The sequence below is a fragment of the Notothenia rossii genome, assembly GCF_949606895.1.
Source record: "Notothenia rossii genome assembly, chromosome: 8".
NCBI classification, from domain to species: Eukaryota; Metazoa; Chordata; class Actinopteri; order Perciformes; family Nototheniidae; genus Notothenia; species Notothenia rossii.
Genome location: NC_136906.1, coordinates 15,820,881 through 15,881,828, shown reverse-complemented (window position 1 = coordinate 15,881,828; position 60,948 = coordinate 15,820,881). Strand labels below are relative to the sequence as shown.

The 60,948-nt window shown below is 38.8% G+C and overlaps 6 protein-coding genes across 12 annotated transcripts; 3 read left to right on the top strand and 3 right to left on the bottom strand.

Annotated features, from left to right (window-relative positions):
• Positions 1 to 5,655: 5,655 nt before the first annotated feature.
• On the top strand, positions 5,656 to 7,497 carry LOC307015890 (lipid droplet assembly factor 1-like). 2 transcript variants are annotated; one of them, XM_079644839.1, is made up of 5 exons: positions 5,656 to 5,797; positions 5,931 to 6,085; positions 6,235 to 6,403; positions 6,505 to 6,650; positions 6,981 to 7,497. In XM_079644839.1, exons 2-5 carry the CDS (start codon positions 5,978 to 5,980, stop codon positions 7,032 to 7,034), a joined length of 477 nt encoding a protein of 158 aa, XP_079500965.1. In that variant the 5' UTR covers positions 5,656 to 5,797; positions 5,931 to 5,977; the 3' UTR covers positions 7,035 to 7,497. The 2 variants fall into 2 exon arrangements, with proteins under 2 accessions (XP_079500965.1, XP_079500966.1); XM_079644840.1 differs by having other exon boundaries at positions 5,692 to 5,797; positions 5,942 to 6,085.
• Positions 7,498 to 8,037: 540 nt separating this feature from the next.
• On the bottom strand, positions 8,038 to 14,449 carry kdelr2a (KDEL endoplasmic reticulum protein retention receptor 2a). The gene is made up of 5 exons (XM_079642608.1): positions 14,170 to 14,449; positions 12,248 to 12,348; positions 11,988 to 12,146; positions 11,043 to 11,295; positions 8,038 to 9,326 (listed from the first exon to the last, which is right to left on the bottom strand). The coding sequence occupies exons 1-5, from the start codon at positions 14,258 to 14,260 to the stop codon at positions 9,292 to 9,294; spliced, it is 639 nt and encodes a 212-aa protein (XP_079498734.1). The 5' UTR covers positions 14,261 to 14,449; the 3' UTR covers positions 8,038 to 9,291.
• A 2,350-nt stretch (positions 14,450 to 16,799) lies between these two features.
• On the top strand, positions 16,800 to 19,198 carry LOC307014050 (immunoglobulin superfamily member 6). Of its 3 annotated transcripts, none has more exons than XR_013801143.1 (6): positions 16,800 to 17,157; positions 17,349 to 17,666; positions 17,754 to 17,845; positions 17,938 to 18,135; positions 18,229 to 18,345; positions 18,458 to 19,198. XR_013801143.1 is itself a non-coding variant. In XM_079641727.1 (6 exons), exons 1-6 carry the CDS (start codon positions 17,106 to 17,108, stop codon positions 18,509 to 18,511), a joined length of 681 nt encoding a protein of 226 aa, XP_079497853.1. In that variant the 5' UTR covers positions 16,809 to 17,105; the 3' UTR covers positions 18,512 to 19,198. The 3 variants fall into 3 exon arrangements, 2 of the variants coding, with proteins under 2 accessions (XP_079497852.1, XP_079497853.1); XM_079641727.1 differs by having other exon boundaries at positions 16,809 to 17,157; positions 17,938 to 17,985; XM_079641726.1 differs by having other exon boundaries at positions 16,801 to 17,157; positions 17,349 to 17,845; positions 17,938 to 17,985.
• mfsd13al (major facilitator superfamily domain containing 13a-like) lies at positions 18,761 to 25,229 on the bottom strand. Its single transcript, XM_079641722.1, has 7 exons — positions 24,632 to 25,229; positions 23,689 to 24,003; positions 23,174 to 23,593; positions 22,391 to 22,545; positions 22,199 to 22,282; positions 21,875 to 22,018; positions 18,761 to 21,039 (listed from the first exon to the last, which is right to left on the bottom strand). Exons 1-7 carry the CDS (start codon positions 24,830 to 24,832, stop codon positions 20,898 to 20,900), a joined length of 1,461 nt encoding a protein of 486 aa, XP_079497848.1. The 5' UTR covers positions 24,833 to 25,229; the 3' UTR covers positions 18,761 to 20,897.
• A 167-nt stretch (positions 25,230 to 25,396) lies between these two features.
• cdr2a (cerebellar degeneration-related protein 2a) lies at positions 25,397 to 34,094 on the top strand. Of its 2 annotated transcripts, none has more exons than XM_079641724.1 (7): positions 25,397 to 25,685; positions 27,181 to 27,293; positions 28,863 to 29,011; positions 29,110 to 29,286; positions 30,609 to 30,923; positions 31,318 to 31,611; positions 32,606 to 32,739. In XM_079641724.1, exons 1-6 carry the CDS (start codon positions 25,607 to 25,609, stop codon positions 31,601 to 31,603), a joined length of 1,119 nt encoding a protein of 372 aa, XP_079497850.1. In that variant the 5' UTR covers positions 25,397 to 25,606; the 3' UTR covers positions 31,604 to 31,611; positions 32,606 to 32,739. The 2 variants fall into 2 exon arrangements, with proteins under 2 accessions (XP_079497850.1, XP_079497849.1); XM_079641723.1 differs by having other exon boundaries at positions 25,399 to 25,685; positions 31,318 to 31,588; positions 32,606 to 34,094.
• A 5,172-nt stretch (positions 34,095 to 39,266) lies between these two features.
• Positions 39,267 to 48,593, bottom strand: sdr42e2 (short chain dehydrogenase/reductase family 42E, member 2). 3 transcript variants are annotated; one of them, XM_079647098.1, is made up of 12 exons: positions 48,464 to 48,593; positions 47,520 to 47,906; positions 46,136 to 46,231; positions 45,188 to 45,245; positions 44,775 to 44,893; positions 44,112 to 44,187; positions 42,950 to 43,032; positions 42,449 to 42,586; positions 42,058 to 42,123; positions 41,466 to 41,529; positions 41,291 to 41,364; positions 39,267 to 39,887 (listed from the first exon to the last, which is right to left on the bottom strand). In XM_079647098.1, exons 2-12 carry the CDS (start codon positions 47,856 to 47,858, stop codon positions 39,651 to 39,653), a joined length of 1,350 nt encoding a protein of 449 aa, XP_079503224.1. In that variant the 5' UTR covers positions 47,859 to 47,906; positions 48,464 to 48,593; the 3' UTR covers positions 39,267 to 39,650. The 3 variants fall into 3 exon arrangements, with proteins under 3 accessions (XP_079503224.1, XP_079503225.1, XP_079503223.1); XM_079647099.1 differs by having other exon boundaries at positions 48,497 to 48,568; XM_079647097.1 differs by lacking the exon at positions 48,464 to 48,593 and adding an exon at positions 48,313 to 48,430.
• Positions 48,594 to 60,948: the final 12,355 nt, after the last annotated feature.

Sequence of the window (60,948 nt, the reverse complement as noted above, 5' to 3'; positions counted from 1 at the left end):
GTGGTTGGATCATCAAACAATCTGCAAGTCCAACCAAATAGGCTACAGACACAAAAGGGTCACCTGTGAAGTGGCAGTATTGTGTGGGTGAGATATTATGCACATGCACCTGACTAATTTGTTAATGTTTGCATCATAAAAGATTTGCGGAAGACCACTGAACAGTTTGATCAGAGTATGTTCTACCATGAGGTATGATGGATCCTAGCTCTTTTTCCTGCGGCTGCATGGTTCCTTTCCTTGCTTCAAAATGATCGAGCCAGGTTTAATAAGTGCAGTCAAGCAGCTGACATAAAGCTGCAGCACATTGGACTCACCATGCCTTACTCAGGGGGAAGTATTGGAAAATACAAAAGGATGGTCACAGTTTTAATGAGACAAAGGAACTCTTATGTTGCAACACCATTCATTTTCTCCTCTTCATTTAGTCAAAAGGTCTCTCCTCCAGGTCAGACTCAGACAGTAGCAAATAATGGATGAGGGGGTGATATTCTACCATCACCTTTCTTTAATGATGACCTCTTTCTCCTTCTTGTTATTATTTCCTCTCTCTAGAGCTGTCACTAGCCCTGCTTCAGCTTTTAGCCGTCTCCCTCATTAATCATTACTCAAGCAGTGTATCAAAATGCAAGAGCAAATAGAGGCAACAGCAATCCATCAACGCACTGAAGCCGCATGCATATATAATGAGGAGTACAGTAGAAACAACACAACAACATTTTGCTTCTCAGGTTAATTTTTCTTTCAGGTGCAGTTATGAAAACCCACTGACCTGACTTTGAAATGTTCCACACTGCTTTGTTATTAAAAGTTGGATTTATGCTTTGGCAGTGTTGATTTATTATAGTTGGATTTGAAAAAACATGCTGAATAAATGAGGTGGATAATTAACAAAAGAAGCCTCATGTTTGGATTAAACAACAGGTATACAAGGTGACAAGGATAATATATTGTGATTTTACAACACAGAGTTGTACAACGAAATGCAGTTACAGTATACTAATTCAAATATTTTTATGGTGGTTCGCAGAGAAGGAGTTTACAGCTCTGGGAAAGCAGCTGTTCGGTAGTCCGTGGTACAACGTGTGTATTGTGTGCCAAATGGCAGCAGGGGGAAGAGACTGTGGCTTGGCCTTTGTCCTTTATTATCTTTTGCCAAAGGCACCTCTTCTCACCAGTGTCACTGATGATTGCTACAGTCGATGGGTAACAATGATGTTTTTGGCTATCCAGAGCCCTCCTGTCCTCGGCGGGATTGTTGATTTCCTCTCAAAATGAAATCTAGTTGTTGGTTAAAATCCAGTGAAAGTGACAGGTGTTACATTTGCAAATCAGATTCGGGGGGATTTTGAAGTGAATAAAGAGCTGGAATCAACAAAGAGCCTTCTCATGTAGGTTTTTTTTTTTTCAATCATCATCTGTGGATTTCTTGGCTCTGTATGTCTGCAGTCTGGTGAAGGTCCAGGCTGGCTGCATGGTCTTTTTAATGTGCTGCAGAACTAGTCTCTCATAGCACTAGAATGGGGGAGCATCACATGGCGGTAGCGGCGCTAATAAAAGCCACACATGTGACTCCCAAAACAGATGAATTAATACACTGCGATTTTTTTACGAAGATAAATAAAATCAAAGTTGTTTTAGATAAGCAGATACATGATTTGATAGGCCTCTTGGCTGACTGTCCCTGTTTCCTTTTTCTCTGGTTAGCTAAGTTAGCTATTTGCGAGCTGTATCTTTGCAATAATGTCTAATGTGAACAGTGCAACAGTTAACATTCCTCCTGTTTGTGCTGTGGGTGAAGTCATGCTGCTGTAGTTAAGCCTATAGGAGGGCTCTGACGCGTCCTCTGCAGCGCCCTTTAGCACCCTCCAGGGAGCTCCCTTTCAGTTCCTCCTCACCCCAGTGAGAACAGGAACTGAAAGCTCCCCTTCACTTCATTGGGCAAAATGACAACCAATGACAACAAGGACTGTCCTATTTGATGCAGGGCAGACTCCAAATCCTTTTTTTCTAATGTTGCCAGGTTGGCCGTGCCCTCCTGTAACTTCAAAGAGAGGGGAGATGGATGGACACGGATAGTGTGGTGGAGAAGTGTGGATATCAGGAGTGACAAGGGGGGAGAAACAACACCATGTCCCTCTTATTTTCTCATAAAACACAGCAGACATTGACTGCAGTGTGTACGTGAGGGACTGACGTCAATAATGCACACATGATATAATTTCCGTGGCCGAACCAGTTGGAAACGCACCAGTTAACATGGATTCACAGGAGATTTCCGACCTTTGTATGCCCCTCCTCTAGCAGTGATTAGTTTTTACAATCAGCGGATGCAAATTGCAGTTAACTGACAGCCCATCAATCACATCATGGCTGCAATATGTAGAACGTCTCGACACGTGCCAGTAGACATATGGTGAATTTGCTCTCAGACGCTCGGATATTTCTTTGCACCTTTGGCATACAGTAGGAACATTCGATTTTCATCTCCTCAAGTCGAGGTACGGGATGAGTCATTTGTCTCAGGAGCCATCTAACAACTTGTATCTGTCTTATGTTGTCCAACAGGAAATCAAGTGTAAAGTATATGTGAAACAATAATTGAATGTATTCCATTAACATTAAGATACATTTATAGTTTGCTCATATAGGCCTACAACATGCACTAGTTTAAAATGGTCCACATATGTATAATTAGTAAGTTGCGTAGAGCATTAATGTAAAACGAATGAACTCTCTCCCAGATGTTTCCCAGCTTTGACAGAAGATGAAGCCTTTCACCAGTAACTGAGGTCTACTATTAAACATCCCACTGCCAACTATGGTGTGTTATCAAGTGAAGCAGTGGGCGGGTGTGTGTTTGAGCATGGCAGCAACCAGGCTGTTGTGAACTCCAGAGCATAGAAAAGATAAGTGGTGTGTAGAGGGTAAGAGTCAGAAAAATAAAAGAGTAAAAAAACGGCATAGTAGAAAACATAGTTAATTAGTAGGGACTCGGAGTCCTTGTTTTATCTGCACAAATGCAGTAATTGCACACAGAAGCCTTGGTTTACTGAGTTCATTGTGTTTAGCAGTCTGGAGAGGTACTGTTGAAGCAGTTTCTCTCTCACCAAATCATTCCATGTACTCAATACAAAAAGAGAGAGATTAATTTGTATGGCCGGCAGCTATAAAGCGTCCAAATAGGCCTACAGTAAGTTGTCATCACACGTCCTGGGGGTGTCTCTCTTTGGTGTAGCTCAAAACAGATCACACTGCAATTTCTCTTGCAGTTATGTGCCTGCATTTATTTAATGCTATCTGAGGGGGTAACTTAATTTGTGGGTGGCCGTGGAAACTCATATCTTTGATTGAAGAAGTAGTCAGCGGCGGTGGTAAAGTTCAGTCATTTAATATTCTGATCAGTCCCACAGAGGAGCCTGGCTGTTGCCATCTAATGGCAGTACGGAGCAGAAGGGAAGAAAGTGTAGTCATTATTTTTAAGGAGCTGTTCCAGTCTGACAGCTGTGAAGTAAACTGGGTAACACCCTCTGCTGGATCTCTAGAGAAACACTGTTGTAATTTCCTTTATTCCTTTGTTTTTAGGATAGAGTGTGCTGGGTTGCTTCTTATCTCATATGAAAAGTCAAAAGAGTATTCCCATTTTATACCTTAGCTTCATCTAAAGTAGCCACGTTTTAGTCACCTGAGAGAAATGAAAAGAGATAGTTTCCTCTACAATCACAAACAACTCATTTGATGATTCATAACCTGTCCAATAAAGACGATTGGTGGTTTATGGCACAATTAGGCAGAATCAGAGAAGGCTGGCCATGACATCCATCATAATTAGTGACAGCGGTCTTTTAATGACAATGTTTAATATCCCCGAGAAGGAGCAGAAGATATGTAGTTGTACGCGCTGTAAAACACCAATGAGGATGGGCAATGCTCCAACTGTTATACATATAGCATACATATTTCTTACACTGTTATCTTTCATCATGTATTATCTGGTCATATCTAGAATCCACTTCAAGACAATGGTACTTGCTTACCATGCTGTGAATGGATCTGGCCCTTCCTACATCCAGGACATGGTTAAACTCCGCTCTGCATCATTGCACCCGCACTGCGAGGGGGACCCAAGTTCCCATCACGAAAAACATGTGGGTTTATTATCCTGGCTCCAAAATGGTGGAATGAGCTCCCCATTGAAATCAGGACAGCAGATAGCTTACACATCTTCTGGCGCAGACTGAAAACTCATCTCTTTTGACTCCACTTCGAGCGATAGAATTACTAACAAAGCACTTATATACTAATAAAGGACTGGCTTATCTAAAGCCAGTTGAGTAGCACTTGAATTTTTTTGGCTCTATGAAACCTGATGTACTTATATGATTCTGTTTTCTTCAAGTTTGTATCTCCCTGGTTGAATGCACTTATTGCTAAATGCAATGTAATGTAATATTCTGTGTCCTCTGTGTGTCTTGAAAGGCACTTATAAATAAAGTTTATTGAATATAATATTCATAACCTTTATTAATGCACAATCACCTGAACTAAGAACTGTTGATTGTGTTACCTTAGAATGAGCCTTTGTGTGTATACTGTAGATGTCCGATCCACTCTGTTGCACCACCATGTTTGTAAAAAAACTTTAACGGCAGAACACTGTTTCTGGAGTTTTTTTTGAAGTAACCTGAAAGCCATCGTACTTTACCAACACTCTTGTGAAACTGTCTTGATCCCAGCTGTTGCCTGCCAGTTGAATGTCATTGCATTACTCAAGTTATGGTCAGGTTGTCCTCTGGTTGAGGGGAAGGTCCTGCATTGCATTACTGCAGTGTTACACTTGGTGGCTCGTAACCGCTGTCTTGTAAAGGGACGGGTGAGCAAAGTAGTATTTACTTGGCAGCAACCTGCAACCACAATGCTAGATGGCGCACAACCCCACACACCCCTCCCTTGTGGAAAGAGCCGATAAATTCATCACATTAACGATGCTTGGATAATAATATAATTACTAATAAATGTATCTATATATTTGTATCAAGACTAGAGCCACCATAATGCTAGGACGTTTCCACATGAGAAAACAACTCTTAATAATATCAATCATTATAATACAACGTGTTTGCTCCTCAAACAATGTGTGAGAACTTACTTTGAACTTTTAAACTTGTAAAACTTCTCCTACACACCTCTGTCATGAAACAAATCTCTGATAAGTAATTTGGCTTTGTGAGCTTTCAATGATGTGTTTCAGTTTCTCAGAGTGACCACTTGTGATTATAAATGGACTCAGGTCAAATAGTTTGGATGCTGTATCATAATAGTAATAACAATAATCTAAATAATAATATCAGTTTCAGTATTATTGAATCAATTACATATCATTTCCAAGTTTGCAATAAATAAATAAATGTACAAATCACATTCATTTGTAAGTATTTCTCTTGTATTTACTTATCAAGTTCAATTGTATGGTCCAATACTGATCTTGCCTACTTTAATTAGAATACAACCAGATGTTTATGATATCTAGATCCTCACATGATATGATCTGTTGGAATATTAATTATGAAACAGTTCTTTAGAAAAGTATTGCCCTCAGTCTAATGTTGTAACATGTTCGGTGAACAGCAGATGGCACCAGCAATACAAAGACGCCTTTCAGAGGAAGAAGGACGAGGAAGAAGAAGAAGGGGTGGTTTTTATAAAGGGTGTGTTGCTACTGAGTTGGAGACAACTTCAAGACGCAGTTTCACAAGTTGTGAGCTGACAACCGGACCAGATTAACTACATTATTCAGGTTAGTCACTTAACTTTGTTCTCAGTTTTCAGAAATGTAAAGTATTTAAAGGTTTTATACTGTAGGTAACTAAAGTCTTCTATTTCATTAAAGTTGTTTACTCTGATCCTTGATTGTTTTTTCATTGCACCAGCTGGCTGTCAGGCGGACTCAGTTTTCCTCAAGTCCTCAGTCTGGTGAATGGAGATGGATCAGTGCAACAGCAAAAGCAAAAGCAGAGTGACTGAGTTTCAGCAGTTGTTTGGGAGTTGGCCCACCCTGCTGAGACGCTTATATGATGACCCCAAGGTAAGACAACACTAAACAACTACATCTGTCAAAAAAGAACGTTCTTTATTCTTTATGTTTGCTTTTCCGTCAGCAAAATCCCAGGGGTCTGTGTTCATTTCCAGCTGAGTGAAAATGACAGCTGCATTTTGCTTTGATCTTTTTCCCAGGTAGCACAGCTGATGAAAACAAGGATCGGGCAGTACCTGAGCAGCCACCCTTTCTTTGCTCTCATGGTGATGGTGTTTGGTGCCATGTCTGCAATTCCCGTTGGAATGTTCCTCTCTTTTGCTCTGGTGACCATCATCATGTCTGCACTTGGTTTGGTTTTCTTTGAAGGTATGTCTGATCAGGTCAATAACTGTCTTATGCAAGCTAAACTGTTCTAATCTGACATTACTTTTTATTAACCAAACTCAACTTATTTCTCTCTCTGTCAGCGTTCCTGTTGTTTGTAGGAGGGACGACTCTGCTGTGTGTGCTCTCTGGCATCGCCCTCTTCTCTGTCATAGTTTCATTCATCTTGAATGCGCTTTATTTCACCATCTCCAACATCCTCAGCCGCTATAACCCAAATCTGATAAAGGTAATGTACTGATGTTTGGAGTGGGTTTTGAACAAAAGAAGAACAAACACAACATTTTATTACATCACTATTTCATCCATAATTAGCCTTTTTCTTGGTAAGTTCGGCCTTAAAGATCAAATACAGCAGCCTACACAACCTGTTGAGCATTTCATTCAAAGCTTTATGCAACGCTTCTGTTAAATGTGGTTGTGGTGATAAAATACAATCATTTCAGTTTTGTAATCCTATCTTCTAAAATTCCCATTTAAGTGTCCTGACATTTATATTATTATCTGTGAAATTGTTCCCACGGTGTATTTATTCTCTCTTGTCCTTTATTCCTATCAGCAACATGATGTCCAGGAGAGTGAGGGGAAAACTTCAAAAACGAAGGACATGTAAAAGCCTGATTATTATTCTCTCTCAATTGTCAACTGTATGTGGAAAGGTTTAAAATGGCTTTGTGAACTGGCACCATAAATGAGCACTACTGAAGCCTGGTGGTTTGGATTGAGACCCTTGAATGTACTGTATGTAACAGATTGTGTAAGCACAAAGACTCCCTGATGGCCACTGTAAGTCTAAAGCCTAAAGATTATTAGTACATTGTACTATGTGTCATTATCTCTATGTTTACATGTTATATAAGTATAACATATCACAGCCAAACTATGTAATAACTAATATTGCTTTATTAGTCCTAATACACACAGAATATTTATTGAGTTTTAGAAATGCTTGTCTATGTAATGTATGTCTGCAGCTATCTGATGCACATGCCTGTTACTTGTTTGCTGTTACCTTTAAAAGAGCTCGATGTTGCACATTTGTGATGAAGCTTTGAATAAATGCACATCATGATAAACGAGTGTGTTCTTCTTCTGACAATTCTTGGCTTTAAAATATGATTCAAGATTCAAAGGTTTATTTTCATAACAACTACGGTGTTGTTATGTAATGTATGAACAACTTTTTTTGCCGGTTCCTCAACATTGAAATTACATGGAGACATAAATAATTAACTCAACGGATTTAAAACAATGTATTATTGGCGATTGATGATCTGCTGAAAATCAAGTCTGGTGTACGGCACAAAAAAAAATTCTGAATTTATTTATGGGTGTAGTTTTTGTTAATGACAGAATATCCTGATGTATTACAAGGAACTTGAGATGAGTAATAATGGTGGAATAATATATATATATGAATAATTGGAACGAACTGTGCCTACTAGACATTATGAAACGTCATATTTTAATATTTCTCCCTATTACACCTGCCACATTTTCAAAGATATAGTATGATGGCTATGATGCACTACTACTGGCCCAAAAGTCAATAGTGTAAGTGTGCTTATAATCTTTGCTTGAATGATTTTAAGAAGTCAAACAGCGACACTGGAAGGTGATTCTCAGAAGATCTTTAATGGAGGTGATATCATGCACAAAAAAAATTAAATAAAAGACAAAGTTGGTAATTATAGAAATGCACCCATTGAACACAGGGATCCCCCTACTTAACAGACCAACATTTGTTCACTCTCCAGACGTCCCGTTAACAATTGAAATGTCACCACCAGTCAAAGGGCTGAACGATTCTCAGTCAATTATCATTATTCAGCTATATTCCTTATTGCTTTATTCTTGACTTCAATGAGTACGACCTTGAGAAAAACGACAAGTCACTGTTGGAAGGTGTTCAAGAGTGTTTCTGGGTGCAATGCTGGCAGAAACTAAATGTGTGCTCTATCCACATCCACAATGTGATGTAGCATTGTTTAGATTTGGTGAAATGTATATTAAAGCTGAAGAACAATTGATGCATTTTTTGTCTATTAAACAGCAAGCTGAAGAAAGAAGATCCATAAACACACAAAAGATTTAATTCCAAAATAGCCATCATTCAAAAAATACTGACATGTTTGTCCCAAAGATTGCTGGCACTAAGTTTTATATTTCATTGGTTACCTAAACTTAAGTTGCAACTATAAATCATGTAATTTTAACCGGTTACAAAATGTATCAGATTTAAAGACAATTGTTAAAACAGAGTTTTATGCAATTTCAGAAATCAATGTTTTTACAAAATGCAAGTTTCTGTTTGTGGCGAAACTGTTGCTGTTGGCATCTTAAATATTTCCATGAGAAGATACACGTATTATAGTATATGCAGACAAGTAAAAAAAGAAAAAGATGTGAGAAAGTGGACATAATCCTCATCAGGCACTCCGATACATTACCTCTTCATCTCACTCTTTAATAAGACTGTACATTTGTGCATTTCATTACCAATTCAAACAAGGTACTTTTCAGAGTCTACCCTATTTGTGACAATATAAAAAAACAAAAAAAACAAGCGTATACACCTCACATGTAAAAAAAAAAAAAGAAGCCTTTTCTCCTAATTGAACAGCAATGAAAATAAGTATAAGGCAAGATGCTGAACACAGAAATCCAAACGTTGACTGGGTAAGATTTTTGTTCAGCTCCGCTGTTTGTTGGCATTTACCCTATCAGCAATCATCAAGAAGACTAGTGTTTTCCCCCCAAATAGTTGGCTCTTTGTCTCAGGCATTTTTCGCTGTAGGTCATGAGATGACATGATGTCATCTCCACACCCCCCTGAGTCAGCTGGGAGTCTCCATTTCCTTCCTTACGTTTTATGCCGGCAGGCTCAGCTTCTTGCCTTTCAGTACTGGGGGACGAGAGAGAAAGAAACAGTCAGAAACCATCAGTGCCAGTGGTTGTTCATGCTGCCATAGCTAATCAATTTTTCATTTTTAAGAAGCTTTCAAATGGGAGTTCATCGATTTGTGTTCAGAAGTGACCACAAGTGGTTAGCCCTTTTGAAGCAGCTATTTCCACGAGGCTGACCACAAAACAGTTGAACTAGAAACAAAAAAGAACCTTGTGAACTCATCCCTGTAACCGTGTCCAACCCATCTGAAGAACTGGGAAAAATTAGGCAATTCAGACTATGACATATTTTAAATAAAATAATGGCTTGTGTGAGACCAAATATTCACACAGATAATAAAACACAGACAGCTGTCCTCCCTAATTTACCGCTGTGTTTATAACACAACTCGTTTATACATAACATTTCCGGGCCATCTGAATGTACTAACTAAATACTTTTTTGGGGATCAGGCGGAAGATTTCCGCAGAAACTAGTGGAATACTTAAAGTTTCCCCTGAGCCCAGCTAAGGAGGCCCGCCCCCCACTTTGATAAAACCCAAATGTAGAGGATGTACTTCCTTTGGCAACTAAAAAAGTTTAACTTGACAAAGTCAATGATGGGGCACTTCTAGACTGCCAGCAAGTCCATCCTAACCCTCTCCATCACCATCTGGTATGCTGCTGCCACAGTGAAGGGCAGACTGCAGCACATCACCGCTCTGTGAGACAGTGATTGGTTCAATCTGCTGTCCCTCAGCAACCTGAGACAGGCAGGAAGGATTGTGTCGGAGCTCTCCAAGCCCAGACAAAAACCTTGAACCTTGTACATTATATCTTCACTTTGAATATTTGAACATCATGAAAAAGGTTCTATACAGCCCCCCTTTCTAAAAATGTTTTACTGCGATTTATCATTTAATCTGGTTTACTTTGCCTGTGTTTTTAATTCCTCTATAGAAGTTATTTTATGTAGAGTATGCACCATCACAAAGGCAAATTCCTTGTAAGTGAAAACGTACTTAAGTAAATAAACCTTATTGATATTCTGGTGTTGGCTCTCAGAAAACTACTGTTTTGAAGCTACTGTAAGGAAAGAAATGGCTAAAATCACTGAAACAATGTCCAAGTTTTCTGAATTGTATTGTTCCAAAACAAACTAGTGTGAATAGCTGCAGCTTTGGAAGCACTTCGATAAGATTGTGAACGAAATTTGTCTCCAAGGCAACTGTAAGAAATACTTGATAAAATCGTGAGAATAATTCATTCTGAAGGCAAACCGATGCTAATGTGAAGTCTCAGCATTCGGAGTAAGCCAAATCAAGAGCATGTTTACAAATCAAGCGTCTCTTTAGCATAAAATCCCCTTTATGTATTAGTCGGAATGTGTTTCCTTGCTAAGCTACTGAGGGTGAACAGCAATACAAAGAGGGAATTTTGTGGTAAAAGGACCGTTTCATTTAGAAAATGCAGACCGCTGGAGCCTCAGATTAGCTTCCAATGCATTTTATTATGAGGTTTTTCAGGGAACGAGGACTGTGGATCTCTCACATCTCAGTCACACTAGGAAGAGATTATGTCAGAGGAATGTGGAGTAATAATTATCCAACAACACATGATTATCTAAACTCTTTTAACAAACATATAGACATATTTGTATTCCTGATAACCACGTTCTTATTTCTTTAGCTAATCCATCTAATGCCGTAATTGGAAACCAGCAAGAAAACCCACCTTTGGTGACATAAAGGTAGAAGAAGTCACAGTAGAGGACAGTCTGGACCAATCCGGCCACGATGGCAATCAAGTCAAAGAAGCCTTCGAAGTAGAAACGCCAGACCCAGTTGAAGAGATAGAGAGTCCGATACATGCCGAGGCAGAACAGGTAGTGGGTGGTGATGGTCTCCGCCTCGCCAGTCTTGCTGATCATGAAGAGCTGAGGCAGGATAGCCACCGACTCCAGGTAGATGGAGAACGTCCACAAGATCTGATGACAGAAACATTTACATGGTCAGGAATTAGGGATGCCACCATTGTGAAGTTCAACATCGATACCAAAATAAATGCTTACAGATTTTTTCCAATAGTCTATACATTTTCTTTATTGTTATTTATTCCCATTTTGTGCTAGGGAAACAATGCAATATTTAAAATAACAACCTAGCTGTTTCAAAAGCCACCTGAACTTTTGAAAGAACATCCAAAACATTCATCTGGTTGTAACTTATATATATATCAATATTCCAATTACTTGTATATCGACTATTGTGCAAAATTTCTATTATATTCTATATTATTTTATTACTATTATCCATTGTATTTTGTTGCACTGTGGGAGGAGCCTGTGACCTAAGAATACCATTGTCTTAACTACACTGCAGCTATGTACGTATGACAATAAAAACCTTGAATACTTTATTACACTTGCTTTGATTCAACACAATTCCAACATTTATTAAAACCTCCTTTCAGAACTTTAACAAAGCCTTTTAGCCTGCTAGAGAATGACCTACTCAATGAAAAGTTAAAATCTGTGAATCCCAAGAGGAATACCATTTTTTTTATATGAAAATCATACAACAGTAAGTTCAGACTTTTACAGGCGTTTACAGCAGGATATCAGTTCCTTTTCGAGTCATCCTATCACGCAAAGACTACAGTCGAGGAGGTTAAACCCACCTCCAGAGGAGAGAAGGTGTGGTTGATGAGAACAGCGAGACCCCCGACGGGAACAACCAGGAACTCCACTCTGAAACTGTCATGGTTGCCATCGTAGGTGGCCCTGAACTTCGCATAGATCAGGTAGACTGTCGCATACGCACATCCGATGTAGATCACCTGGTGAACAATGAAGAACAGTTGGTCGGTGAAAGTACCGGGGAGAAATGTGTGACATGTTTGAAGCGCTGCTGGCCAGAGCTGAAAAGTGACTGCCTTACCTTCATGCTGGTGTTATAGAGGGAGATGAAGGAGGTGAGCAGGTCCAGGTAGCGCGCGGTGAACACGATAGCAAACAGGATTTGGCTTTTTCCAGAGATACCTTCAAAATAAATATGAATCAGATTAAACTTTCATGTTTAGCATAGCCATCAGCAACAGCTTGACAAATAGTTTGGATTAAACATGATTCATAAAATGCTTTTCTTAGTTGAACACTGACATCTAGTGGAAATATAATGTAGTCCTTCCTTACACGTTTTTATAGGCATATTTAAAGCACGTTCTTGTATAGAGTTCCTTATTTACAGGCAATCTTAATGACTAAATAATGCTATCTTTTGGAAAATGCAGAAACAAATGAAATCTCAGGTTGGCAGGTATGAGAGCAACTCAGGTACATGGATTTGGGTTCTTTAACTTACATGGCAGGGTACATTAGCCCTCACAGTGTACTATGAGAAAATACCAAAAAAGTGTGTACATTTTTCTCTTTGTATGCATCTCTGACTCTCTGAGCTGACAGCCAAACAATGACTCTTAAAACAATCTTTTATTATCAAGGACTATTACAGACAGAGTTGGAAATCCCTAAAATCTTTCTCTGACTTTAACATGGTTAAATATTATAATATTTTACGTTGCAAATAAGCTTCAAGTGCTGTAAGATGCATACAGATCCACACAGGGTGGTGTGTTGGTGTGCACTGTTTGTCACCTTAAACAAAAAGGACCTTGGTTCAAACCTGGTGGCTTTACTGTGAAGTGTTTTCTCAATATTTGCTTACACTTTTCACATCATGTGTTGTCAGCAATATCAGCTTTATCCTTGCTTAGGATCTCTGTCTCTTTTCTTCTTCTCTCTGTGTGAGTGGCATACAGCAGCATGCAGCCAAATGGGCTCTTTAGTTGTTCCATTATTATATGATATTATTAAATCATTATTTATGATGCAGAGAATTATAATGTATTTAATATCTAACAACATAACTAATGCTTTCATTTTTTTCAGATAGTTTACATTTTTGTATTAAAAAAAAATCACAAATAAACTTCTATATAGATTTAAAAAAGATGAAAAGCACTGACTGAACAGCAATATGTGCAGCTACAGTTCTTGAGTAAATGTACTTGATTATTACCCCCACCTGGTAATAGTAAGTAAAATCGTATATGAAGATACAACTACGTGATATCTTACCCTGCCTAGACTATACATAAACACTACAAACTCTGAGTTGTGACCACCTGACATAACCTCCAGTAACTTAGAACCTTTAGTCAACCCAGCAGCTTTGCAGGAAGCCAGTCACAACACGTCTCCTCATAATTAAAAAGGTACGATCCACCGCTGTAGACTGCAGACCAGAAATGTTTTTTTTTAAACAATTAATATATACAGTTAAGAGACCCAGAGAAAAGTGTAAATGACAGAGTAACACAAACTAAACTGGCACGTTAGTCACTTCCGTAGCGCCTTTAGAACGCCACGTCAGATGCCAGACTAGAAGAATCGAGCACCAAACTTCAAATTTACCGAGCAGGAGTAATGGATGTGTTATGTTTAGACAACAGAAGTAGAGAAAGCTAAACAGACTAGTGAAATTGAAGAAATATCCCCCAAAACACAAGTTAAACACTGTATTGCTTTGATCCTTCATCTACTAAACAGCAGGCACTTTAGTGACTACCTTAGCCCAGTAAAGTTTAGCCCATTGACTGCTAACGATGTTAGCCGTAGACTCAAATGAATGGGTTGTAAACGTAAGCATGTAGCTAACGTTAGCTAGCTTGGAGCTTACAGGGCAAGAAGAGAGAAAGCTACTTGTTTCAGTCATTCAAAGAAAGGCAAGGGAAATCAGGGAAAAACATTGTAGCATATGTTATACAATATGTAGCATATGTTATACAATATATATCTTACCTGCACACGACCTGCTTTTCCATATTTTGAGTAGCAGGATGATGATAGCAGCCAGATGAGAGAGGTCCCCCGTCAGTCTGAAGATGTTCATGATTGCAGAATGAATTAACAGACTCCAGCAAACACAGATGTCCCCTTGTATCCTTTGAAGTAGGTTTGTTAACTTAGTGCAGTTTTGTGTGAAAGCTTCTCCTCCAGAATGTGGCAGCAAACCGGGCTGAGGGCTTCAGACGATTGGAAATATGGCGAGTGTGCAGGTCGACGTGGAAGGGGGCGTGAACAAACCCCACAGAGAGATTTGGATTGGACTAAAATATGACTGACAGCCCGAGAAGACCCGCCTACAGATAGCTGGACGCAAAGTGGGTGCAAACTTCAGCCCTTTGTAGGCGAGGAGGGGTTATAGTCGTGGCTATCACTACAAAAAGTGCACTATTTGAACCATTGTATCTGTTTTATGGTGTTGCACTTTTGGAGGAGCCTGTGACCTAACATTTTCATTGATATATCTACACTGTAGCTATGTACACATGACAATAAAAGCCTTGAATCTTGAATATTGGCCTAGTTTAATGCAGTGTTGGAAAGGAACTGTACTCAAGTACTGTAATTGAGTACATTATGAGGTACACAACTACTTGAGTATTGTCATTTTATGCTACTTCATACTTCTACCCTATTACCATTTTGAAGCATTGTATGCTACTTTTTATTTATTTGACAAGATGAGTTACTTGTTATTTTCGAAGGTTTATTTAATTAATAACAACAATTAAATAGACAAATGTAATGTATTATTATGGATGACGATACCTGACATTATAAAAAGTAATTAAATGTATCTCGTTCTTTACAATTTGCTAAAATAAAAATAAACACATTTATGCATCACTAATTATGATCCAGTGATAAAATAGATATCAGGGGAAGCCAACACGGTGCCCACTGGTGCCTGGTCAAAGTACTGTAAAAAAAAATGTACACTATAATTATACTTTACTTGAGTATTTCTCATTTTGCTACACTATAGTTTTACTCTACTACATTTTGTTGCCGATTGTTGTTTGTGCTTTTTACAGTACTACGGCTTCCAAAGATGACATTTTTTTCATAGATTTTTTGTCAAAGCACTTAACATATTCATTGATATCGGGATGTTAAGAGCATTCCATGGAATATAACAAAAAGTGTATCTCGAGCCGGTTTTTCAAACTTACCTACCCCACCTTTAATGCATCAGTAATTATTATACAATATTTTTTAAATATCTGGTGCTTATTTGTGCCATTCTGCAAGAGGATTACTGCTACTTTTGGTACCCAAACTATTATTTTATGCACATACTTTTGTACTTTTACTTAAGTAACATTTTGAATTCAGGACTTTTACTTATAGCTGACATTTTTAAGCTGTAGTATTTTTGTATTTTGCTGCTGTTTGCATTTGTCATGATGCAAAATCCTGATAAAGTATATCAATGTTTTGTCATATTATTTCCTAATGCTCTGATTGTTCCCTGTTTGGTTACTCTGCATGGATTTTTGCTGCTGCTGTATATACTCTACACACATCAGAGCTTTACAATGCAAGATCTGCTCCCCAGTCATTAAGTCTCCTATAGGCTCCTGAGGCCCCCTTAAAATCCCAAGTGCACTGTTTTTTAAATGTTGTAATCAACAAAACAACTGCACGATAAGGTTCTTAAAACCCTTATGTTGTGTCCGGGTCTCCCCTGACACGTTTCAAGTTTTAAAAAAAGGGTATAATTTGGTGTTCGGTTCTGGGGAGACCCAGCAGCATTGTTGTGGGTGACTCGGGTTCAAATTTGGCCCAATCAAGATTCATCTTTTACTTTAGACACCACATCCCCCCCCTCTTCATCCACTGTAACAATAATTTTTTCGCAACATGCACCTGCTCTCCCATCCCTCTGCCCCCCTCCCCCCAAGGGAACTCCACCTTTCTCAAAGAATATGTACACTAACACTTGAACCTGAACACACACATGCACACACACATACGCACACAAGCAGTCATGGACACAAGCACATACACACAAGCACATACACACAAGCACGTACACACACACACACACACACACATACACACACATACACACACACACACACACACACACACACACACACACACACACACGTGCGCACACACACACACACACACACACAAACACACACACACACACACACACACAAACACACTTCATCTTGTGGGGGTGTGGCATGAACAACATTGTCCAACAATCTATATTGTCAATCTTTATGGGTCAATCTTGACCAGCGAACACCATGAACGGTAACAGCTTTCGAGCCCAACACAAGGTTTAAGCTGGATCTCATTCCATTTGCTAATATTCACAAATCTCTTAAACCGACTTTGTTGAGGACCATTGGCAGTAACTTTGAATGATTATGGCCCATAGGCTTACAGTGTTTTTAGTGAACAGCACACAGTCTCAGTGGGTTCACCCTTCTCTGTTTTATGTTGATTTCAAAACATCTATAACCACACATCAGACATTTCCCTTTATTAGATTGCTGCATTGCTTATATGCACAGAGGTAACAGTACACTTCTTCAGAAAATGTTGTTCATATTAGTCAATGACAGTCTGATGTGTTTTCCTGTTTATACAGACAAGAAACATATTTTAGCATATTTCTGACCATAGATTTACATCTAAATCCTAAGCATTAAATCTATTTGCACTTGATATTACAGATGCCATAGTTATCATGACAGGATTTTACACACTGAAATGCGTCATGTTTATAAAAATCCATAGTAACCATTCAGCTGCAGAGGACAGGGGGATAAATAGGAACTCAGTGTTGAGGAAGTGCAATATAACTACTTCCCATGTTGTCACCCAGCAAGAGAGGCAAGGAATAATGAAATCATTCACAGACTGTCACAGACATGGACCGCTTGTTTTGTTTCTCGCTCTTGCTCACATATCTGCCAGTAACAGGTAAGATGTCTTTGTTTTGTATTTATCAGCTTTATTTACATCAGTCCTTGGCAATAATCTATTCAGGAATTTCCTTTTTTCCAGATTTATGCAAACATTACTTCTGTTCAACAATAGCTGCTTTCTCTGAAACATTTCTGGATAGGAGATACTGAATGTTATATCTGTTAAATGTCTGTTTTTTTATCTAGAGAGTACGGAGGGCTGTTTATCCCAGCCAAACAAGATGATCTGGCGGAAAACAGGGCAGAGTGTTTCTCTCAAATGTAGCCTCAGTTCAAATTGCTTAGCCAAGGGCTTGCAGTTTGAGTGGTTTGCTTTCAAGGAAAACGTCCATCTTCCTCTCAACGTGAGTATGAATCCTCACAAGTACAGCCTGGACAAAGCCTCTTTAAACATCAAGTCACTTCACACAAATGAGAGCGGGATCTACTACTGTGCAGTATTTTCTGAAAACGAAACACCGGGCATACCGTATGTAGCATTGGGTACCCCTCTTGTGGTGACGGGTAAGTGTCTGATTTTAAAGGTACAGATGTTTGAATGTGTTGATGTAGATGAATTGGGATTAACGACCTTTTTGTTGTTGTTCTCAGAGCACATTACACTGAGGCACATTCTTCTTTGGTTATCATTTGCCCTCTTGGCCACCTACAGCTTGGCAATAGTGACACTAATTCTAAAGAAGGTAAGTTACTGAAACACATTTATTTGTAATGTTATGTATTGTTAAGATGTTACAGAGTTCATGATAAATGTACCTGTTCCTCTCTGTTCCAGTGTGGCTGCAAAACGGGCGTCTGCAGAAAGAGGGGGGAAACAGATAAGGTTGTAAATATAAAAAAATTAATCTGATTTCTGTTTGAATATTCGTTTCACATGTTTACTAAACGGGGAAAAACCAACAGAGGCAAAAAGAGGAACAGGAACCAAGGCTTGTGTAAATTACTGTCGAAGGCTCTTACATTACCACATACTGTATGTCAAAGCAACCTTTCACCAGTTTATCTTAACAAGACAAAACAAAAGCAATCTCCAAATATCTCTGTTTGATAACATATTTCTTCTCAGACTCCGAGAGAGAAACATTCTTTTAAAACAACACACTTCCGGGATGTCCTGCAAGAAATGTACAGCAAAAGGAATTTGGAGAAAAAAGCTGAGAACAAAAAACGCTCTCAAGCTGAGGTAAATCTTGTTGCAACATGTTTAGTCAACAGACAAATTGAGTAAGCATGAGACTTCTGCAAAGCTTGTGTCAAAGCATGTTTTTAATTCATAGACTTCAATTGTGTTTCAGGCTCCAAGCACCGAGTTCAACTGCTCAACTGATGACATCTATCAAAACGTCTAAGTGTCATCGATGAAAATGACCTCCAACATCCAGACTGAGAGGAAATTCCACTTCCGTTAAATACCTGGCACAGGATGCCGTGAAGACACAGGAAATGAACAAATCAAAGGCTGTAAGTTAGTCGAGTGCTTGTTCGCCTTTTCTCACGAAGGGAAACACAACGAAGATCCTCAGTTTTTCCGTTTCATTCCTTTTAAATTCAAACTAGTGTTTACCTTGTGAAAAGAAACAAAAGAAAACCCAATCCGATTCAGAAATGAGGCACATCTTTTTACTTCATCAATTTAATTTCTTCCATACAAGTTGTTTGATAGAAAAATAAATAGTGAATTGCATTTTCAGAAACAGAGAATAGAAAGTCACATTTTCAGGAAACAACTACCACATCGTTCACTAAGGAAAGTAAAAATCAGAACTGTGCAACAGTGCAAGAAGACAATGCAATTTCCCTTTTTCAACAATTAAGGTAAAAACAAACTAGTTTCAACATTCTGGGAAAAAAGTATTTACAAGATTGCTCATTAAAAAATGTAATGACATAAAGGGAACATTGCCGATGACTTGAACACAATACAGTAGACAATGTTGCATTAACAAGGCAAACGTTTTGTATTGTTCAGTATTTGCTAAAAAAAAAGAAAAGACGTTTAAATTACAAAAACGTCTAATATGCAATCATTTTACAATCTGATATGTTTGTGCTTCATCATATTCGGTACAACACCTTGTATTTATTTACTGCAAATGCCCATAGAAACGTTTCTGCCAGTTAACATTAGCAATTACTTCATAAAGTCAAATTGGATGTTTACATACACAATGTTATACATTCAAAGCTGTGATATGCACTCTTTAACTTATACAACAATCACACATATACAGAAATGACAAATAGCTCAAAATAAGGCTGCCACACTAGCTCTCCACTGTTCGAAGCACACTCATATTGGAGTTATGCATAGAAACCTATCATGGCTTCCGGTTGAGAAGCGTCTGCAATCTTGTGTTATCACTTTTCTAAAAAAAGTCCAATTTAGCAAAAAAACATTGTATTTTTATGATCAAATAGTTTACACAAGAGACGAGCATGACCATAACTAGACAAGCTACATCAGGCCATCTACTGGCACCTAAACCCAGGACCAATCTTCTGAAACCTTCTGTGTCTTATAGAGCTATAAAGGAATGGAACTCATTGCTAAACTACCTTACTGAAATACAGTCCAGAGCCTCTTTCAAGAAGAGATTGAAGGGCCATCTACTAATGACCATGTACCCTGTGAGCTGTGAACCCTCATTTTATTTGATCTCATGCTTTGTACTGGTGGGTGTCTTGTGCACTCATCCTTGGCCGAGATCGAAATTGAAAGTGGATGAGATTGTTGATGATGTTGGAGATTGTTGATGATATTGGTGATGTTATTATTGTTGTTAAGGATGTCAGGGCTTATGTCTTGAATGTTGTTGTATTATTGTTTTAAGTGTCGGACCCCAGGAAGAGTAGCTTTTGTCAAGAGCAAAAGCTAATGGGGATCCTAAATAAACACATCATGCCTTCGATCTCTTTAAGCTAAAAAGGTATGAGCCATGCTGTGATTACATCATGTTTTTTTTACTGAGTATAAGTACTGATTATATAGTGAAGATAATTAGAAGGCACAAAAACCCTTGCTTTGCTTTTGGTGCGGAAATCCAATTCCCCTGAGGATCCAATTCCTAAGAAAAAACTCAAATACTGCACACCTCTGCATTGATTAATCTAAAATAGTATTTTTAAATAAATGATGCAGGTGAGGTGTGTGGGATTTTTGCTTGTTGGACTATAATAACGAGTGAAATAAAGAGTGCCCATGTTTACAGCAAAGAAGATGGTGTCGACTGCACTGCAGCTACTTATTTGTTATGGCTTATGTTATATTTGTCTCTAGTACTTGCATGACATGTGTTTTTTATTTTGTATCTGGAACAGTGTACGTCTTGGATTGCTAGAATAAAGTCAGAAAAAAAAATGGACAATTACTATCATCATTAAAAAGAAGAAATATAATTCTTATTTCCCCTGCCAGTACAGTATGTATCTCTTTTCCTTTAATGGCTTTCGGATTAACATTACAATTCTACAATGTTTGGTCAAGTTATCTAGAAAGTGTTTGAAAGGTTATATTTTCACTTCTTCAAATATAATTATTATTTACAGTGTATCTCCTTGGTGTCACCTGCTTTTACACCGCTGATGCTTTACAGTGGTGAATTTAGTACATGTTCAGTAACAACCTGAATTCTCTCAAATATAATCTCATTATCACATAGCACAAAAAAAGATGTTCCCCAAATTCCAGCTGGTGAAAGATCAACTGTCTTCCTATGAAAACTGAAGATATTGAAGTTAATTATCGAGGTACTTTGCGTCCACTGTGTGACTGCTGCGGATGGAAAACAGCCTCCAGGAAAGGACTTGCAGCGCAGCGACACACAGGGGCACCAGACACACCAAGTAGAACATGACACTCCGGAGGCTCCCCCAGGCACTGCAAACAGACACAAAGGGATTCTATGTTTAAATCGTTTTACAACGCATCCCCATTTGACTTGTTGCACACTGTTATAAATATGAAACTGAAAGTGTAACAACCTGAACACGTTAGGCAGATTGTTTAAAGTGTATTCCAGAGATGTAGTTTCTTCTAAAGCAAATTAAAAACCTATCTTTTTTATTTGGGTTAACGTTCAATTGTCACTAGTATCATTGTCCATGTTTTTATGTATTTTTTTAATGTTTTGATTTTATTTGACATTTTTAAATTTTCTTTTTTTAAATTGTTTTTATTTTAACATACTGTAGATTTATCTTGTTCTGTATTAATTTTTTATATTATTTTAATATTGTTGTTGTGTTTTCTGTAAAGCACTTTGGGCTGCTTTGTATATACAAATAACATGTATTATCATTATTATTATTATTATTATTATTAAATGTGTTTAAATAAAGTGAATGTCAAATCTTTCTTTGAACATTTTTTACAAAGGCCTGTTTTGAATTAGATGTGTGTGCTAACCTTTTCAGCCCATATCCAACATATCCAAATATCTCTTAATCTATGAAATAATGTAACTGAAATAAAAGGACATCTCAGAATAAACTACATTTAGTAGTGGTATGGGATTTCTGTAAACCAAAAGTTATCTACTCCAGTTTTTCTTTTTTAACAGCTCTTATAATATCAGTTTTCACAGATTGTTGGTTTCCTCAAGTTAAGGGGAGCAAATAAATATTACTGAATAAAAACTACTGTACATCAAATCTTAAGTTTTAATTTGGACTTGTTTTGATCTATAAGCTGAGAATCAAGAACGTCTCCATACCTTGGATTTGAACCTGTTTCTGCTTCCTTCAGCTGTTCATATCCAAACTGGTTGAGGATAGTCAGCACAATCATTGGGGCTAGAGACTGAGCCGGCTTAGTGAACAGAGCGTTCGTCCCAAACACCATGGAGGAGAGAGGGGAACTGTTGATGGGAATACACGTTATAATATGATATCACCATTCAAATAATAGGAACATGTTTAATTATAACTTCAGTAGAAAACATCTTGGCACTGGTAACAAGACAATATATTTTTGTCAGATGAAATTCTGTCTATTCATGTGAAAAGGGGAAGTTTGCTGATAATCATCTGTATTTTACCCGCGCTTGTACTTCTGCATGTCTTTGTCAATGATGTCCGCCAAAGGCAAGCCAAAGAGACTGAAGGCTGCTTGGATTATGATCCTGCACGAAAGACAAGAAGAGAGTGAAGGTTAAATTCAATCAAGTTGTAGTGATAATGTAATACAAAAAAATGAACGATGTAAGATTAAATGAAGTTTAACCTCTTACATATTGACAGTGAGGAAAAATGCCAGGATATAATAATGCTGAGGACCGAGTGCAAGCATGATAGCCGCCATTCCAGATTGCATGTAGAAGGTGTAGAGGATGATCCTGTAGTAGCCGAGGCTGTGGAGCAGACTCTGACAGCTTAATACTAACAGCTGGGAAGGAGACAAGGAGTCAGGAACAACACTTAAACATAAAGGCATAGCATATTATATATAAAGTAGTAAATAAACACTTTCTTGTTGGTGCATTTGGTGCTGCAGCCGAGCTCAGTTTAAATGTGGACTTCTGAAAAGTAAGGGCTGCACAATATGTATTGGGCTGATAATGGGATATTTACATTATTGTGTATTTTTCTTATGGTTTAAGTTAGAGCAAAAAATAATTGGCTGATATAATAAAGAACTCTGATACAGTAGAGGGCAGTATGCAACTTTAAAGTTGCTTTTTGAGTTTTTGTATACATCACAACAAATAAGAAGTATATTTGTTTGTTTTTGCTGTGTAAAAAATAGAGACGGTGATATTTTGTTGAGTCTAAGCAATGCAATATCAAATTATCCAACTACACCTTTTTTACATTCCGATGTGCAAAAACGTTTCCTTTTAAAATAAAAAAAAGGTGAAATGATAGTTCCTCAGCCATAGGAGGTAATTATGAGTTATTGGTATTGCCTGAAAATATCCATTACGTGCATTCCAATTATTTTAACTGAGTTGTAATTAATAGTCAGCATAGTCATTTGAGACGACAGGACAAAAGGACACAAACAAAGACAGTACCTGTGGACACATGAATCCCGCTCCGTACATGATGCTCTTGGCAATTGATGGAAGCACATCTGGAGGAATCAGGTGCTCAGTAAAGATCATGGTAAAGTTATTAAAGAAAGCTAACACGAACACCTGAAAGAAGTTCATGAACACAAAAATCTGGAAGTCCCTGTTGCTCAGAATTTGCCATGTCAAAGATTTCAACATGGAGAAGGAAACTGTGGATTGATGGGAAGTCTGGTCAGCAGATCCCCCTGAATCTGACACTTGGTCGAAGCGGCTCTCGCTGTTGAAGCCTGTGTAGAGCATGCAGCCACAGCTCAGGATAGCGATCAGCACTGAGAAGGCTTGGAAGGAGGCAAAGTCCTCCATGTTTTTGGAAAGAACACCACAGAAGAGGACACTTGAGGAACCAATGAGAGAAGCCACCTGGGAAATAAAAGGTGTAAGATGGTATCAGAGAGGTATGAGAAGCATGGACCTTTTCACTGATGGAAAAAGTGTTATGTATTAAAAGTCCTTACCTGGTTGTACTTCACAAGTCTTATTCGGCTCTGATGGTGCCCCGAAATCTCTGCAAACAACGCACATTGTGCCAGCAGCACAAAAGTCAGCATGGCGTCAAAAGCACACAGCGACACTGTCAAGTGCACGCCGCTCAGCCAGTCCCCGGGGGCGTACGTCTGCCATGGGAACCAGGCTAGAAGAAAAGCCAGTGAGTAGAGGGGAGCCCCGTACAGGATGGAGAGACGTCGCTGAGAGCAGCACGGCACCCTGGAGTTATCTTGCAGGTATCCAAACAGAGGGTCGTTGATCGCATTCCACACCATGTACACCACCTGGGAAGATAGGAGTCATATTGAAACAGTAGAGAGGATTTGCTGCTTTCTCCATTTCACATGACTATCTCGTAAGGATTTCGGTCATGTGTGTACGTGCATCTGCCTGTCTGAAAGCTAATCTTGTAATTTCCCCAAGGGAAAAGGAAATGTTCCTGTCGGTACTTGCATTCCTAATTAAAGCGATTGTGGTTTGTATCAATTGAATCATAAATCCAAGCAGTGTTTTTGTAAGGCCAGAAACACCTTGTTGAGTTTTTGACTGTAATATTGAGTGAACCTTTTTGCAGTAAATTGAGTCAGTATCTTTAGGTTTTGGACAGTTGGCTGAAATAAATAAGCAATATGGAGAAATCAACCCACACTCTGGGAAATGTTAAGCATATTTTACTTCTGCGAGATATCCCATTTACTAAACAATTAGTTATCAGTGATCAAAATAACTAGGTAACAACTTAAAGTTTAATAAAATCATCATGATGCAGCCTTTTTAAGTGGAAAGCAGCCTAAAAAATGTCCATATTACTGTTGACTACTAGCACTGTTATTGTATTATGATATGATCTATTATAACATTGATAGACATTTGTATACAAAGAACAACAATACGTAAAAATGAAATACTCACTTGTGAATGGTGGAATGCTCCCTCTGATATCTTGTACTTATTGAGAAAGAGTTTGACATAGTAGAAGCTGAATATGTTGTTTATCATTCCAGACCCCAGTGTAGTCATGGCATAAGCCACAGCTGCAGGATTGAGCCCAAAATATATCAGGAGACGAAGTACATTCGTTTTTCCGGAAGCAGGTTTCCCCTCCATGGCCATGACAGCACAAATGGTAACAACCAAGTTCTCTGCAGGTTTAAGCAGCTGGGGCAAAGAAAGGTTGTCGCTTTTAACAACTATGTTACGCTGTTATTTAGCATTTCTACAAAGTAGCCTAGCCTACTGCTAATAACAAAAATAGTAGGTTGGTCAATAATTTCACAGCAAAAAAAATCGTTCGGTACTAAGCTTGCTGTTCTTCCAAGTGTCACATTTTCATTTCAACAATGTTTCTTCCGGTAAGTAAATGTTTCCTGAAGTTTAATCACATTAGGCACAACTCGATAGTCAACAGCAGTCCGTCGGACACATTTCTCTCCACGGAGCAGGGCGGGGCTTCTAGACAACTAAACATCTGATTGGCCATAAGTGTCATTCTCCAATTTGCTGCTTCGTGATTCGTCGTTAGAAAATGTCTGTTAACGTAAACAGGAACAACGATTTTTAAACGTGTTAAACAGTAACTAAATGTATATTCTCTACAAATGTAGATTATTGATTGTATAGAAAGTCATTTTTAATATTGGGTTATAATTTAAAAAAATGTATAAAAGTAATTATGTGGTTTATCTGCCACCTGCCGGATGCTAGGGCGTATTTGCCACGTTGCTGTAGACAACAGACAGAAAGCCTTTACACACGCCGGGAGGATGTCACTTTACTTTTGTCCGCTCACAGTGGTGGACCGAGAACAACTTCAAGCTGCTGAACCACTCACACCTGTGTGTCAGGTTTCTGTCAGCTGGAGCCGCTAACAGCCCCGCGGCTATAACAATGCTAAGTGACGTGATTTTGGAGGAAGAGTTTGACAAGAATGGAGAGGCTTGGTACGACCCGCAGGACCTGGAACATGGTAAGAGCTGCTCGGCTTTGCGGTCGCACCCTAAACTCTGTCTGACATTGTGGGCTGATGTAATTACTGCATGGACAGTTGTATACAGACAGCAGGATAATATGACTGATTTATTGCCACATCTTGTCTGGTACAAATGTAATAAGAGATTCAAACTTTTATTCTGCTTGATTGGTGGTCATATGAGATTTCTCTAAACGGATGGGACTAGCAAGAAGGCTCACAGATGATGAAATTGAAGTCTAGTCTGTTCTTGTGACTACATCATCACACTGGTCATGAGGTGAAAGCTGGTTCCCTGAGGCTGTCACAGGCCCTTTGTTGATAACCTTTTGCTCATCGTGCATGTTGTTTGTGCTGCTGACAAGTCTACAAAGTTGGGTTTAGATTAAAATTTGTTTAAAGATCTATAGACATGAGACGTTATAAAAAAACGTTGCTCTCTAATATGTGATGTTTATGGCTACCTATTTACTAGATTGTGCTTGCATTACATAATGGATTTGTTTTTTTAATTGACATATTCACAGGTGTGTTACAATACAGTGATCGAAGATTCAAAATAAATATATATATAGGCAGATGGCTTATTTTGAGTGTATTAAAAGAGGTCGATTGACAAAAAATACATTTTGTTGTATGTCAATATATTGTAATAGTAATTTTTCAAAGCAAAGACTGTTAACATCCACTGGTTTTAGATTCTTAATTAGGGGATTTGATGCTTCCGTTTGGCATACCCTTAATAAAAGTAAATATCTTTGTTTTGGCCTATGTCGGATGAATTGACACTAAAGGTAGTTGATTGATGCAGCTGAAATTAATCACTTTTATATATAAAATTATAAATGACCAGATCAAGGACCAAGTAGGCAGTCTGTCCTCAACCTGAAAGCAGATGCAGAGGCAGCTTGTTACACAGGGAGATGGCAGCAGGAAGGAAAGGTTTCCTGCTGCATTCCACAGTGGGGCTGATTCGGATTTATTGTTTGTAGATATCAGAAGGATAACAGTTTCTGCAGCAGCATCCTCTCCACCAACAACTCTAAGGACTTCATCGTAGGGCTCAAGGTTGTTATTGTAACCACATGACAGATCGAGTAAAAAAAATCCCAGGGCATACACTGCTGATTGCCAGCAACATGTTTGGTGCCATCGCATTGTTATTGGAGAGTCCCACGTAAAACATGCTTCCCTTCTCTTCAGGGGACTAGTCAACATGTCTCTGGACAAGGGCCAGAATTTAAGATCATTTTGTGGGAGAAATGTTGACAAGGAGATCCCAAGGCATGCCTTAGATTCCTCTGTGATTCACCATGCCAGATACTTAACAGTGTGAGACAATGAGGTGTGGGTGTGTGTGGGTGTGTGTGTGTGTGTGTGTGTGTGTGTGTGTGTTTACCCGTCACACAAGTCTAGTTCTATTTGTTGCCTGTGTTTGGGCATTGAAAGTTTCCTGCATCTTGTGTTTACATGTTTCCCCGTGCTTTGACAGATCTCCACTTGGCAGCGGAGCTTGGGAAAACTCTCCTGGAGAGGAACCATGAGCTGGAACAGGCCCTGCAGCAGATGTACTCCACCAACCAGGAGCAGCTGCTGGAGATAGAGGTGATACATGTTTGGAAGGAACTAATCAGACTTCATGAAGCTCAAGCTGAACTAAACCTTCTCTAAGGACAGTATGTGAGCAATGCATATCCATGTCATGCAAAATATGTGTATATGTATATCCTTCAATGGGGGATTTGTCGAGAAAAATGTCCATGTCAAGGGTTTTAAAAGCTCTTTCACTGCAGGGGAGGGATCGTTCGTGGTGAATGTCCCTCAACTTTAAATCGGATGAAGTAAAGGCTTATGTAATTCTGAACAGACCTATTGAGCCCTTAGTAAAGCCCTCTTGGCAGGATGCTGTTTACGTAATTATATGAACATTTCCAACAGCTTATTTGCCACCTTTTACTTAGTAAGACGGCATCACATAAAAAATGAAGGAAGTATTACAAATGTCACGAAAAATACAATATGTGTCATAATGTAGTGGGATAAAAGTCTACATTGCTCAAATAACCAACATCCTAATTAAGGCTTTGCTTCTGCTACAAAATCACTTGTTGGTGTTCATCTGTCAATACATCAACCTCTCTGTTGCTCATTTCAATCTATTTTAATATTTGAATAAAGCAGAGTAGGTATTTCATTTGTAGGTTTTAATATATATAAATGAACGCAATGGGACCTTACATTTCAGTGCTCAGACATTTCATTTTGGCACTCAGACAGTGCTTATCTATTTGAGTTTGAGGACATGGCATTCGGCAGGTGAAAGAAGATAAGAGCCTTAATTTGTTTACGGCAGTTGGATCTGTTGGCTTAAGGATTTTTTGAAGTCGATATGATAATCGCCATACGTCTGTCTGACCTTCATCCTCTTGCAGTGTGATACAGGGCTGTGCTGCTGCATGGTTGCACTGTTTTCTATCAAAGTAGTTAAAAGACGATAAAGGGCTATTGCAGGAACATCTTCATAGATAATGTGCACCATGCAAAAAAGCTCAAACATTTCCCTCTTAACAGGCAGCTCTTTGCATCTAAGAAGCCTTTGTGTGGTTGGTAATAAAATGTATTGACCTGGGAAATAAAACCAAATATAAAAGCGTGTAAAAGTTGCCACCTCATCTTTTTTTTTAATGGGTTACACTACATGATAAGTCAATCATCAGAAATCTGCCACATAATTGTTCGAATATATTAACAGTTTAAGTAATTTTCTTTATGCAAATATGTATGTTTTCAGCCTCTTAATAAGGAGATTTCATGCTTTTGGAATTTCAAACCAAGACATTGGAAACAACATTTTTTTGTGTAATCTCACATGTTATTGAGCAAACAATTAATCAAAAGATGAATGGACAGATAATAAATAATGAAAATGATCATATTCCTAATTGGAATCAAGAAATCTATGAATACATCCGTAGAGCTTGGGGCCCAAAGTAGCCTTTTTTTTTTGTTATGTCTTATTTTGTTTTTTCAACATCTCAAACATCAAATATTCAGTTTGCATTTATACAAAGCAGAAGAAAACAAATTGATTTAAACATGATATGAATAGAAGACACATTACAAACCTAAAAAAAAAACAATCAATCTTTGTCCTTTCCCTCTCTTGTTCTCCAGCACCTGACCAAGCAGGTGGAGCTGCTGCGTCAGATGAACGATCAGCACGCCAGAGTGTACGAGCAGCTGGACGTGGCTGCCCGGGATCTGGAGCATGACAACCGCAGGCTGGTGACGGACAGCCGCCTGGCCCAGCAGAAGATCCACAGGTACCACATCAGTTATCTGTGAATTTGGCTTTTCAAATTCTACTTATATATTTGGTTAAGTGCAGTGCCACAATCTCCTTTCTCCTCCCTCTCTCCAGTCTAACAGAGACCGTTGAGGGGATTCAGACGTACATGGAGAGCCTGCAGACTCAGGTGGAGGAGTTGAAGACGGCTCAGGTGGAGCGGGTCAAGAGAGAGCAGTCAGAGCAGCGCCGCAGCCTGGGAGCACAGAGTGTGTCCTGTCTCAAGGAGCTGTACGACTTACACCACGACAGGTATTTCATGTCTGGGGTGAAGCGTTTCGTTACACATGTTCTGCTATACAGTGCTAATGGCAGATATCACAGAATGAGACCGAAGGAGAACATTCTTTGTAGATCTGTTGTGGGATAAAGTCACAGTTAGTGCTGTACCCAATAGTTTGAGGCTTCAAATTCCAAAGCAACATATGTTGGATGTGTATTCATTACATTAAATGCGGTGTTTGTGAACAAATGCAGATAAAGAAAAGCTTGAAACATATAATTATTATTTTCATATTTGTAGAATTTTGATGGTGCCGAAGTGTTTGACAAACACTATTTCCAAAAGCTTTAGTCATTACAATTACAATTAATGGAGAAAAGTTAGATTTGATTGTTTCCAAAATGTCCCTTTTCATCTTTCAAATACTCTGCTGCAATCCCTATTGTTGGGGTTAAGACCAAACCAACATTTGTTCAATGCTGTCACACTTGCCGCACACAAAGGAAGGCAAATACATGTATTAACAGGCAAGTTTAGCGTCAATCTACCAACACCAATAATAATATTTATATAACCACAATGTCAAAAAAGTTGACCCTCTTCCTTTAGCTGGATTAAAATATGATGACAGACATTCAAAGCTTCATTTGAACACCTCTATTGAAGGTTTGAATGTTAAGATAATGTTAATGACATTCAGCACAGCTCTAGTTGGAGTAGTGGCTGTGGGCATTTGGACAGTTAACTTTATTACTGAGAACTACTCACATATTTCTGCTTGAGGGTTTTTTCTTGCACCTTTACATGAGAAGTGAAGGTTTAGTGCATCTGAATAGTAAGAGCCCTCGTCTGTTGTGTGATCATCTGTTACCCTCAGTGCACTGCTGACTCAGCTGACTGGACACCTTCAGGTCACACAGAGCCAGACCAGACCTCCTTCTTTAGACATAATCTAATGAGGAGGACACAAATCCTCCCCCATTGTCAGGATTATTCTAACACACACAGACGACTGTTGCTTTAGCTCTCTACGTGTCATGCCACTTGTTTGATGTGCAGACTGGTCATTTATAAGGTTAACAAAAATAACTGTTGACATCATTCGGTTTCATGTTTGCAGCAAATGGAAGCACCCAAGGGCGTAGTTTCTGTTTCATTGTCAAAGTAATGCAGTAGGTAGTGAAGGAAACAGCTTATTATAATTAAGTATAGTAATATTGACTTGTGAGTAACTCCAACATTAGAGTGCTTTCTTTTCAAGAAAGCACTCTAATGCATCTTTTCATGTAATGTGGTTCAATGTTTTTAAGTGTTTTTGTGCTTTTATTAACACTTCCCTATCTTTGCTCAGGCATCTACCCCACGATGGTCTGCGTGGGGAAGGACTCTGGTCAGCGCAGGGCTCTTTCCATGACAGGCACAGACGGCAGGACCCGGAGGAGGAGCATGCATCTCTGCAGCGCTCCGTTCAGACCCTCCAGAGCCAGATATCTGCGGAGCGGAGCCGCAGGGAGGCTGCAGAGCGGGAGAGCGAGTTGACCTCCAGCGAGAACAGAGACCTGGAGGAGCGGCTGGCCATGCTGTCCGGCTGCCCAGCCAGGCAGAGGGAGCTGGAGGCTGAGGTGGAGCAGCTGAGGCTCCTCTGGCGAGCTGAATTTGCCAACAGGTAGGCTTGTAAAACTATTTTGAATGCAACTTTATGATTGAGATTTGGGGATACAACATTTGATACCATGCTTCCCACAGGTCAACGACATGATGGGGAAATTAAGGGGAACAAATTAACAAACAAAGACCTTAAACAGAAGTGAATTCTCTGAGATAAGATAAGATAAGATAAGGTGGACCTGTATTAATCCCCGTGGGGTAATTCAGTTGTTTAAACAGCAACAGGGTAAGATTGAAAAACTGGACAGCGCAGATTCACACAAGATTAAAGATACAATTGAAATGATATACAGTTAAGTAACTTTTAAAAATAAGAAATGAATTAAACATATATGTTTGGGTCAGTCTGATATGCCTGAGACGTATTCCTACTTGTCCCCCTGCTCTCTCAGTGCCAGAAGACCGGACCAGCTGCTGCTTCCTGACATAATGTTCTTTGCCTCCGAAGAAAGACAGGATGAGAGGGACGACAAAGTAGAAAAGGACGAGGAGCAGAGGAGAAACTTCAGGCAGAGGTCTAACAGTGACAGCGTTCTGAAAAGCACAAACCCAGAAGACATTCGCCGTGATCATGAGTGGCTGTGTGTAAGGCGAGCGGAGGCGGTGAAACAGAGGGGCATCTCTCTGCTCAACGAGGTGGATGCACAATACAGCGCACTGCAGGTGGCGTATTCATAGCATCTCTGGTACAATAGACGCATCAAAAATATTCAGAAGAAAAAGTATTATTGTTGTTGAATTTCTCAATACATGTTTCGAACAATGCTTCTCTTAAAGGTCACTATTATGCAAAATCCACTTTTTCAGGTCTTTTATACATATTTATGTGTCCCCTTAAGAGATTCTGAAAGTTTCAGGAATACAGATTCGCTCTCCTTTTGTCCTGATCCATTTATATATTAGGGCTGTACCCGAATATCCGAATATTTGTTCGTTGGAGTACAATTATTTATATATATATATATATATATACTATATATATATTTTTTTTCATCAACGTAAGAGCTTGTGTCTCTTCAGGGGGGGGGGGGCGGCTAACACTTAACCATAAACGTTATTGTTTACTTTCTCCGTCTTTATATTATATCTTTATATGTAGATATTACTTTTTCTCTGTTAATCTCCGTCACGTTGTTTCCATAGCAACAACAACTTCCTGTCAACAGCGCTAACTCTCCTTCAAAATAAAAGCATTTCCATAAAAAGTAGGAAGCCAAGCCAAATTACATTTAAGACATATACAACTACAACGAACACACATAATGCAATATCCTTTTCAATTTCAAAGAACACGAATTGGGTTGTATACATTAACAAATAACTATAAAACAACAATACTGTAGAATAACAAAATGAATGCCGTGAAAAACCGAAATACACGTGTTGAAGCGGTTTGCTGCTGATTATCAATGACCAAATATCTCTCAGAGGGGCGTGAGAATCAGAAAGAGAATTAGCACTTTTGAAACAGGGCTGAAACAGAGGGGATTATGGGATGCCACAATGATCTGTTTGGTATTTAGAGCCTAACACTTCAGAGACATGTTTGTATATATCTGAGACCTATAATATATTGATGAAAAACAGTAGAATAGGGGACCTTTAACTTTTAAAGAAGTCTGTACACAGCATTGAAAATAAAATGTGTGGACCTCCCTAAAATATGCGTTTGTCGTCTAGGTGAAATATGACGAGCTGCTGCGGCGGTGTCAGCGGGCGGACGGGCCCAGCCATAAATCCGTCCAGACGTCCGTTACTGCGTGTGCGAGCGGCCGAACCCTCCGCCGCCGCTCATCACTTCTGTCCGATATGACAGACGGTCAGCAGCCCGAGTACAAGGCTCTCTTCAAGGAGATCTTCACCCGCATTCGAAGAACCAAAGAGGACCTCAGTGACAACATACATCCAATCGAGGACAACGATGCTCAGGGCTCTGCCAGATGATTTTGTTTGTGTCTTTTCAAAGTGTTTGACAAAGGAGACACCTGCAGGCTGCTTTGCTATGAAAATATCAGGGGATGCAATATCCTTGACACGGTGCTCTCCGATTATATCATGACATTTTGATACACTTTGTTTTTGTAAGTCAGCACTGTTCCTTTTATTCCGTCCTTATCGAACAAATGAAGTGTTATAAAACGTGTTATTTAAGCAGCTAAGCAAGAATGCATTTAAAAGTTTAACGACAAATTTGAAAAAATACATAAATGGTAAAGAATTATTGTATGGAGATATATTTATAGTTGAATAATTTGTACTCTCAGCTTGTATTACCTCCAACAGTATTCAGTGTTTATGTAATGAGGACACTGTAATCTCTTGGTGCTTGGGAGAGAAATGGTCACGTATAATATTGTCTGTAAACAGAAAAGTTGGAATGTTGTAATAGGATGAAAAACTGTAGTTATGTATTTACTAAAGACTCAGGAGTTTATAATATTAGCTTAACAGCTAATGTGAGGTGGTTATGCAAGTTGTCGAAAGTTTATTTGTAGAGGGTCATCGCCGTGTCAACAGAGTGGATACTGGAAAACTGTTTTGACTAGTTTGTGCTTTCTGTTCCGTCTCTGCTTCTTACGATTGTCTCCATGCCAGTAGGACACATAACAGCTTTGCACTTTTTATTTCTCAATCAAATGTTTTCTTTTTATTTATTGTTTTTTTTACTAACATTACATTCTATTTATTTTCTTTGTTGTTGAATAAGCAAAGCAGATTAGTCAGCTGAGAGTGAAAGTAATTGTAAACTGACGTGCTTATTTTTTGGATGTAAATATCTGACACAGAGGAAAACGTAAAAAACCTTTGCCTCAAGTTGTCGGAATATTTCTTCTGACTAGGAAATGTCCTGATCTTAATATAGAACCAATTGTGTTGATCAGGTAACCATAAACAACAGAAAGACGTTTATTAAATATTATTTATTTTTTACTGTGGCTCTTTTGGCCTGAAATGGGCTTCTAGAGATAATTTCTATTTTGATGAAAAATGTATTTGACATGTCTTCCTTTGCAGTTCAAAATGGTGTTAAAGTAATTTTACTTGTGATGTAATGCTCATGGGGAAAAGGTTGCTTAATGGACAATCCTGTTGTACTAAAATACAGTATGGCATTTAGAAATATGCTTCTTAGAAACTGTGAAACTTATTATTAAAAACATTAACACGTCTGCTGATTTTTCTCTGTCACAATGTCTAAAACACCAACTCTGGCATCATCAGTGCGTGTATCTGAGTGCTGAATTGTGGGTGCGGTAGCATAAGAGATAGCATCACTACATAGTTTGTATGTGCAGAGAAGTTTCAACCTGTCTTCCCTCAGTGTGTTGTAGAAACGATCAAAACACTACAGCAGTTTAGCATTTTCTCTCAGTGCTCCTGCTCTTCTGAACTTCCAGCGTCCAGCTAACAATTAATGGGGCTTTGTCTCTTTTACATAATTAGGTTTTGCATAACTGTGATTTCCCCACACTGCTTTCAAAACAAGGGGATTGCATACCTCACTTGCCTTAAGGAGACAGGTCTTGGTAAGACCATAAGTATATAAGACCATAAGTATATAAGCACAAAAAGGTCTTTCTTTTTTAATGAAATTATTGTTCCCTATTGAAATCAAACGAGTAAAGGAAAGCACAAGGAAAAGATCACCAAAATTATGCAAACGCATTTCTATTATTAACAAAAAAACATGAATGTATGAAGTGTTTTTGGTAGCACTTCACTGTATAACAGTTGAGTTATTAAATAATAAGAATTATGCAAAAGCATTTATACCCTCAAATGTACTCCCCTGATTATATGTCCAGTAGGGGAAGTGTTAGAAGATCTATAAAGTGATTTTGGTATACCTAACTTTGGTTGTTTAGAGACGTCGTTTTAAGAACTTTTTGTTTTTGATCCATCAAGATTGCATTGCATCTGTTAGTAACTTTCTGAAGAGAAACTGAAGAGGGCTTTTAAATTGAAATTACTTCCAAATATCTTTTGCTCGCTTTTCTGTTGACTGGTGTAAGGAAGAACATTTGTTTTAAACGAAGGTACATGGTCAAGTCTCTTTTTTACTCAATTTCAGTCTTAGAAAGGAATTTTTGAAAGGTAAAAAAACTTTTAAATACTTGTCACTATTTGCAACGTTACTATTCTCACAATGACTATACGAATAATCTACTAATATATGTATATATATATATATATATATATATATATATATATATTATATGCATCATATTTGATTATCATATTGTTATTTAATTTGTAAAGCCTTTCGGGGCTGTGATATGGTAGCGTGGCCGAGTGGTCTAAGGCGCTGGATTTAGGCTCCAGTCATTTCGATGGCGTGGGTTCGAATCCCACCGCTGCCAAATGTATTTTATTCTTAGAGACGGCTTGTATTATTTGATCAAATGGAAAGGTTTGGCAAGTAACGTAAATAAAGGACTAGTAATGTTGTAACGTAGTAAATAACGTTATTTTAGCAGTTCTGCTCCCAATGAAACACGTGACAAGCCCAAGATATTACGTTCGCAAATGCAGGCTAATGAAGCAGAGCGTCAGATATTAGAGTATTTGTAGCTAATAGTTTAATTAATCTATATGACAACACGACACAACAGTCGAATTCTACACGTGTAGTTATATCAAATACAACCCTGTAGTTGACAGACTCACCATGTTAATAACCACTCGTAAACTTTAATGGCGTCTGTTGTTTACACTGTGCATGCTGGCGATGTGGGTGGGTCAGATAACGGAGTGTTTGTAACATTAATAGTTACATTAATCTAGGGTGACCAAACGTCCTCTTTTGCCCGGACATGTCCTCTTTTCACGCCCTGTCCGGGTCGTCCGGGGGGGGTTTATAAATTCATGAAAATGTCCGGGTTTCGCGGACCGTTTGCATGTACTTAAATTGACTGGCGAATTGCACAGAATACTACGGTACTCTGTTGCGTGTGTGACGTAATCCCTGAGTCTGAAGCTTTGTGGGCGGCTCTACAACTACGCTGACACACAAACAGAGGAAGGGGACAGAGCGGACCGCCGCTCACATTCACAATGCCAAAGCGCAAATGTACTTTTACAGATGAATTGCAGAAGAAATTCCAAATGTACCGGCCCGGTCGGAACAAATGGGAGGCGGAGTGCACCGTGTGCAAAGCTTGCACATACGTGTGTGTGTGTGTCCAATAAAGGTGCAGGCGATCTTAAAGCGCACATGGACACAGACAAACATAGGAAAGCTGTGCAAGGTGAGAGTTTGTCGGCAAAGTTGACAGACTTCTTTGTTAGACCAGGCAAAACAGAGGATGCTGTAAATGCAGCGGAGGGTGCGTTTGCATTTCACACTGTGAAACATCACAACAGCTACAGATCTATGGATTGAACAAGTGCCTTGCTAAAAAAAGCATTTCCAGACTCTGACACTGCCAAAAAATTCAGTAGAGCGCGCACTAAAACCGAAGCCATTGTCAATGATGTTATAGCGCCCCACTCGATTGATGTCGCACATGAAGCACTTAAAGAAATCCAGTACTGTGGTGTTTCTACAGACGGGAGTAACCACGGAGCAGTGAAAATATTCCCAATCATAATCCAGTACTTTGACTGGAAGAGGGGTGGCATGCAAACAAAATTAATCGAGTTTAAAGACACACCAAATGAGACAGCAGAAACCATTGCACAATATCTCATTGAAACATTGGCAAAAAACAATTTGTCTGAAAAATGCATTGCATTTACTGGCGACAATTGCAACACAAACTTTGGAGGAATCCTACGTGATGAAGGGGGAAAGAATGTGTTTGCAAATTTGAAGAGGTTGCTGCTGAAGAACACTCTGATCGGTGTGGGTTGCCCAGCACACATATTGAATAATTGTGTTCATCATGGGGCAGAAACAATAGATATTGACCTTGAGAATATCATGTTCAAAATCTACCAGTTCTTCCACATTTACACTGTGCGCACTGAGAGCCTGAAGGAGTACTGTGATTTTGTTGACATTGAATACAGAAGGATGCTTTCTCACAGCAAGACAAGGTGGCTGTCATTGTTCCCAGGCATTGAGAGGATGATACAGATGTTTCCAGCCTTAAAGACATTCTTTCTGTCTCAGCAAAAACCACCCACAGTGATCAAGAAGTTTTTTGTAAACGAATTCAGTGAGATCTACCTCTGGCACATGCACTCACTCATGTCTGCGTTCCACACCCACATTCAAGACATGGAAAAGGAGAAGAACTCCACTATCGAGGTATAGAAAACAATGAACAGCATCCACACCATTCTTCTTGAACGCAAGAGCAACAACTTCATGTCCCTTAAAGTTAAGGGACTACTGGCACAAAAGCGTAGTGATGGACTTGGTAAGGAATATGACCAGTTCTGTGCTGATGTGCAAGGCCTGTACAGTACATGTCTGGAGTATCTGGAGAAGTGGATGACTCCCATGGAAGAGTTCTCCACATTCACGTGGATGGATCTGAGTGAGCCACCAGAGTGGAATGATGTGGAGGCCTGCATCAAGTTCCTAGGAGAGAAGGGGGTGGTAATTGATGATGTCAAGTGTTTTGACCAGGTCACCAATCTGAAGAGATTCACAGAAAGGTGCAACCGTGATGAGGAGTTCAGTGGCCTGCAGGTGCACCAGAGGTGGACCAAATATTTTGAGGAGGCCAAAAGCATTGCATGTTACTCAGAACTACTGAAGATTGCACAGTTTGTCTTTGCACTTTCCTCTCACAATGCAAATGTTGAGAGGGTTTTCTCACTGATGCAGAGCCAGTGGACCAAGGAGAGGAACCAGCTGTCTGTTGAGTCACTGAAGGGGATTCTATTTGTGCAATACAATTTAAAAGACATGTCTTGCAAAGACTTTCATGCTTATTTGTTGAGCAACCGAAACCTGCTGGGAAAGATCAGCTCCACAGCTAAATATCGATGGGCAGACAAGGAGGATGAAGAAGAAAAGTAGGATGAAGAAGATTGAAGTATGCAGCTATGCAGAGAGAGAAAGCTATGTAGCCGTGGGAGAGAAACTTTAAACTTTTAATTTTAAATTGGGACCCTAGAAAACTGTTTGAAGCTAGAAATATGTGAAAAGTTGTCGTTTCACTGTGGTTGTTTACAATGACAGGGCCTGGAATTGTGTTTACAAACATTTAAAGTAGGCTTATATTTGGTTCATGGTGCCTCAAAATGTGTTTGGTTTGATTTAGGTAATCAAATATTATGTTAGGTTATGTTCACTAATGGAAATTATGCAAATGTGAAATCCAAAACTGCATAGTGCACTTTTAAAATAATTACATTAGTATCTTTGTGAGGTTACTGTTTTATTGTTTACATTGACAAGATACAAAGAGATTATTTGTTAAAGCTGGATTTTCTATTTTCTACTATTTCATATATTTTGTTATTTATTTTTTGTCTAGTAAGACTTGAAAAGAGAGCTATTATTTTGTTACAGATTGATGTTTAAGTTATTCTTGTGCATTTGAGATTTGTCAGAGATAATTTTAGGTATAATAAAGCATGTTGATTGTTGAGTAACCTTGGTTTGGTGTGTCTTTGGTTATAGAGAGATATTATTGTGTTATATACAGTAAAATAATATAAATAATAATTGTATATCCATACAGAGGAGGCATACTTTAAAACAATAAGGCATCTTTGAGTAAACGTTGAGTATCATTAAGTATCTCGAGGCTGGGGGCAGCATGTCCTCTTTTTTGGAAATCAAAATATGGTCACCCTACATTAATCTATATGACAACACGACACAACAGTTTAGATGAATTCTACACTTATAGTTATATCATATATATAAGACTCACCATGTTCATTACGACGTGTAAACTTTGATAGAGTCCGTTGTTTTCACTATATACGTAAAACGAAACAAACTAGCTAGCATTCCCTCGTATTGTTCAACATTTCTCCACCGTGATTGGTCAAATGTTGGACGAATGTAGGAGCTCGCACTCTCATTGGCCAAAGAATGTTGGAGCTTGGCGTGGGTTCGATTCCCACCGCTGGCAAAATGTTTACATTTTTTCATAGAATTCGCCTTGTTTCTTTATTATTTGAACATAGGTTCGTTAGACATTTGCCACTATGGCTCATTTTGCCCTTACAGATAACTATTTAGGACTGGGGAAATCGTTGGCAGTGCAAGTGCGCACTCTTGTGGCAACCTTATGCACACATCCACAAGTTCAGTACTTACATTTTATAGGAAGTGATAGATTACACTTGTGTCATGGGAATTCATTTTAAATTCAAAGTTATGCTTTTCTTTCAATTGTATAGAAAAGAGAGAACTTATAAAGTGAAGCTCGTATTGTAGTCATTCATAGTTAATGCTTTTATTTCGCAAAAGTGTACAAAATTACTTATTCAACTCTTTGTGAATCACAACAAATAGTTATCATTGAACCTGGAAACATGCTTTAAATAAAATCAATCAAAATTGTAATATGTGCAGTACAAAATTAGATTCATAGTTACTTCAAACTGTAGGGAAATCAATAACATTCACACAACTCAGGTTTAATACTTTTAAGCAGCCTGGTAGTTTCATCGTTTGGAAATAAGATACCCATACAAAAAAATGTAAAAGATGGAAGACATTTTTATATAACATGACATTCCAAAGATGTTTTTTTCTCACAAACTATAGTGACCGCGATCCATCCAGTACGTTTTCAATACAAATGGTTTAGTTCTAACAGAGTATGCAGGATATCATCAGTATCAGCAGGCTGAGGCCCATCAGCAGCAGGAGGACCAGGGGCTGCTGGGGGGTCCAGGAGAGGCTGAGGAAAGCTGAGCTGGAGTGAGGCTGTCTGGACTTCAGGTAGTGCTCCACAGAGTCCGCCAGGCTGTAGGACTTGGGACAGTATCCCAGCTCTCGACGCGCTTTGTCAATCTTGAAGGTGTGGCTCACAGCTATGCTCCTTACCTGCAGTGGAAGACATTTACATCAATTCATAATTCATCAAGACAGAAATCATCTCCAGACGCTGCAGGACAGGAGAGAAAGGTAAAGGTCACACTGTCAGGCTAATGGTTTACATTAACCTCTATTTGGCAAACTTGGTTTTACATTCGGATAGCCTGTGACTGATTGATGCCTCCGGTTACTGCATCTCCTTACTTACTTGGGTATAAGGTGTCAGCATGTGATGTGAAAATGAGTTCAAACAGACACCAGTGAGACAGGAAAAGCTTGTTACCAATCTGTCATCTTCCAACTCGCTCCTTAGGTTAAACTGCCTCAAACACTGCTCAAATTCCACAACATATCTATCTATGCATGTACAATAACCGGCCTTCAACGTTACCTCACTTGAGACAACTTTAAAACTTTAGGCAATTCACTTCCCCAGGCATTACCTTACTGTGCTGAAGGCATACATTTTTACAAATTGGCCACACATTAGTTATAGCATTTGAAATAAGCACACAAAAATATCTTCCTTGCAGACCAGAAATTTGTGTGCGAGAGGAAAAACTCTGCATATCACGCGATGGCTTAACCTGAGAGTTGGCAGGATTATTTGAGCTGCCGACTCCGCTCACCATAGCAACAGCTGAGGTCACTTCCTGAAGACTTCATCCTGACCTTCCTGCTCTGACCCTCAGTAGTTTATGTTTTATTCACAGGAACAATCATTAATCCCCGGGCCAGCAGCTGTCTGACAGAATGAGCTGCTGGCCCACAGGCTCAGCTCAGTTTCTGTCTCATTACACTTTCATGAGTCTGTACAGGCGGCGGACGGAGGCTCCTTAAGAAGCAGCGGAAAGGTCTCCCCCCGGCAGGATTACTGCACGCTGCCCTTTTCCTGATACACTATCATTATTCCGTTTTTTGAAGTAGTGCTATGGAGGAGTGGATGGTATTCAGATGCTTTTAGTGACTAGGGCAACTTTGGGATTTCGTTTCTTGCTGACATTTTTTCAAGGCTCATTTTGGTTTACCATAATTAATGCACAAATCAGACGAAGGAAGGGAAGAGCAAGGGGGCTGATAGGAAAATACCCGCCCTAATGAAGTCTGTCTTCACTGTTTTGGAAGAGACTAAAGCATAGATCTACAGATGAGAGAGCAGACAACCAACATACAAGAACATAATTTCACTAAGGTAGCTATAGATACGGTCCTTATCTCTGCTTAGTTTATTCCAATCAGAAAGCCTAAGGAATCATTTGAGGAGTTATACACCATTTTCTTTCCAAGAATCAATTACAGAGTTCAATTTTAGTATGTCACAAAACTTGTTGAGGACAGAACAAACTAAGCTTTCAAAATTCATGGAGTCTGAAATGTGTTTTGACCAAAGAGGCAGGAAGAAGCATGATTACCTCGCTCCTGGTGAAGAGCAGAGGCACCTCTATCACAGGTCTCAGGGCTAGATGCAAATACTCAACAAGGATGGCTGAAAAGAAGAAGAATATACATGCACGTTAGTATTGGTAACAACTCACCAAATGTTTGAATACATATGCTCTAAAAGGTAGAAAAATAATGATGAGCTACCTGCTGAATAGACGAGTGAAACAGGAAGGTTTATCGTTGGTTGGCTGTGGCCCAGCCTCTCAAACTGCAGCATGTAACAGAGAGAAAAACATTCCACTCAAACTGTAAATATCCCTGACAGCATAAAGGATAAGGCAGGTTATTTTATATCTAATAGATCTATAGATCTGTAGGTAGCTAAGTAATGACGACAAGTGTCTAACAATACCATGCCCCATATCCTGTCCAAGCCCATTCATGGATGTAAATATTAAAAACATTTTTCAGATATTTTCTTTTTTTTAAAGATTCAGTCGTTTGTTAAAACAGCTTGGTTTCACTCAAACAGTGGTCAATAGTGCATTATGTTTTGGATTATTTCAGCGGCCAATTAAAACACTTTTGTGGTAGTAAAAGTGAACTGTAGTATCTGACTGGATTCTTTTTGGACAAAGATGGATCCCGCTGAACACAGAAGAACAACGTTATCAAGCTTTGGCTTCACAGACAATACTTGTTGGTAAAATCGAATCAATGTTAGTTTTGTTGTTTTCATGATATTTGCTGACAATAGGAATATACAGTATATGACCTGCCTTACTATTTAACTTACCAAAGGTCTCAACCACTCAAACAGATTTAATGAAACTCCATCATTGATGAAATAGGCCTGTCCACTCTGCAAAGGAACAGAAAACAATTAATAATAGGAGCTAGTTTTAATTTTGAACATACACACACTTATCCTGTTTGTCTATGATCTTAGTTTGTGTTGTTTAGAATAAAAGGAGTAACTTAATCAGGACTGAGGGAATAATTAACTTCAGTTAATAATAAACAATATTTAATTCATAAATCTATATCTGACACTTAAAAAGTATGGTTAGGAGCGTTGTTGCATGTCGTAGTTTAAAACCTAATCTTTAGGTCTGATTTATTCTGTGTAGTTTCATCAGATTGATCACATCATAGATCTATGGGTCTGTCTGTTTGTCCTGACTCACAGCGACTCCGTTCCTCTTCAGAGTGAGAGCCTCGGCTGCCAACTTGTGGGCCAACACCAGGTTATCCACATGGACCCAGTTCATCCGGGCCCGGGGGTCACCAAACCTGAAGCTGAACAACCGGCGCTCCACATTCATCTGAGAGATAGAGAGGGAGGAGGGGCGTCGTTCTGTGGTTAGTGTGGTGGTTCTACATCACACATTCTGTATTCTTTAACATGCTAAGTGAAGCATCGTTATGTCTGTACATCATAAACATCATACATCATAAACATTTTTGAAAAGAAAAGTTCAGAAAAAAACTGTCTTACATTTCAGCGATTTATTGACTTTCAATAAAACTAGGCACTGAAAAAAGTAAATTGACATTAAACTATTTAGTCAGAAACGCATTCTGCAAGGGAGGCTACAGACACTACAAAATGTATATCTTTCCCAGTTCCAAAATAAGATGAATAAATACATTGTTAACATATGCCAAGTTGATTCTGTGTCTCTCACCATGACTCTGTGGAGGTGTCTCCTCTCCTCTGGTCCGTAGATGCCGCAGGGCCGCAGGACGCAGCTCCGAAGCAGACCTCCACCTGCACAAGGGACCATTCAAAACTTCAGTGAAAACATGCATGTAATGTGTTTTAAAGGTCCCCTATTATACTGTTTTTCATTACTTTATTATAGGCCTCACAGATATATACAAAACATGTCTCTGAAGCCACTCCCCACGCCCCTCTGAGAGATATTTGGTTAAAAAGACACAATGCTGCTCTAGGAGGGGATTCAGGTGATAAGGGGGGGGCAAAGAAATCCTCACGATGCTGGTTTTTTCCCTTCCTTTTCCGCTGTGTGTCAGCGGGGACAGACTTTTGTTTTTGTCGTTTTGTTTGTGTCACATTCTACTAGTGATCTTGAAGAAATATTTTGTTAATTTATCTCGCACGACTCCTCTGGCTATTTAGTTTTAAGAATACCATAAATGCAAGAAAAGACTATGAAAAGACTGTGACTCAGACACAATGCAGCGATTATGTGTCTGCTACTTCAGCACCACGGACAGCAAACATTTTTTAAATAACTTGTTTACCCTTTTAACTCTTATTTTCAAATTTAATCAAATGATTATTTTTTTCAAATGAACTATGAACTTTCAACTTTGTACTTAAGTCAATTTGAGTGAATGTGTTTTGTTTCTTTTCACCACTGCAGAGGTTTTCTTTTACGTGCAGCACATGCTGGAGCAGATACAGGAACTTTAACTTGCAGTATGTAATAAAACAGCAATGAGATACCATCACCTTATACATTTAATTCATATCCGAGCTTAATTTAATGAAGGCGATGCTCACTGTTGGATGTCGGGTTACACTGGAGGAGGTAATGGGACACTTAACAGCTGAGAATGTAAATAAGATGAAGGAACTGGAAACCCATTTTATGCATTAAAGATGTTTGTCGCACTGGAAACTAGACAGTCTTGCCAAGCTCTAAATTTGAACTGGTGTCACTGAGTTCATATGGGATCGAACAAACCGTTTCCATGGCAATCACTGAGCGCTTTAGTGTGTTTCCTTTTGCACAATTATTTTACAGCTAAACCCAAAAAGCTAAGGCTGCTATCTCCTCTGATCTGATTTCCATTTTCCATTTTGTCATTGCACACACTGACCTTTTAGGGAGCATCCGTCGGCAGTGAGGACCATCTGCTCTGCTATTGTTTTGGTTCTGGAGTAGTTGTCAATGTGCTGGAACAGAGATAAAAACAAAATGCTGAAAGTGTATTATGTTTGGCAAATGTACGGGACATTTAAATGTGTTGGTCTAGTAGCAAAACCACAGTTTAAAGACAAATCAAAGCTCTTGTTCGGTGAAAGCAACAGCATTCAAATGTAATCAAAATACCAACATTTTTAATATTTATCATGCAGAAGAGCCCATTTTAGACTAATATACTGTATATATTAAAGATTAGAGATTATAATTATAGCTGCAATTATGTGTAAGCATTACTTAAATTGATTTGGACTGATTGTTATGCTGTTTTAAAAAACGTGTCTTTATATTTAATGATTATGTGTTGTATTAATAAACCCACAAAGAAATATATCAAAGATATGTAGGAGAATACGTATTTTATCAAATCAAATAAAAAGTTAATCAAATAAAAAAGTATATGCAATAATATAATTGCATAAAATACAATAAAATGGTACATGAAAGATGCATTTTGCTCACTATTTGTTTAATTGTTAATTGTAATTGTGCTAGATCCCATCACTGCAATATTCAATATGATAAGTTATTTGCTTTTAATGATTTTCTTTATACGCACCACGTCGGGGGGTACACATTGCACGGAGCCCTCGTCCCCATCCTCAATTGGTTTCCCAGCAAACACCACATTGATGGTGCTGGTGTACACCAGCCTGGGGATGCTCCTCTCCCTGCACACTGAGAAAGAGGCAGGTCACACACCGAACACTACAGAGAGGATTTATATGGATTTGCGGATTAACAACTTTATTTTGGCTACAAAAACATAACATTATGTCTCACTATTTACTGCAGAAATGATTTGTTTATAATGTGTGATTAATAACTTTTCAGCTAAATTAGCTATTAAAACGTTTTTTTTTTTCAAACTCACCAGACCAAGTACATTTCACATCAAAGTTAAGAATGTCAATTACCTCTTCATTTGTATTTGTAAATATGATATTGAATCACTGATACATGAATACCTACCGTTTATGACATTATTGGTCCCGCCCACATTGACTGACTCCACCTGTTCTTTTCTCAGCTGACAGATAAACAAAATGATAATTATAATGAATATGAATGATACATTGATGTACACACTTCTTCTTACATCGTGACTATTTGCTCTCTCGTACACACACAAACAAACTAACTATAGTGAGGTCAATTTGCTTTAATTTCTTTATTGGTGGAGCAATGGGGGTTGTGGTATTGAAGGAGCATTAGTGTAATTATTAACACTAGTTTCTGAACAAAACAGAAGCAGTCAGTGACCAAGGGCAGCCTTAAAGTAATGTGAGCATGACTGAGAAGTAGTAGGTATGTGTGTATGTGTGAATGTATGGCATGTGTGTAGGTATGTGCACTCGAGGGACGGTTTGTCAAGAGCAAATACTGGGGATGCTGCTTTTCTGGTTCTCCAGCTGCAGGGTGTGTGTCGGTAAGTGCACAGCACTGGAACACACATGTTTATCTGGTTTTACTGTTGTGTTTGTGTTTGAGTCAATTGACATTTGTTTGTGTTATTCTGTAATCCTCTGATTTCAAACTCCAAATAAAAATATAGTAATAAAGAGAATTTGCATGTAATTAAAATTCAAATAATAATAATGAAAATCCTAATTATTTCTAGTAATTTGTTAACTTTGTTTAGCTAGTATTAAAAATCTATGTTTTATGGAATAACCCTGATTTACAATCATGGCTGTGTGTGTGCTCTCCTCTAGGAAGAGAACAACCTCTTCTAAATAAACTGTTGTTGCGTTTATCTTCACCTCTCACAAGAAGGTCTGGTACTTATTCATATATTTTTATGAACGTATTCTGCATGTACACAGATTACTACATTGAAAAGTGAACAAAGCACACCAATGAACATCCTCCCTAGTCTTTTTTCCTCTGGCTGAAAAGGCTTAAAGAAAGGAAAGTCACCTGTTCTGGTCCAGACATGCCGTAAGAAGCCGTGTGGAATATACAGTCGACCCCTTCACACATTTTATAGAGGGAAGAATAATCCCGGATGTCACCCTTTGAGAACAGAAAGAAAAATGACCCCTAAATGTAATGCTTGATGCTTCATTTGGAAACAGCCATCTTCATTAGTTCCATTATTTTACATCCGTTTCATGCGGTGTTATCAGTAAGGTCTTAGCCTCTCATTCATAAATACACACAGTCACACACACACAGTCACACAGTCACACAGTCACACAGTCACACAGTCACACACACACAGTCACACACACATACACACACGCACGCACACACACACACACACACACACACACACACACACACACACACACACACACACACACACACACACACACACACACACACACACACACACACACACACATTCACACACACACACACACACACACACACACACACACACGCACACACACACACACACACACACACACACACACACACACACACACACACACATACACACACACACACACACACACACACACACACAGACGGACACACACACACACACACACACACACACACACACACACACACACACACACACACACACACACACACACACACACACACACACACACACACACCGCTGGCAGCAGGCTACCATGCAGTGTGCTGGCAAACCATCAGAAGCTATTTGGGTTTCTGTGTTTTGCTCCATGACAGTATGACAGGAGGACTGCCAGCCCCATGTGTTCACAAAGCAGTTTGACAAGTTAGGAGCATTGCAGTCACAGAGCATGTGTGAGTTAATATCTATCCCATGGAAGGACAGTTGTAATTAAGGTAAGTGTGCCATGAGGCCTTCAGGTGAAACCCGAAACATGTCTCCACCCTCTGTGACCCAGCAGCTGGCGGTCTGAGGCAGATCACTCACCTGTGTCTTTTTTCAGGACAGAATGCAGACTAACCACAGAGACACACTGACGCTGGCTCATTCAAGGCTAAAGACGATTTTCAAGTCTGTAAGGAGGCGTGTTGGTTAAAAGAAGAAGCTATTCTTTAGGTGCCATGTATGTTTACCTTTCCCAAATGTTATTGGCATGTATGCCTTTTAATTTAACTAGTTCTGAATTGGCGATAGACAGGCTAACATTTAAAAATTAAGTGAAGGAACAGTTATTGGGCACAATACCAGGGAACCACAGCTTTATGACTTAAACAATCATTGCTGTGTAGTATCCTGTATAATTACCCTGTCATATTGACTTGAATTAAATTGTCGGGCAAGATTATTTTGTAAAATGCATGGAAGATTAGAGAAACAGAAACATCTTCATCTTTTTAGTAGCAGGATCTCCGGTCTCTCACGGCTACATACCTGATAGAAGGTGGCCCCATCAGGGATGTCACAGGGAGGCCTGTTCATGTCCAAAAGGATCACTGACACCCCCTGGTTAGCCAGATCTCTCCCCAGCCTGAACCCAAAGTATCCCCCTCCCCCTGTGACCAGCACCTTCCCTGAGGAGACGCCCCGGGCCAGCGCTGTCTCCTCTCCCAGTCTGGAGGCCCAACTCTCTGGGCTGCTGCAGCTGGTTGCCATGGCTCCACTCAGCCTCTGGCGGATGGCGGGGGTCGGGCTGGAGGCGATGGTGGGGGCTGGGTGGTCGACCCATGGCTGCTGGGGGAGATCGAGCATGTTGGGTCCACTGGCCTGCATGACACTCTGAAGCTGCTTCACCTCGCAGAGAGCCCCCAGACTTATGTCCTGATGGGTGGAGTAAAGGTACATATCGATTTTAATAATTGTTAACAGAATCAAAATGTAATCTGGCAAAATGGTCACATCAGTTACAGTTTAACTACAATGGCCTCAAAATTAAACTTCAATGCAATGATTATTTCACAAAACTAAAATAATGTTTTTTTTAAAACTGGAAGATCAAGTTTACACACATCTTCCTGAGTATAACATATTTCATGGACTGGTAATCATTTCATGATTAATTAAAGTAAACGAAACAAAATTATGTTTATTTTTTATACTTTTTGTGAAAAAAACACAAATACACATGCAAAACACATGAAACAGCCATTGTTTTTTTAGAGATAAAGGGTGCAGTCTCCAGCCACCAAAGCAATATCCATATATTAACACTTAATATGTAGGTTACCTCTTCTGTCTTTTCAGCAAAACGAATCAGCGAGTGAGACATTTAGCATTCAAAATGAAAAATCCGACTCGCGGATCAGATTTCCGTCACGTGCATACTTTAAACGTCTCTAATAGGCTACTGATATTAATACTCATAATTATACATTTACCTTAATATTCCTGTCAACCTCTCACATCCATACCTGTGGCGGTTGGCTCGTGAAATAATCCCGTCTATACCTTCCCCTCCCTCTCGCGCATGGTGCCTCTCGCGTCACATCTCTCTGTCTATCACCTGCACCTCACCTGAAGACACTACCGTAATGTCTGTGTGCGCGGCGCAGGAGGATCGTGTTTCCAGGAGCATCAAGTGGCAACAGAGCCTGCCCCTTTTGGGGTGTCTCAAATTTAAATCCCTAGATCATAGCAATACAAACTCCAATTTGTTAGTTTTGTTTATTCAGTGTAATGTGTGTCGAAAACCTGTCAAATTTCCTATCTTATCTAGTGTTATATCAGTTGATTATTATGTGTAACTAAATAAAGTCTGCACTCATGGACAGATTATAAAATATCAGGCAACTGGGACACATGCACGCTCACAAATATAAATTAACAGAAAAATAAAAATAAAAGTTTAAATTACTTGTTATTGACTATTGTGCATTATGTTATTGGTTATTGGAGGCCATATTCTAAAGATTTTTTTATTATTTAATATATATATATTTAATATGGGTGTTACGAGATGTATCCATAGATCTAGTTTCTTAATTTTGTGCAAAAGATTGATGCATTTAACTCCAAAATCTTTTCTTTTTTTTAAATGTACCCGGGGGAGCATGCCCCCTACAAGTAGAGAGGTCCACCCCCCACTTAAAACATGTTCACATGGATATGATACTAAATATATTTGTAGACTTTTTATATAGTAATGTATATAGTATGTAAATTACCTTCTAGTTTGGTAGTAAATTGGTTTAGTGTAGATAATTTTAATTCATTATTTACATTTAATGTTGTGTGATCTTTGGATACTCTATTGATATATATATATATTTTTTTTTAAATATATATTGTTGGGCTGGCTTAGCCCCTGATGTTACTAGATCAAGGCAACACCCTTGTAAAGTTCCCCCAACAATTGGTCATGGTGTCTTTGTAGTAGCTTTGGATGTTTTTGTGGTTCTTTAAGGTCTCTTTGTAGTCGTTTATCATCACTTCAAGTCGCTCTTGTCTTTTTGTTGTCATTCGACTTATAAATGTTAACTATCACTTTATAACAGGATCTGATACAAACAATCCATCTTCTTTCTTCCCATTGCCCGCCCCGGTATAGACCAGGGATCTTAAACATAAGTATTTCTGCTAATTCCTATCCCAATGCAATAGAAAATGGTGAGGATTTTGAACTTAAAGGCTTAAGAATACAGACAGGCTTAAAATCTCAAGTTTATTTTGGGAATTTGGATCAGATGAAAAGGCCACGGGGGCATATAGTAGGCCATGAAACATCTTCATGTTATGTGTGGCAAGTTAAAATGATTTCTATATGTCTGTAAACACAGGCCAATCAAATCTCTAGTGATATAACTAATGTATTTTTGACATGACAACAGGCCAGGTGAAACCACAGCGATCACTCCCTGAGCTCAGTGTTTTTGGAGAGGACAGAAATAGACGCTTCATATTTTATTTAGAAGACAGCCGACAGACTGCCAAACCTGAGCTGACAGTTATGTGCTGCACGTAATTAAAGAAGGGTGAAAAAAATAATCTTAAGTAGATAGAGCTCTTGAGTACAGAGGCAATTTGGAGATAAACTGGACTCTGGAAAAGGATTTTGAATTTGAAATGTTCTTTTTTGAAGTATTCTTATTTTTAAACAGATAGGACATGATGTGTGATTTACCACTAATCCCAGATTGCATTTACTCTCATTTGGGTTGTGTGGCTTTAGCATCTCCTTTAGTATTTTAATTTCTGTTCAAGAGACAGTATGCAGGCCGAGGGATATGAACATCATGACATAAAAGACTCCACTGATTTAGCATTGTACATAACATTGTCAGACTTACTATAGACAGTCGAGGGGAAACAAGAGCAGAGAAAGCAGAGATATCATCATTTTCATTGTGGGGGAAATGTGCTGTTTACCCACAATAGTGGTTTGAACTATGCTAATAAGCGCTTATGTAGCAAATGACATAACTTGAGCAAGACTTCATTGACATGTCTTCATAGGTCCTCAAAAGCAACATTTACCAGCTGCTTTTTAGTCTTTACTCCATGTTTTTGTCTTTTTTTAGGACAATAAATGAATAACCTTACCTTTATATATAAGAGAACATGATCAGTCCTAACTCACTGCCTTCTTCCTCTGCTGCTCATTAGTTTTTTCAGCACTCGGTGTGTTAAGAGGATTGAGTTACTCTCTCATTAAATGCTGCCAAAGCACACCAATGAATCACAGTCAGCAGTGGGGAAGAAGAAGATGAACCTTTTATGGTATTCTTAATGGGAAATGCAGGTGTTCACTCAGCTGTAACACAAAGTACAAAACACACACATGCACAGGACAGGACCTATACACATTAGGTCTGAATACATATACAATCACATGCATTTTTCTGATATACGCAGAGATGTCTGAGCCAACAGGAAGTGCTGTGGTAACAGTGCTGACCTGTGTAAACCATATCTACACCTTTGACATTCTGCTACGTTGCTCAAGAAATGCTTTGATCAATTAATCAATTATCTCAATTTTCTGTCCGAGGACTAATCAAAACATCTTTAATGTATGCATTAAAACTACCAAAAGGACAGCATACTGTGAAAACCGATACAAAGTGTATTTATTTAACCAAGTTTTATACAAACTTTGGATTCTATTATTCTGTAGTTTAGGACGCATTTCATTACTCAGATATGTCCTACTTCACAGTGCTCCTCTGAGAGCATGGCCCTTTGTGACAGCTCTGTAAATAACAAGAATAATCAGACATTTGGTATTTATAATGTACGTATAGAATAATTTAAAATGCAATGCAAAACCCTGCACACTAGTTACTGTTTTGACAAGACAAGTGGACAGCTGTCTCTCATTTTGCACGACTGAGATTTGTAACATCTGTGAAAAAAGTATAAATTCAACCTGGAAATCTGCCTGTTTGGAGAAAATAATAGAAAAAAACACAAATTAGAGCTTCAGTTCTTATCCTCAGTGCACTTTTCAGATTTAACCCTATAGTAGGGCTGCTCAATTAATCATATTTGAATCGCCAATAATGGGTAATCAAGTGTTAAAAACATACTGTTCACATTTATTTTTTCAATAAATGGATGTTTTCAAAGTAAATGGATAATCGTTTTTATTAATCGTGATATCAATTATTGACCCAAATAATCGAGATTATGATTTTTGCCATAATCGAGCAGCCCTACCCTACAGTATATCGAGATAAATAGGATTAAGGATCCCACAGTAATTTGTCGTCCTGATGGGCAGCAGAGGGAGCCAGACAACAGCTTTGAAATACACCATGAGCCTCTAAACACCGCAGATCAGTTTGAGGTCACTCATGGTTTGATCTCTCTTATCCATGTGAGCCAATCTAAATTCAGTAAATCATGTTGAGTTTAAAACTGATGCTGGATCCGTTGCCCCTGGTTGTCCTCAGTGCTCTGGTTATCTTCTAGATATTTCTGAACCACTTAGACAGAAATATAGACAAAAATGGAGAGGGTCATGTTCCCCTGGGCTTATATGCGTCCATAAATCATGTAGACACAGGGTGATGATGACGTACTTAATTATTTTATTTTGATAAGATCCGCTTTCATAAAGATGCTTATAAGAAATGAGACAGAATGACATACTCTAAAATCTACAGAGACCACCACACCTTGGATCCTTGTGAACTACCAAGAAATGCAGAAAATATGACAAAATGTAAAAAATGGCCAATCATTATTCTGTCGCAGGCAATAATTGTCTAATCCAATAACATTATACTTGTGAAGTGGGTTAACATTTGTTGAGTTACAAATAGGGCAATTACCCAGCATCCCTGCTTTTAACACTCCTCAGTGAAAGATGCGTCAGGATGTGTCAGGTTTATTGGTTTTGTTGAAATTATTGGATATTAGTTCATATAAGTGGATTAGTCATACAATTAGCTCTTTTTAAGAAACGGGACCTCAGGGGTTACACTTCTGAAAAGAGGCAGCCTGATGAGCTAATACTGAGAGGATTTTAAGCTAAATCAATTAGTTTGACTTTATGTATAACTTCCCAAAAATCACTTGTGTGAAAAAGTGGGACAGAGAGAAAGGAAGCTGTGAGCGGCAAAGGCAGTGGTTGAACTTTAACTATCCTAGTATCTGAAACGAGAGTCCACAGCGATGCAAAGTGCTCTGTGAAGCCTAACATTAAGAAAAAGCAGCATCTCTATTGCTTGTGGTAGAAACTGCGGGGGTCTTTGAGTTTAATCTGCTCTGCTCATTAACTCTTGACACAAACTGAAGAGGGAATAAATCTTGCAGGAAATAAAAGTGTCACTAATGTCTATAGTTTTAAGGGGGGGGGGGAGTATTGATGCAGGAGCAATGATTTGCTGATTAAACCATTACCTTATATTTAGAAAAGTGTCGGAGTTCTGCTCTCTTATCTGTCCAACACATTGAATGAAATAAAAGTGCAGCATAAGGGCTGACTGCACTGCAGACATGTGACAGGAGGACATAGAGGACAGGAAAAGAAATGTTCCTCAGTGACCTTCAGTCAGCCTTAAATGCAGGAAAGGAAATTACAATCAGCCAGCAGCCAAACTCTTGACCGATGGGCAGCCAGCCAGCAGTCACATTATCTGGAAATACTCTGAAAGCTATACTCTATACCTACACATACACTAGTACACTAAATTGCATCAATTCAAACCACAGTCAGTAGGCCTGTAATTGTTTTTGTGTTTAAAGGAATAATTCAACCACAAAACGATCATTTTCATACCTACCCCGTGTCACCTTGAAAACACTCACATGCTCCAATGGAGACCAGTGACTCCCAAAAATTTGCATTTTTATTATAACAATATTTAAAACAAATGAAAAAACATTGGATTAGAGCGATTTTTTTGAGAGTTTTGGTTATTGTCCTTATGGGAAGGAGTGAGATTATGACTGACGAGTAGAATATGAAAAATAAAAAGGAACATATTGACGGCATGTCTTGGTAATCCTCAATGGATTAAGTTTGGTCAATTCGATTTTTAAATCACATGATTACAAATGAACCGTCTCCACGACAACCGAGCAAATTCTATCTATTGAGGATCACAAGATTCACCTCCATAAAACAAGATTCACAAGAGAAATATTGAATCAAAATATCATAAGTTTTTTTACTTTAAGTTATTCGTCATGCTTCAAAACCATTATATCTCACTTTCATAACATAACTCAACAGTGTCTTTAATCAGAGCCTTGCTGTCTCCTAAATGCCCTAAAAATATATAATTGTTTTTTTAATGTCCTGTCAAACCACACAATTAACTCTTTTGGCTTTTACACAAAAAAGACATGTTATTTAAGTACATTTCATATAAAGTACCCGAATCATGAAACAAACAACGCTGTGCCTGCAGCTCTAATGAAGCCCCAGGATTTTCCTTTTAAAAATGATGTTACCAATTGAACACTTTTCCTTTATAGACAGCACAGTAGAGATACACAGTGACAGGACAAGGGGATTGACATGCATGTGCCCACTTTATTAGATTTGTTTTTTCAGTGTAACACTCACAAATCAGTGGCACATTTTTTTTAAATGAAACAAACTTTTGATTTATGACAAAACAGGTTAAAATAGTGTCAGTATAGCTAATGAATTCCTGCTGATTTTGCCAGAGAATGAAGCTTGCTTGCTTCCTGCGTAGAGATAAAGGAGAAAGCAATTGAGAAAAGTGACAGACAAGCCCATAATTCCTCCGAGGACAAAATTGGAAGCCTGTGACAAAGATGACGGCGGTTCGGCTGCTTCAAGGACAGAGGAAAAAGTGAGGGGAGGGGTAAAGCTGCTCCGAGTAGCTCTGTAACAGAGTCTGATGGATATGTTGTGGGAAAGCAGCAAGGATCTCTTCGATGCATAAACAGTTAGTTGAACTTCTTTCAGGCGTTCATCATGATGTTTTGTTAGGATACTTTGCTGTCTCTATCAGCCTGAGTCAATATTTTTGCAATAAACCAACATAAGGCTGAACAGCAGCACAGATAATGTTATAGCAGAATCTGACGACAATCTTTTGCTCTAAGTCTGCTCTTGTTAAGGTCAGAGGCTCGCAGGCAATCAATATTTGGCATTTACCTTTCAATCCATCGCTCTGGAGCCCAATCAGCCCGAGCAGCTGTCCTGATGCACCTGATGGCTCGAAGCAAAGCAGGGAGAGGAAAAGGGGGTGAAATGCTTCAGACATTATCTCTGTGTTTATCTGCAGCTGGAAAACAAGACATGGAAGCGAGGATAACATATGTTCTATAATTAGAGTTACACCAAGGAGAGGACAAAAAGGATTACAGTCTCCTCCTTTATATCACAATAACTGAAACGTCCTCCAGTCGTCCCCGACAGAGACTGTAAGCTCTGATGACCCTCGGGAACAAAATGGCATCTATCTTTTTCTCATTAAACATCTAAGATCTCATAGATCTCTGTAGTCTAAAGAGAAGCTGAGAACAAGTGACAGTGTTCTTTGCAAACCAGGAAGACATCAATCATTCATATCCACCGGTAGAAAAAGCAACAACAATATTGTCTTTGTGTGTTCAGTTATTGTTTGTGACACAGAGGTCTATTCATTATAGCTGCTGCTGCTGCAGTCCCAGCATGCACCTGTTCAGTCAGCCATTCAGTGTGTGTGAGCTGCAGAGTTGGATAAAGAGGAGAGAATAATTGCAAAAACATGAGGGAAACAAAAAAAGGGAAAAGGAGCGTGCAGAGGATATTTTTCTATATATTTATATCATCATCTACCGCCTTTATTCTTCCGTGTACTGCACAATCATTTCCCTTGAGCTAAATTAGGTTTTCGTTAAATATTTTCTTTAGAGAGTTGGATAAAGCCTTGCTGCTAAATTCATCTCACGGTAGTGCAGCAAAACAAATCCAACACGTACCAAAACACACTGTTTTCCAATAGACTTTATTGAAAAAGGAATGTATCCTGGCCTTGTGTGAAAGTGCGTGAAACCTGCATTCGTTCTAATGGAACGGTAGAGAGCGACTTACTGGTTGCACAAAGAAGTCAGATTGTATAGAAGTCTATGAGAAAAGGACCCTATGTAAATTTATTACCTCATTTGACATTTTCTAATGAGTTTACGGTCTCAGTCGCTGGCTTAAAGCCTTTCGGATTTTCATTTGATGCATTATGATCACATCTAGTGAAATAGGCAATAGCCAAGACACTTCCAATGGCACTTTCAAGGCCAAACGATTTTTCTTGTATAAGCACGCAACATCAAATATTTCCCTTTGTATGATGTTCTTTCAACCCGTGAAGGTTATTTATCTGTCAAATCTTCACAGAACCTAGAAGAGATGGTTATATATACATGAAGTCACCCCATTGTGAAGCCTGATATTCATTTCTTATAAAACATCTAAGGTCTCTTCAGAATTTTGAAGTTGTTCATGTAATTATTATGTCAGTACACAACAGTAGCATGATAAGTGAAGGTTATTTGAGTCTTTGTCCAGCTCTTTGAGGGTTTCTTAGACAAAACAGCAGAAGGCCAGCTCGAGGCCTCTCTTTAAGGCCATCAAGAGGTTACTCTCCCCCCTGGACCCCCACCCACCTCCAATCTTACCCCAACCATGACAATGCAGTAGAGCCAGAAGGACAAACAGAGGACAGTAAGTCTACAGACAAACCTTCTTTCTATGTTTTTCCACAAACAACACTAAAGATTCAGCTTGTTTTATTTGTACTGTACTATTATGTAATGTTACAAAGGCTCAACATTGTGAATAGCTGTAAACAAATGTTTCTCATCTTGTTCTGTTAGCCTTTGTTGACGACGGATAAAGAAACAAACTCCTCTGCTCACTAGGACACAGAAGCCTACAATATTATATGAGTGTGTGTGTTTGCACATGCACACACTAACACATACAATCCTCTCCATCATGCACGCGTCTCGCCTCTCCTCGCAGAGGCACAGACTGTTCTCACATGTACCCTAATACTCCCCAATGACTCATCTAAAATAACAGGAGAGGCATATCCAAATAGATATTAATACCCTAATGAAAATAAAGGGTGGAGCCCGGCAGAAATAAACACTGTTCAGCGAGCTCGGTCTGTGGGCCGCTCCTCTGCTCCTACTGATACAACTACATACCTAACACAACCATGAGAGATCAGGCTGAAGTGTCCGAGCAGCTCTTTAGGATACCACAAGGTTGTCTGATGAATATGGGTGCTGCTTTCACCGGGCAATACACTTGGACAGATATGTGCCAACAGTTATACCCGGGGCACAAAGAGACACAAAGCATCTGGAAAAGACATACATTGACTTCAATGAGACACAAAAGGATTTACAACCACTATGAAAACGTGCAAACATACGCAAAATTACCACAAAAAGACTAAAGGTAACGTTATGAAAGTATATACCACACATCCTAACTGAGCCAATAACCTTTCATACACATTTGACAAAATGTCAAACAGAAAGAAAATCTTAAACCAAGGTTATTTTCTAGCTTTGTCCGTGCCTTTTAATCACATATTAATTCTCATTCAATCCCATGATTCTTAGGAAGAATGAGTTATTATGGTCATTTACGCAAACTCAATTGTGAAATGCAGAAAAAGTGGACGAGTAAGACCTCGAGTTAAAATGTTCACAATATATTAAAAAAATGGATTGTTTCAATGCTCACTCTAGAAATTACATCAACAATATTTGATGATAAAACATTTTGAGGTGTAACTGGTTGATTTTTTTCAACAAAAAAAAAAACTGCTCGGCGTATTCATTATGCTAATGATAAATATGAGAATAAAAACTTGATTTATTTTCAGCTGGAATTGATCAACTGAAGATTACAATCAGTAAAGTATGTGGACAGGCAGAGTTGTTGACCCTTGACCTCTAATATTACACCTACTGTTAATGTTGTTAGTACACATAACTGAAATTAACTTGATGAGTTTTCAGATCTTTACTGGACATTTCCTCTCAAGATGCTTCACTCAAACTGAAAATAATGTTAGGTAAGCATATCACAGGTAAGTATAATATACCAACGCTGTATAATAAATATGATAATGTGTAAATGGTATGAGTCATCTCTGTTACAGCTCAGTTAAACAGTCAGGATGTGACTGCAGCAAACACACCAGTCACAGGTGCACACTGTAAGAATCATGACAGCTGCAGCCTCATATGACGTGTGTGTGTGTATATGTGTGTGTGTGTGTGTGTGTGTGTGTGTGTGTGTGTGTGTGTGTGTGTGTGTGTGTGTGTGTGTGTGTGTGTGTGTGTGTGTGTGTGTGTGTGTGTGTGTGTGTGTGTGTGTGTGTGTGAGAGAGAGGGCATTCAGCAGCATCTGTTCCACACTCGGGTACACCTAAGCGACAGCAGATGTCTTTGCATTCCAGTGTAACAAGTGTATGTGTTTATTCATGCAGACTGCTGTGATTGGCAGAAATACTCGTTGACAGAGCAGGAAGTCCAGCTGTTTGTCTCTTACTCTCGCAATATATGTATGTTGGTTGTTGCTTAGGATTATTGCGATGGAACTTCACAACATGTCATGTGTGCCGCATTTCTATTCCTTACAAGGACAATATAGTATATTGTAGTAGTGTATACAACATGACAGTACCATCAATATAGACTGAGGGAAACAGGAGCCGCTGCAGCAGCTTGGGGATTTGATATTAAAGCAGCAGGAATAGATTTTTCGGCCACTTGAGGGCGGCGGAAGAAACAGCAAATGTCTGTTTGCAGTTTGGTACTGGAGAGAAAATGAACAGTGGGGTTACAAAAGCTTGTTCACTGAATACAAATACCTGAGTTGACACATCATTAGTTAACCATTGCAAAAAAGGTGTTGCCATGAATATAAAAAGGTATAAGCAAACTAATGATATAATCTCTCTTGTGGCATTAACATTAAATATATGTTCAAAACAATATGTTAACCCTCCTGTTGTCTTCGGGTCAAATCTGACCGATGTACTACTTTCATCAAACATAACTTTTTTGTTTTACATTCGATTGCATTAAGGCTTTATGATATCCTTCACAGTAGACATTTGAACATATAAATTGCTGATCACCACTTTCATTTAATTTTGGATGATTTAGTCGACTTTGACTAAAAAAATGAATGCCATAAAGAAAAGGAATTAGCAACCATCCGGATCAGATAAAACACACACAAACTCACACACACACACACACACACACACACACACACACACACACACACACACACACACACACACACACACACACACACACACACACACACACACACACACACACACACACACACACACACAGAACAATTTGACACATTTCCCGCTCTTATGTGCCCATCCCCCCACATGGATCACACCTGGCACACGCAATACATGTTCAGTGTCTATTCTTTGTATATTTACTGCAGTTTTTCATGTGTACCAGTAGTCTGACACAATATGTACAGTTTGAAAGGGTGTTAAATGAAATTTGGTGTTGATTAATGTTTTTTTGTTGTTAATGTAATAGCAGTTAAAACAGGACCAGTCAAATTTGACCGCGAACACCAAAGTAAGAGGGGGGGGGGGGGAAACGAAGAAAATAGGGTTAGAACGTTTGTTTTCAAACTGAAGTTGAAAGAGATACAATTTCCATCTTATTCCTTTTCAAAAAAATACCAGATGACCAAAACAAGAATTTAACAAATACAATTCTATAGTTTAAATTATACCAAAAAACACACAGAGTGTCTCCATGTATATTTTATAATTGTTGTCTTTTGCGGTACTTTATTGTGTGTATCCGTGACACTGTACTTGTATGTATTTGTCCTATAGCTAATTGCTCAATTTAAAAATAAAAACAAGTAGTCCAACCCTGATTTCCACACAATTAGTTTTCCAACGGTGATAACACACTCAGAGATAAATTGTAGAGATGGCGTTTTATGTTTCTTGTAGTATTGTGATTACTCTTCAGTCTTATTCCTGTTCTTCTTGCCTCAGCAGCAGATCTGCAGTGCTGACGAGCCGCAGACAAACATCCGTCTGACAGGAATCATCGCTGCGTCCCCTGCCGCCCACCTACTGAAGGATCAATAGCTAAAGTTAGCACTAAAAAAGCATCTGTGAGGAGTCAGACCGGCGACTCACATCACTTTGATGCCGCTGTGTATATTGGCTTTTTACTGCTTACATATACCTTTTTGTAGTAGACACAGTATGTGGCAGTAAAAGCATTGTCAAATAAACTCTGTGATTTAATTGAATGCATTTGGAAATGAACATAAAGATGGAACTTGGTAATGATACAGGAAGCAAAATCAGCATCGACATTATTGTAAAAGAAAAAGATTGTTCAGACCTATAAAGAATGCCTTGAGTGTTACTTGTTTTAATAACAGCAACTATGTGAAGGCAAAGCTCTGAATCAATAAAGCATGTAGATGTATTCTGCTTGTTCTTACTTTATTGTGATATATGAGAGTTGCAGAAATACTCCTGAATGTATCAGCACAATTTTAGTTTGAAAACAATTAAGGTCTGTAACATGAAACACAAGTGTGATGTGGAAACTTGAATTTGCGGTGCAAATACACTTTGAGTGGGCTGTTCGAGGACATTCAGAGACATCTTGTGTCTAGTTTAACTTGTACAATATTACATTTATAGATTCTGGATTTTCCAACGAGAGAAAGGGAGATTTTCAAGAATCTTAGTAAGCAGTTAATTCAACACAAATTATTTCCCAAGCAGAGTACTTTTGGATCTCTTAAAACATGAGGGGACTCTTTAGGAGGATAGGGTGAATGTGCAAAGATAGATCCTCAGGTGGAGCGCAACAATCTGGATCAGTCTCTCCTGAGAACAGATGGCAGCGATATTTCCCTCTAAGTGCTGCTGGCAGCATGCTGACACTATAATCTATTTTAGCGGGCAGACGGGAAGGACAGCACACTGTAAACCATGAGCACAGCGTTCAAGGAAGGAGCACTGTGCACACACACTTTCTATAAAATACAGGAATAGGTGGTGCTGCAGAATATTTTTGGTCAACGCTTCCTCCACCCACACAATTTATGTCATGTTTAGGCAGTGAATGCAGCACGAAACAGGAAAGCATTCTGCATTCTATGTATTTCTGTCTTCAATGTGATGTCAAACAGCAAATGACAACAAATCAGATTTCATCAGAAGATTTATTAGAAGGAATCTAACACGGTAAAGATGCTGAGATAAAAAGAGAATTGGATCATTTCGGCTGGAATTGCCAATATGTGTCTTTTGAGTCTGTCATCCAGAGCCATTCTTCGGTCATACTTCTTAGATCTCCCATATTGTATCTGTGAATTGGGAGAAGTGATATAAACCAGAGCAGAGGGTACACATCAAGACAT

Excerpts from the sequence above, each read along its gene's own strand:
- LOC307015890 (XM_079644839.1), top strand. The coding sequence starts at position 5,978 with ATGGAGATGGATCAGTGCAACAGCAAAAGCAAAAGCAGAGTGACTGAG. Across the intron at positions 6,086-6,234 it reads GCTTATATGATGACCCCAAG|GTAGCACAGCTGATGAAAAC; the intron begins GTAAGACAACAC and ends TCTTTTTCCCAG. Across the intron at positions 6,404-6,504 it reads TGGTTTGGTTTTCTTTGAAG|CGTTCCTGTTGTTTGTAGGA; the intron begins GTATGTCTGATC and ends TCTCTCTGTCAG.
- LOC307014050 (XM_079641726.1), top strand. The coding sequence starts at position 17,106 with ATGGACCGCTTGTTTTGTTTCTCGCTCTTGCTCACATATCTGCCAGTA. Across the intron at positions 17,846-17,937 it reads TGACACTAATTCTAAAGAAG|TGTGGCTGCAAAACGGGCGT; the intron begins GTAAGTTACTGA and ends TCTCTGTTCCAG. Across the intron at positions 18,346-18,457 it reads AAAAACGCTCTCAAGCTGAG|GCTCCAAGCACCGAGTTCAA; the intron begins GTAAATCTTGTT and ends ATTGTGTTTCAG.
- cdr2a (XM_079641723.1), top strand. The coding sequence starts at position 25,607 with ATGCTAAGTGACGTGATTTTGGAGGAAGAGTTTGACAAGAATGGAGAG. Across the intron at positions 25,686-27,180 it reads CCCGCAGGACCTGGAACATG|ATCTCCACTTGGCAGCGGAG; the intron begins GTAAGAGCTGCT and ends GTGCTTTGACAG. Across the intron at positions 29,287-30,608 it reads TACGACTTACACCACGACAG|GCATCTACCCCACGATGGTC; the intron begins GTATTTCATGTC and ends ATCTTTGCTCAG.
- mfsd13al (XM_079641722.1), bottom strand. The coding sequence starts at position 24,832 with ATGGCCATGGAGGGGAAACCTGCTTCCGGAAAAACGAATGTACTTCGT. Across the intron at positions 24,004-24,631 it reads GAGCATTCCACCATTCACAA|GTGGTGTACATGGTGTGGAA; the intron begins GTGAGTATTTCA and ends CTATCTTCCCAG. Across the intron at positions 22,019-22,198 it reads ATGCAGAAGTACAAGCGCGG|TTCCCCTCTCTCCTCCATGG; the intron begins GTAAAATACAGA and ends TCCCATCAACAG.
- kdelr2a (XM_079642608.1), bottom strand. The coding sequence starts at position 14,260 with ATGAACATCTTCAGACTGACGGGGGACCTCTCTCATCTGGCTGCTATC. Across the intron at positions 11,296-11,987 it reads ACACCTTCTCTCCTCTGGAG|ATCTTGTGGACGTTCTCCAT; the intron begins GTGGGTTTAACC and ends TTCTGTCATCAG. Across the intron at positions 9,327-11,042 it reads CTACCTTTATGTCACCAAAG|TACTGAAAGGCAAGAAGCTG; the intron begins GTGGGTTTTCTT and ends CTCGTCCCCCAG.
- sdr42e2 (XM_079647097.1), bottom strand. The coding sequence starts at position 48,354 with ATGTCTCACTCGCTGATTCGTTTTGCTGAAAAGACAGAAGAG. Across the intron at positions 42,124-42,448 it reads TGAAGAGGAACGGAGTCGCT|AGTGGACAGGCCTATTTCAT; the intron begins GTGAGTCAGGAC and ends GTTCCTTTGCAG. Across the intron at positions 41,530-42,057 it reads TTGAGTGGTTGAGACCTTTG|TTTGAGAGGCTGGGCCACAG; the intron begins GTAAGTTAAATA and ends TACATGCTGCAG.